The sequence below is a fragment of the Diospyros lotus genome, chromosome 15, assembly GCF_014633365.1.
Source record: "Diospyros lotus cultivar Yz01 chromosome 15, ASM1463336v1, whole genome shotgun sequence".
NCBI lineage: Eukaryota > Viridiplantae > Streptophyta > Magnoliopsida > Ericales > Ebenaceae > Diospyros > Diospyros lotus.
Genome location: NC_068352.1, coordinates 10,878,227 through 10,939,174, shown reverse-complemented (window position 1 = coordinate 10,939,174; position 60,948 = coordinate 10,878,227). Strand labels below are relative to the sequence as shown.

Below are 60,948 nucleotides of genomic sequence, written 5' to 3'. Positions count from 1 at the left end.
AGGGCGTGTGGAGCATAAGTATTTTTTGAAATTTTTTTAATATTTTTAGAAAATTATTTTATGTTTTTCTGTGAAAAAATATTTGAAAAAATATTTACCATGGAATTTTGAAGAAGAGGGTTTATGAAAAATAGGAGAAATTATGAGGAAATTAGGATAAAATAGGACATTGAACTTCTTGAGTAAATGTAATGGCCAAGGATCACTGAGGAATCAAGGTTTGAACAAGTATGTGATTATTAGGTCATGGCATGTTAATCGAGATCAACACGCACTTCAAGATTTCAGTGCTAATTTCTTTCAAAGTAAGTGGTTCGATCCTAGATCCGATTTTATGTAAATGGTTGTATCATGTTGACATGCCTTGTTATGCTATACGTCATGTAAATTGCATTCATATGTCATGATCGTGAAATATGCATATGCTCACGATAATATTATTAATCATGCATCGCATATATTTGAGAGTATGGACAAGCATCGCTGCTCTACCAAGGGTGCTCCTAAACACCTCGGTCTGGTAAGGAGGTCATAAAAATGGTGAGTAGTAATAAAGCATGGTTATTGCCTTGTCATCTCAAACAAAAGGAATGAAGACATTTTGCATTTACATACATGCATAAATTACAAAGTTTATACCCTTACTTAGATAATTCATCATCTAACTTGGACTTTGTCCCTAGAATATTCAAACGTTCCAAATGAAGATGTAGCAAAGGTAGGCCTAGAAGACGCATGTAATGGCACTTAGCAAGTACACGTTGTTTGGCTTTACGATTACGCAATTATGTACTTAAGTCTGCTACATTGAATTCGGAACGTTCTGAAAGTTATTGATGTATGATTGAATTTGTGGTTAATGTTAAAAGTTAGGTTCGATTCTTGCTTCCACTATTGATGAAATACCTAGTCTAGTGTATATGAGGTATGATGAATCTCATGTTAGATAGGTAGATGGGAAATTTTGGGAGTTTTTTATTATGTTGAGATTGTTTCAAAAAAAATATAGTCTGAAATTTCCTAAGTTATAACACGCTTGAAAAATGGGGTGTTATACCTGGCAGGTCCCACGTGAAAGTAAAACAAGATCGCTACAGGGCAAGCAGCTTAGGTCAAAAATTTTGAACCTTACCCCGATCCCAACGATTGGATCAACGTTGAAATCAAATCATTCACAAACAAATAAATAAATCTAACCTTTAGATTATCGAGTCGTTCGCGGATTCGAGCTGTCCAAACTATTTTCGCGGCTTGTGTATGGACGAAAAGAACGCCCATATTTCAAATTAATGCCAAAAAGAAACGGGGAAGAGTGAACGGCAATACATTTTTCAACTCTTGAAAAACGACACCAAAACTTACTACAATTTTGGTTAACCCATAAAGGGAAATTTATAGAGAAATATTCTAGGGTTTCTAAAACCCTAATGGATTGGGCTAGTCCATTAATTCTAATTTAATTAGAATCTTAAGTGGGCTTATTCTAGTCCAACTAGAAATATATTTAAATGGCCCAAATCCTTTTATAGGTTTAAATAAAATATTTTGGCCCAAATCTAATTCAAGCCCAAATATAATATTTAATATTTAGCCCAAATCTAATTTAGTCCAAATATAATATTTATTTTAATATTTGGCCCAAATCCAATTTAGTCCAAATATAATATTTAATTTAATATTTGGCCCAAATCTAATTTAATCCAAATATTAACTTAAGCCCAAATATATTTTATTTCCTATTTACCACTCCAACAAATAGAAAATTATTAAATTAGAAACTTCTTCCTAATTTAATCAATTGTCATTTTAGGAAACTCTTTCCATTATGACGACTCCTCGTCATATCAACGTCATTACGTCTATTTGTTCATTTTTCGTAAGAACCTACGACGGCACAACTTCTTATCGAAGTGTTCCACTTAACCATACGTCCACTCTCCTGATTTAAGCCATGGACCGTGCTTATTGCGTATGACTCATTAGGCTTCCGAATATGTTGGCAATATGTCGGTACGAACACATAAGACAAGATTGGCCTCTAGTAAGGCATCATGCCTACCCAATTATTCAGAAGGATTCATAATCTGCAAATAACCTTTTGCTGCTTCACTCACCCTGCATTTATCACTTTTTGTATTTTTCTTTTACTAACTCAGCTAATTTAGCAGCTATTTATGTTCACAGGAAGGATGAGGCGTTTAGACTCACCAGTGCACGAGTGTGATTGTAGCAGAAAATTTATATGTAATTTTTTCGGGCAAGACCGGGTCGACTCATAGGGAGATTACTCATGGAAGGAGATAACCACACCAGTTCTTTTGATTAATGAAATGATAAAATGAGATCAAACTAAATGTGATATGACTGTAATCTGGATATGGAGAGATCTTGGGTCAAGGTAGATCTGGTGCCAAACCCAACTGATTTACCATATAGCTTTCTGTGATGTAACTAGCAGCTCAAATAGCTTGGGTTTTTAACCATTAAATATACTACTGAGATGATGATAACTCTTTGTTGAAGCAACCTCCATACATGGCATAGAGACTCTATGTCGAGCAGCTATCATAAATCAGTCTATAAATAACGTTTTGACAAAGTAATTGCTCGGGGCTTGGGTATGAGAACGTTTCTAGGTTAAGCAATCCCCATACATGGCATGGGAATTCTAAGTTAGGCGTACGAACCAATCCAAGCCTGAGGTTTTTGTTAATAATGTTTCCCAAACTACTTTTGCTTTGGTTACTTTAATATCTAGAGTTCTGCTATATTGATTCATCAGTGGCTTTGGGCACCGTCTTTACCTTAACCCAAGAATCGAATTAGCCACACATCTTCATGGGAAGTGCACGACTAAAACTAAACTCAACGGATGAATACGAGATTCACAAAGAAAATAAATTGGATCAAACGATAAGAATTGGATTAACTACTGCTATATTGATTACTGAAATGAACTACAACTTGAAACAGAAATGAAAATGGACTTGTAATACAAAAGCTCAGAACTAGCAAGAACAAGAAAAATAACTGAAGTGCTATTCGTTAAAAAAAATACAGATAAGAACTAAAGCGAGAGAAACAGACAGAATGAAAAGACTCTCTACTTTCCAATGATCTTTGTCTTTTTGTGTTTTTTTTCTGAGTATCCTCTGCTCTCACCAACCTTTGATTCCAAAGAATGTTGGTTCCTTTTTAAGCTTACGGCGCATGGAAGTGGGGGCCACTTGATGAAAAGTTGTTCAAAAAGTTGGTTGAATTTACCTTAGAGCCACCGTGTTTATTTGCGCATGTTAGATTTTTGTTCGGATGCTCATTCGAATATACTAGCAGAGATATTCGAATGCGTGCTGAGTTTTCTTTGGCTGCTCGGGTCATTCGAATGAGTTTTAACCCCATTCGAATGAATTTCACACTTTACTGTTCCTTACACGGCGATTTTCTCAGTCATTCGAATGCAACAGTACTTTCATTCGGATGAATTTCTAATTTTCCTCTTGAGTTCTTTATAGCATTCGGATGACTTGGGAAGTATTCGAATCTGGAGTTCCTTGTGTTTCTTCTTATTCGAATTACTCAGCTTTCATTCGAATAGATTTTGTTTCTTCTTCAATTACATTCGAATGACTTGGTCTTCATTCGGATATATCTTCATTACTTCCATACGATATGTTTATCCGAATTTCTTCTCATTGGAATGATTTGGCCTTCATTCGGATATGCACAATTTCACCTAGCACTACAAAAAAATAGCATTTTAGCGGCAGTTTCTTTGCGGCGGTTTCAAAAACCATCACAAAACTAGATATTTTGTGGCGGTTTCCGAACCGCCGCAAAATGCAGTTTTTGCGGTGTTTTTTGTAACACTTTGCAGCGATTTCAATGAAACGGCTGTTAAATTTTAAGGATAATGAAATAATTTAAAATAAAATTAAAATAAAATCGCCGCAAAATTTAAAGAAAATTTAAAATTAAATAAAATATAATTTTGATATATTGCGGCGGTCATCAACCGCCGCAATATTTTTTAATTAAATAATTAAAAACTATATTTAATTGCAGTGGTTTCAAGGAAACCGCCGTAAAACTTAAATAACAATTTTAAAAATAATTTAAATTTAAATTTAATTAATATTTTTATAAATTTTTTAAAATTTAAGAAAATAATAAATTTAAATTAGTAAGATTTTTATTTGAATATTTTTAAATTATTAATATTTTATAATTTTTTTTTAAAATTTAAATTATTTACAATAAATTAATTTAAAATAGAATTCTCATGTTGATTTCAGTTCTTTCCAAATCACACATAAATTGATTTGATGATTTGTATTGTATAAGATCAATTTGAACTTTTCAATTTTATCTCCATAATTCTATGAATATTTACTATTTCAAACATTGAAATTCAATTATTTTAAATGAAATGAATTGAATTTTAAATTTTTTTTGTTTCCAAATATACTAATAAGGTTACAAAATTGATCAAAATTACTTTAATATAGTATTGTAATAACTGAAATCGAAAATTCTTTTAAATATAAAGCAATTTAGTGTTTAGATAAAAAAATGTACATAGCCGAGCGTGTGTATATCATTTTATTAGTTTACTTAACATTTATCTGTAGTAAAATAATAGTCTCAAGGTGTGTTTGATTATATTTGGTTTACATGAAAAATAAAAACTACCGTATCTTGGAATCAATTTTTCATAGAAAATAGATTAAAATATGTTTTAAATGATTGTACTATAAAATTTAATTCTATAAAAAATATAGTGTGTCAAATAACGATAATGGAATTCACTTTTTGAATGTGATATTTTTTATGAAATTTTTATACCATCAAACACACCTTTAATGTTATTGATCACTTGAAAAATATCAATAAAACGGTACATCGATCTCTTTTAAAAAATTTTTAATTTTTTTTTTCAGATAATGTCTAATATGAATTAAGTTTTACAAATAATTAAATTTAATATTTTTATATTATTTAAAAATATAAATTAGTCAACAATATTAATTTTTGATATTAAATTATGTATATTAAATATAATTACTTTAAATTTCACAATTAAATAATTAATTAAATAATCAAATAAATTATTTAACTAAAAAAACCAAATTCCCTCCCCCAATTTCCCATTACCCGCCTGCGCCAAGGCACCCCCCAAATTGCCTCCCCCAATTTTACTCTTTCTCTGCGAACCCTCTCTGTGACACCCGTAATCTTAAGAGCATGATTAACAATAATAATATCCATATGAAATTCAAAGTTTAGCGCAGACGAAAACTTGAAAAACAAAACTTTAATAAACTTAAGTAAAGTTTCGAACATAATAAGATTCAGAGTATTTTTCGTGTAAATATAAAGTTTGATACTGAAAACATGGCTTCAATAGAAGAGAGAAGGACTTAGCAAATATCATAGCATCCATACCGAGAAAATTGGACTTAAAATGAGACTTGGCTCTGTTCATAAACTTATATAAGGTTTAAGAACATATGGTGTAGCAATAGTGTACATCTATTATAAGAGTGTAATATTGAAAATCTTTCTAATACAAAAAGAGAGAAACGTCATTTTGACTGTTAAAATTTATCTTCAAATAGCCACTAGATTTACATAAATCCTTTTTAAAGGAGCCACCATGTTCCACGTCCTTTCTCCAGTCTCCTCATTCATAATCACCTGGGGGGAAAAATATGGGATGAGATTCTTGCGAGTCTCAGTAAGTACAAGAGAACTATCATATGTATTTAAACAAGTCATGACATAACATAACATAACATATCATATGGAGACACGAGAGGTTCCACCAACTACGGGGGCACGAACCCTCGTGCGTAGCGCTACCGAGCTCCGATCCCGAAACTTGCGTGAACATAACATAACATGAGGGACCACATAACATAATTCATGGGCATGCTTAAACATCATAAATAGTAATAATGTACTTACCTCAACTTGGTTGTAAAAGATTTGAATGTTTAAGGCTTCACACCTTACTGGGTTTGTATTTTTGTAGAAAAAACGCATATTTTCGTGAACTAAAACTCATGTAATCTTATATTGGATTGTAGGTAATCAAATAATGGGTTCATATTTGAAATTTAATGGGAAAAAGGGGTCTCCACGCGCCCTCACGCGCCTCAAGAAGAGGTGGCGCCTATTTTCGCGTCTTGGGGGCAGATTTGATACCCTTTAGTATTTTTGCCATATCTTTATCATTTTAACTCCGAATCGACTTCCGTTTGAACCTACGGACTCCTATTTCTGTTCTCTACATGATTATAGAAAGAAATCGTACCTCTCCAATTGGAAGACTGTTATGGCAGATCTTCACGGCTGTCCACTTTCCAATCAAGTCTCTTTTTCCTTTCTTCTTTGCTTTTTCTTTGTTCTTTCCTTGCACTTGCTTTCTTTCCTCTTTTCTTAGCTTCTCGTGGCCTTAATTCCTTCCCTTTATATAGACTTTAAATGCCCAAATCCTCAAGATTTTAGTTGGCCTCCAAGTTGCTCATTTTCCACCCTAGTAATTATTACAACTTTGAATTTTTTTCAATCTTCCAATGCAAGCTTCTTCTTCTTCCAATCCTAGGTCACCAAATACACCTTCAAGATAAGCCTTATCATCTTCTTCCCTTGAAAGCTAAATCATAGCCAATCCTAACCTTCCAACTTTAGACTTTTAGGATAAAGACTAATTATTACAAACTTTGAATATTTCTTTCTTTGATTTTAGCTTCCCATACAAGCTTCTATTCTCTTCCAATCCAAACCCTCACATGGCCTCCAAGATGAGTCTCTACTTCTTTTGTAATCCAATACAATTCTTACAATTTAAGTCTTCCAAGTCAAGTCTTCCAAGTTAAGCCATTCCAAGACTTTTGTGTAAAATTCATCATTACAAAGACTTTAGGGTAAAGTTCATCATTACAACTTCCAAGCTAAGTCATTCTAAGGCTTCTAGTGTAAGCCAATCTCTTTCTTCCCAGGTAAGCCATTCTAAGACTTTTGGGGCAAAGTTAATTATTACAACTTCCAAGATAAGCCACCTTAAGACTTTAATTGAAATCCGGCCAATAGATTTGTGCCACGTCATCATTGATCTTATCCTTAAACACCCAATAGGATGCTTCCACCTCACAAGGACACTTGGAGAGTGTTCATTGGCTAATCCTTGATATTTTTGGTTGATATTTTGGCTAGTTTACCAACATTACACTTGTGCCCGAGTTTTTCCAAGAATTTTGCTTTTACCCGGACTTAGTATTTACAGTTTTGCCACTACTTTGAAAACTAAGTTTTTGTCTTAGGATTTTCGTAACCACTTGAAAGTGTCTCATTTCATCATATATCTGAACTTAAATATCCTTGGTATATATCACAATTGAAAGTTCTTGGATATTACATATTTAAACCGAGAAAGGAAATAAACAAAATCTCGGGTGTTACACTCTCGATCTCTATCTCTCATTCTCCCTCGCGTCGCTAGCCCTCGCCCCCTCGCTCGCTTTCGCCCTCCTCTCACTCGATCGATGTTGCCCTCGGCCGCTCGCCCACCGTCGCTAGCCCTCGGACCCTCGCTCGCTCTCGCCCTCCCCTCGCTCGCCGTCGTTCGCGCTCGCCCTCGGCCCCTCTATAAACAATACCAAGAAAAACAAAGTACTCTTAACTCAGTGTGATTTGGCTTTCTTCTTTTCTCTCTAATTTAAATGATTGTTTCATATGCTGACAAATGTTAGCATAATGGTGGGTGAAAGATCGTAATATGTTTTGTTTTTTTGTCTTTCATCATCTCTAAAAAAAAAAAAAAAAAAACTCCTGAGTTTTACATTTAGTAACAAGAGATTATAATTATCTCTTTAACGATTAAAATTTTTGAAGATGAATTTATATACAAATATATTTATATTATATATAAATTATGTAATTATAATACATGCTCATCAAGCTAGCGGTGCATGTAAAATATAATAATTAGTAATTGACTTTAATATATATAAATAAATATAGTTGGAGTATGATGCTCCAGCTTTTGAGGACTTGAACTAAATGGTGACAAAAGCACTAATTATAATCCTTTCATGGCTTTAATATTCGTCTCTTTTCAGTGTGATGTATTGAAAGTGATTCAAGAGTTGAGCGGCCCCTATTACACTTCCAATTCACTTCTCTACACATACCAATCACTTGTTATTTTTTGATCATTTATTCTAAATTTTTAAACTGAATTGCTTCATTTTTATTAAATTCTATTCGGATATATCCATCTTGATGATACATACATATGCACGTAAAAACAAAAAACAAAAATAATCAAATTAAGTAAAACATATGATTATTTGACAGAAACATCACTAAATTTTGGTTATTTAGGAAATTGGGTTGTCTACAGGAATAATTTTATTTATTTATTTATTAAAATATGTTATACCTTTTTCCTAAACATTTTTACATTAGTTATTTTGATTAACTCCAACTAAGTTACTTTCCAACCATGAAAAAGTAACCTTACATTGAGAGCAAAACTCACCATCAAGGAAGGATTAGAAGGTCTTTTCAAATTGATTCTCACTGCTTTTTTTTATAAATATATTATTTCAAATTGTTTTAGTTTCATGTTTAGCTTTCTGTTGCTTTTTTCTGTTGATTCCCACTAAGTGTCATTTTTTGTTTTTCTTTTAAAAGAGGTAGAAATAAAAAATGACTACAAAATCTAATTCACCTTAAAATTTTGTTTTGTGTTTATATACTATCATGTAAGGCATGAAACCATCACATGCAATAACCAACAAACCTTGCACATTAGGTCAATACACAAAAATTGATGTATAAAGAGACAAAAGTTGAGCGTCTTATAGAGTGACAATAATTAGGGTCTCTATTGGAAAATTGTTGTAGTTTTTAAATGCCTTTTATGTATGAAGTATGCATCTTAAAACTAATATGGATGTAATGTTTTCATATTGAGGTGTAGATTAGAGAAGCAGAATACAAGCTACAAGCTCTGTTTTAGTTGCATGGATAAGTCTTGGATTACAAAGCCACGAAATACACATGAATTTCAAGAAAGGGTGCAAGGATTTTTGGAATTTGCCTTTGCCCATCGGTCTGTTGAAGGCAAAATCAAATGTCCTTGTCCTGATTGTGTTTTTAGAAATTGGGAGACCAGAGCAGTGGTGTATGATCATTTGATTTGTAGAGAGTTTCCAACCACATACACTATTTGGTTTTGGCACGGGGAGTTAACTACAGGGGAAACTTCTAATAGCACACCTTTGATACAAAATCCCTTATACAGTCATGATCCAATACACAATATAATGAATGATGCTTTTGGGATATCTAGGGACCATGTGAATGTAGAAGCTTGCACATCACATCAGCCAGTACATGAAGGTGAAGAAAGGATGCCAGAATTGAATCAAGGACCTAATGAGGAAACTAAGGCATTTTACGATCTAGTTAGGGATGGAAATCAAGCATTGTATGAAGGATGTACGAAGTACTCGAAATTATCATTCTTAGTAAAACTATATCACATCAAGTGCTTGTGCGGATTGAGTAACAAAGCAATGTCTATGATTTTAGAATTGTTAAAAGATGCCTTCAAACATGCAGAGATTCCTGATTCTTTTTATGAGGCAAAGAAATTAATTACCAAGCTTGGTCTTAATTATAGTCAAATACATGCATGTCCAAATGACTGTATGTTGTATTGGGGAGAAGATGAAAGTAGGGAGACATGCAAAGTATGTAACACGTCAAGATGAAAACAAAGTAGGAAAGGTAACCCAACGAACATGTCTGGTGGGGGCAAGAAAAGAAAAAAGAAACCTGTCAAAGTTTTACGGTACTTTCCACTTAAATCACGTTTGCAAAGGTTATTTATGTCTTCTAAAACTGCTGAACATATGAGGTGGCATTCTGTGGATAGTAACAAAGATGGCTTGATGAGGCACCCGAGAGACTCTGAGGCGTGGAAGAGATTCGATGAAACACACCTTGAATTCGCATCAGATCCACGGAATGTTAGGCTTGGGTTAGCTAGTGATGGCTTCAATCCTTTCTGAACTTTGAGTACCAACTATAGCATTTGGCCTGTGATTCTTATACCTTACAACTTACCCCCTTGGATGTGTATGAAGCAGACTTCCTTCATCATTTCAATGATCATTCCGAGAAAGCAAATGCCAGGGAATGATATCGATGTTTACTTACAACCCTTGATTAAAGACTTGAAGGATTTGTGGGATGGTGGTGTGGAAACATTTGACGCTTCACTCAATGAAATGTTTAATATGCGCGCTGCATTGATGTGGACAATTAGCGATTTTCCTGGGCTTGGTAATTTATCTGGGTGGAACACACACACTGGTTCAGCTTGTCCAACTTGCAATTTTGACTATGTTACCCATCGTCTACCTCATAGTAGAAAGTGGAGTTTTATGGGTCATCGCTGATTTTTAGAGCCAAATCACAGATTCAGGTTTAACCGTGTTCACTTTGATGGTAATATAGAGTTTAGGAATCCAGCAGTGGCACTATCAGGTTCAGAGATATTCAAGCAGTTGGAAAATGTTCATGTTACATTTGGGAAAGGGATGGAGGTTGAAGATAATAGAAAAAGAACTCGCCAAAAAAATATTATAGAAAGTGGTTGTCAACAATGGAGAAAGAAAAGTATATTTTTCCAACTTCCTTATTGGGAGTACAACTTGTTGCGCCATAACCTTGATGTTATGCACATTGAGAAGAATGTGTGTGATAATGTCTTGTACACCATTCTCAATGAAAGTGGAAAAACAAAAGATAATCTTAATGCTCGAAAAGACTTGAAAGAGATGGGCATAAGAAGTGATCGTTGGCCAAATGAAAATGGACAGTATCGACCTGCTTTATTTACAATGTCAAATGCCCAAAAAGATGTATTCCTTACAACTTTGAAGAATGTTTTAGTGCCTGATGGTTACTCAAGTAACATTGCTAGGTGTATTGATCTAAAGCATCGGAAGATATTTGGTTTGAAAAGTCATGATTCACATATTCTTATGGAGCAACTGCTACCAATATCAATTAGAAATGTGTTGCCTAACCAAGTGTCTGTCGTTTTAGTTGATTTGTGCTCAATATTTAGGCAAATATGTGGCAAGGTGTTGAATCCTTTAGACTTTGACAAGCTCCAACGTCGAGTCATTCTCACACAATGCCATATGGAAATGCTTTTTCCGCCTGGGTTCGTTACAGTCATGGTTCATTTGGTTGTGCATTTAGTGAATGAACTGAAGCTTGGAGGCCCAGTACATTATCGATGGATGTATCCTATAGAAAGGTAAATATTCTATATATCGTAATTGCTATTTGTCATTGGATTTTTGGTATATATGTATAACACTATTTTCTAATTGTGTTTTTTACTTTAGATACTTGGGACATTTGAAGTCCTATGTATGTAACAGGGCACAACCAAAAGGTTCCATTAGTGAAGGTTACTTGGCTGAAGAATGTTTGACCTTTTGTTCAAGATACTTGGAGGGCATTGAGACAAGATTCAACCAGCGTGGATGTGTTGATGATCAAACGACAAACAATGAATCGTCTCAAGTTTCAATGTTTTTTACTGAAATAGGGAGATCGGTTGGGAGTACTTCATATTTCAACCTTACTCATATTGAGAAATGACAAGCACACAGATATGTGTTGATGAATTCAGAACTAGTCGATCGGTTTGTGAAGTGAGTTCGTACATAAAAGATATATAATTTATCAAAATCCCTTATTTTCCTATCTTGTTGCTTTAATGACTTAATTTTATATAGGGAATTTAGAGAGATAACCAAGAGAAGGCTTAGGAATCGAACACGATCAATTATAGAGATTGAAAGAACAGTACATCGAGAATTCGTTGATTGGTTCTCTAAGCGTGTAGGTTTACCATTGATATATTTTATTAAGAACAATATTTAAATCATGAAAAATTGTACTTATCGATTTCCTTTTGTTTCATTTTAGATTATGAATGATGAAAATGAATCCCATTCAGATGATCTTAAGTGCCTTGCACAAGGGCCACTGCAACGTGCCAGACGATTTAGTGCATATAATGTCAATGGATTCAAATTTCGAACTATGGAATGAGAACATAGCTTGAAAACTCAAAACAATGGAGTTTTTGTGATTTCTGGAACAAGAAGTCATTCTAGAATCAGTGACAACAACCCAGTTAATGGAGATGTTAATTATTATGGAAAATTGGTAGATATAATCGAGCTTAATTACTATGGTCGATTCAGGATTATTCTATTCAAGTGTAAATGGGCCAATACCATAACTGATAGAGGGATCAGACAAGATGCTTTGCAGTTTACTTTAGTGAATTTCTCTCGATTGATACATACTGGTGAGCGTGAAGAACATGAACTTTATATTGAAGCCTCATAAGCGCAACAAGTGTACTATGTTGAAGATGTTGTAGAAAAGGATTGGAGTGCTGTTGTACATTTAAAACCAAGAGATTTGTATGATATGGATGAAGACACTAAAGAGACATTCTATGAGAACGAGCCATATCAAGCACAAGACTTAGGGTTATTTTTTCCTAATGATACTGAATTCTGTCACTTGCAAGAGCACAAATAGATGATGATCCAATGCCTAATGTTGAAAATGTTGATGATGAGGATGATGAGGATATGTAATTCTATGGATTTAATTAATGCAAATGTAGAATATTATATTACATTTTACTTTGCTTATTATATTGTTGTTAGCCTTTTTTTATTTTGTCTTTCATTTTGTTTTGATTTATCTATACGTGCATGTTTTTCTCATTTATAAAAAGTTGCAGCCATGATTAGGAAGAAACGTCTAAGGGGTACCAAATAATTTTATCAAACAATTTTATCAAATAATTTTTTTTTTCATGAAATTCGAATTCTATCTTAGTTTAAAAAATAAAGATTTTTCTTGAAATCAATGAATTGAAATTCCTAAAGGGTGGGGTTTTCTCGATAATTCCTTTTTTGTGAGTTGGGGCATGGACAAAAAGTAAATGTTGTTCCGAAAAGTAAATTAGTAGCTCTTGTATGTATCTTAAGATTGTCACTGTTCTAGCTCTTCACTTCAAGTTTTGTCAATAAATGTGTTTTTTGGAAGCTGCAGTGAGGTCCACTGATATGGGAAATGGCATTTTTGGTTGTGACATGACTTCTGGAGTTGACTTATGGCATATTAGCGAAAATATAACTAAGGAATATGGGAAATTGGGTAAGTGCAGTATTGGGGATTATTACACAAAAGGTCGTTTGACAGTTCTGAAGCACTACCAAGTGCTTGGCGAATAACATATGGTTATGTCCTCAATTAAGAGGTCATTGCCGTAGGTGAATCTGAAGATAAATACTTGTGCATTTTCCAGTTGAAGGAAATGAAGTCAAGTACATTGTACTTGCTTCTCTCCCTTTTCAAGTCCCTTATAACTCACAAGAGCCTCTTTGATGTTGGCTGTCCTGGAAACCATAATTGCCGGTGGCCTTAAACTAGAGACTTATAATCAACTTGTTTTTGTGGGTCTTCCATTTTTTATTTTTTCATTTTCAAGTAAGCTCTTTTTCAACTTGTGTGAATATGGTGACACAAACACATATATGCATGACAACATGATAGGGATGTTACAAACATATACCATACAAAACTATATTTTTTTTTTTGTAAGTCATGTGTCAATTTCTTATGGTGATCCTTGGTAGTAACAGTTAAGTTCTGGTCACCAGTTTTGAGTTGTTGAAAGAAATTAAACTTGACATGTAATGGTGGAATACTGGACAAACAATTATGGTATAAATGGATACTGTAACTAAACTAATACAATTCATTACATAAACATCTGATAAAAGTCCTTAAGCTGGAGCATTCTTAGGTTAGAGAATAAATCAAAGAACATACTTATGCTGAAAAAGAAATGGAGCAACACCAAGTTAGTATAATAATCCAAGGGTCGTAGATTTCTAGTGTGAAATTGACAACATAGAAACAATTTTAGCTTAGTTAAACCCCTGGTATAATTGCATGTAATCACAATATCATGAATATTTGTTGCTAGTCATAATTGTACCACCTTTTGAATGACAATAGAAGATAAAATAATAAAAAATGCACCTTGAAAGACCAAGCTGTATCACAATGTCGTTAAATCTGCTAAACTAAGCATGAGGAGACTGTTAGAGACCATTTAAGAATCTTTTTTAATAAACATACTTGTAAATTCGAATGACAGAGATGATCGAATGGACAAGAAAATGAGGGTTTGGGGATATGACCAACAGCGAAAAGTATCTTGAAGATCACTAGATGAATAAGATTGAATGAAAAATGGCATAGATGCTACTTGTGAAATGTGGCCAGACTATCAATTTGTGTAGCTACTGTGGTTGCTCCAGAAATTAGCTTATCTACAACAATTGCTACTATCTGTTGTTAGGACATCTGTTTGTCATAAAGGATGCAAATGCTAAAGTGAAAAATGTATGAAGTTTTTCTTATGCATCAATAACAAAATGATTGAAGAAGCATATATAACAAATTCTAGGAAGAAATCATAGTTGCTGGATTTTTGTACCCAAAAAAATTACTATTACCTAATACTTCATGCTCAGTGACAGTCAATTAAAATATCAGAATTGTTAAATATATATTTCCCTTTTGTTTTTTCATAAGTTGAATGTAGCTTTCATATTCTTGTTTGTTTAATTTCTCTCATCTTTAGTCCTTGAATAATCAACAGGATGGCATTTGTGATGCATATGAAGAAGATACAATTCATTGAGAAAAAGATATTTGTTAAGGTTGAATTAGTTATACTATAGTCTCTATGACTTGCTTTTTATTTAGTTAGATAAATACTTTTAGTAATTGCTATTTAGAAGTACAATAAAAAAACTTACTGTTGTTGGGAATGCTTCCTCCATTTACTGGCAATGGAAAGTATGGAATTCAACAAGCTGAAATTGGTTAGAGAAGGATCTATTTACATTAAAGTTTGGCGACAGGCCGTGACTGTTTATTTTACCTGATAGGCTGGTACTAGTTTTCCAGGCATTCTAGTGCATCATAAATATTTTGATAAACAACCTGGTTACAAATTGCTGCATTTATTGTGGTCATTATGGATGTGCAAGAAGGAAAATAGCCTTCATCTGTGGACCCTTTCTTTAGTCTTTCTTGTTTTATACTCTCTTCTGTGGATAACATAACTTTTATTTACTTGTTGAAAATAAATATTTTATACTAATTTGCTCTTGTTCTTGGATTTTGCTAGTCTGGATAGCATAGTTTGTTGTAATGTTTATTGCTGGTGATCATACAAAAGGAAGTAAGTGTGCATGCAATGCATATGTATCTCAGTCCACAAGAAGTCTAAGGTCTTTGCTATGGGAGCAAATACTCAAACATCATAAGTATGCATGCCCATCTCTCTCTCTCTCTGAAATCATGTGCATTACAAATTAAGAAGTGGGCATTGCACAAAGATATATAGCAGCCTTGCTTATTAGTTCACTTCCTTGGTTGTAAAATTTTCCTGTCTGGGCATTGAGGGTTTGGCAGATTAGATCAATTTAGCTCACCTCACACTCATGAGTAATGTCCTTTTCCATATATATATATATATTTTCTTCTTTATGCATTCACTTGATCACTTCTCCCACATGAAATGCAATTGTTGGTTGCTTAGAAGCCAGGGAATACATACTTCATAGGCCACCTCCAGTAACATAATTATGACATATGATTTTTGTAATTTGGAATGCCATTTGTTTTGTAATTTTTGGTATTTTACGAGATTGTTTTAATTTTGTTAAGTTTAAATTAATTATTTGACGTTTTGACCATGTTTCTTACATTCCTCAAACCATTTAAACCACTAAGTAATGGCTTAGATAGTTCAAAACACGTGATGATTTTTTTATACTTTAAGAAATAGTCTAATTATGATTAGTGATTTAGTTTAAAAAAACACTTTTAAAATCATCTAATCATCTAACGGTCATTACACACTCTTAAATTGAACTCTTAAATGTAGAAAATTATATTGCATTTTACGTCGCTTATTATTATGTTTCTCCTTCTACTTTATATTTTTTTTTTTTGTAGCCATGATTAGGAAGAAACGTCTAAGAAAGACACGCATTACTGATTTAGGTGGAGATGCCTCACTTCCCACACATGCTTCAGCATCATTGTCAGCTCCACCACAACCCCCAGCATCATCCCCAGCTCCACCACAACCTATAGCATCCTCCCCAACTCCACCGCAATCTCCATTATCTGCCCATGCCCCATCACAATCTCCAGGATCTAGGCAGACTCCATCAGAATTGTAATACCCTTGAAGAGTCATGATAAATTTTGTCATTTAAGAGAATTTTAGTCTATGAAAAATTCCAAAATTGCCCTTGAATTAAAGAAAATGCCATGAAATATTGGATGTCTTAGGAGGGGCAAAATGGTAATTTGGAATTTCATCCCAAAGGAAGATAAATTATTTTTGGAGAAATTATTTATATTGGAGAATTAATTTTGGAGAATTTAATTCTTGATTAAGTGCATGGATAATTAGGAATTAAATTTGAAAACCAAGTATGGCTAGATTGGTGACACTTGGCAAATTCTTATGGAAAGAGATTTAATTTAATTTGGAGAATAAGGATTTATTTAATTAAGAGAATTTGGTGACACATGGCATGATCTTATGAATCAAGAGGGATATTTAATAAATGCAAAAAGGAAAAAGAAATTAGTCTCTCAAGCATTAATGAGAGCCATTATGGAGAGAATTAAAAAGAAAATCAATAATAAAAAGAAATGTGTCAAGCATTAATGTTGGAAAATAGAGGATTTAAATAAATGCTAAAGTAAATGGATTATGTCTTTCAAGAGCCTTTAAAATTAAATCAAAAAGAAATTATTTAAGTCTCCATTAAATGCTTGAAAAGTTATGGATTTAATTTAAATGCAAATTTGGGAAATTAGTCAATCTTGGAAATTAGTCATGATTTAATTATTTGGAAAATGGAGAATTATGGAAAATTGGGATTGATCCAAGGGAGGAGATTTAGTCTCCGAAGAAAGATCAATGGATGAAAATTAAGAAGACAAGTCTCTTGGATTTGTGTTTCCTTTGAATCTAGACAAGAGTTCTCCTAAAATCAAGGGCTAGGATTTAAGTTGGGAGAAGCACAAGGATTGTGCTAATGTTCAAAGGTAGAGATTAAGTCTCTTGAAATAAGAAGAAATCTATGGCTAGGATGTGATCTTGAGAATTGGCATGGATTAAGAAGAAAACTCTATAAATAGGAAGTGAGAAATTGGTTCAAAGCTTTTTCCCCATTTGTGAATTGAAGAAGCAAGAAGGCAAGCAAGTCTAGAGAAAGAAGAGAAAAACTAGCAAAGGTAAGCCTAGTTTTCTCCCTTGATATAGTTGAATGCATGTGTTTAAGAACTAAAGTCCCTTTATTATTTTTCTTTAAGGGTGAGTCTTAGCTTGTGGAGGTGTTGAAGCTTCAAAGTCTAAGAGGGATTCTTGGCTTGTGAGAGTGTTAAAGCTTCAAGGAAACAAGGTAAGGGATAGCCCCAAGTGGAGGGGTTTTTGCTTGCATTTGTACATGTGTGAATGAGTTGCATGTGATGGTTCTTCGCATGTTTTGTGCCCAAGTGGACCTATGGCCATAAGGAGGACTTGTGAGGGGTTGGTTGGTGCCTTAACCTAAGTGGTTATGAGGGCATGGAGAACTACCCTTAATATGCATTGCATTGCATTACATGTTATGTTTCTCATACTTCATTTACATTTGCATAGCACCCTTACTGAGCATTGGCTCATAAGGTCCTTTGACCTCGATGTAGGTGGAGAATCATCCAAGGGAAAGGGAGTTTTGCAAGGGTGAAGGTATTGAAGCAAAGAGGAAACTATGTGTAATGGTTATGCAGTTTTGTCTTTTTGTGTTGTATTATTTTGTTAAACTTGGAATGTATGTAAATGTGGTTAAAAGGGGGTAAACTTGAGTGTTTTGGAAGCCCCTTGGTATGGAAATGTATTCTGAAAAATATGGTTTTTATTTAAAAAAAAATTTTTTTTTTTGAAAAAAATGGCCGAGGCAGTGGGCTGGCGCGGCCAAGGGCGCGCCTGGGCGGGGCTGGCGTGGCCCGCGCAGCCCACGCGCGCGCAGCCTGCGCGGCCTGCGCGCGGGGCCTGCGAGGCCGCGCGAGCTGGGGGGGCGCGGCTGCTGCTGCGCGCCCCCCCTTGTGGCTGCTGTGAAGTTTCCTTTTTTTTCTATATTTTATATTTTTGGGGTTATTTAGTTATTTCTGATAAATTATGAAATTCTGAAATAATTTAAATAAATAAATAAATAAATGAGTATTTAGCCTCTAAATTAATTTTTAAATTAATGTAAATTTGAGGCAATTGTGGGAAAAATTTCTATATTTTGGGAAATTAAATAATGGACTATTTTCCTAAAATTTTGAAATTGGATGAGGATGCTTGAGATTTGTATTTCAAAAATTAATTTCCTAATGGTTGGAAAATTATGGAAATTTTGAAATAAATAAAAGGGAAAATCAATTGAGCTTTAATGAGGAAAAATTTATTTTAAGGAAAGATTAATCCAAATATTTTCCAAAGGAATTGGAAGTGAGATAAATGGGTTAATGGTTGGGGCAAAGATAGGAAAAATCTATTTTCTTATAATTAAGGCGTTATGCCATAAATTATTTTAAGTTAGAGAGTTAGCTTATTTCCTTTTGATCCTGGTAGGTCACCCTTAGCCTTCATTAAAGAGCTTGAGAAGGGGTGACGATTGCGAGGTCTCGGGTTTAATAGGTCGATTGATAATTCCCGGACCCTCGAGCGGAGCGAAGAGAGGGCAAAGCCTAGTTCCCACCTAGGTCGTTTCCCGTTGAAACGTAGCCGTCTCTTCATCTTTGCCCTAGCGTGTGAATAGTAAGTTGGCTATTCGTGAGTAACACCCGTAGGTGGGAGCGGGGCGTTACAGTTTGGTATTAGAGTGTGATTCTAGTTTGAGATAGGATTTTCATGATTGTTGGGCATCATAGTTATGATGATATGATTGTTGTGGTGGTGATGTCTTTGGGTTGATATCTATGGTGTGGTGTTTTGTGCGTAGGTATGGAGAGGCGAACCCCATTTCGTTTAGTGTGGCTAGTGCGAGACTACATCCGGAGGCTGAAGGCCCAGTGGACTTTAGCCATATCGATGATGAGACCCGGAGAGTCCATCCAACGCTACCTTAGTAGGGTGGAGGACGTTATTGCGGAGACCCCGGGCACAACCTTACCTCCTGGATTGTTGGGTGAAGTGAAGGTGCACTATGTGAAAGAATTACTCCATGGCAAGTGGAGGCGATACGCAAGGAGGATTGCGAGGCGTCCAAGAGTATCCCAAAACTTCACCTTGTTCATTGAGATGATACGGGAGACAGACGCGTGGCAGTCTAGAGAAGTCACCCGTGGGCATACGTGTTAGAGTTATGCCCCACAAGCCAATTATATTTACATGTAATTGATCATATTTTTCCATTGTGACTCTTTATCTTCAATCAATTATTATTGTAAGGCATTATGTTTTATTTGTCATTGATGGTTGACTTTATTATTTCCACTCTTGACAAAGTCCATAGATCAAACAGGCTCATGGAATATGGTCGTGCATAGAGATGACGATCATGAAACATATTCCTTATAAGCCTTGATCTTAAATGTTCCTAGTCATAGAGTTATTAGGATTGGACACTAATAACTCGGATAGACTAGCATATATGATGCATGCTCAATTAGGAGAATGTCTTGTTTCATAGACATTGGTGTGTGGACACTAGTGCATATATGTGGGTGCTTATTATAAGAATAAGTACACTGAACTGACCCGCTACAGAATTCCTAATGGTAATTGTTGATTGTCGAATTGGAATTTCTGTGTTGCAGTAGTGCAGATTGGTCCTTAGACTTGAGACATCATGGTAGTCTTATATTTGACTGGTTACGCTTTGGTTCTTTTTGGATTCCAATGGAGTCATTAACAAATTATCACTGGGCGTAACCTTATCACATATGAAGGCTTGTGAATGTCGAAATAGGATTCATCACTTATCGACAAGATGAGAAGATGTCCTATGTATTCCGATGATTTCATGACTAAGGAAATCCTTGGCCAAGGTGAGATGGAAATCAAAAGGTGTTTTGATTTCATCGAACAAGTCATAAATCTGGAATGGATACATAGTTATTGAATGACTAGGGTTTCGTCATAAAACCATACCCTAAATTCAATCGGGACATAGTTAATGAAAGGATTTTACTGTACGGTAGTTGCAATCGAAAAGGTCCGTGTTTTTTCATCGTTGGCTAGGCGTTCATGGCATGTTGCTAGACGTTAACCATGATATGTAGGGTTTTAGAATTAATATGATTAATTCTAAAACTATTAATTAAAGAGTTTAATTAAGAAGCCCATGAGATGAGTTAATTATGAAGCCCATAAGTTTAATTAAAAGAGTTTAATTATTCTAAGGAGTTGGGCCTTCATATAGCCCAATAGAATTGGCCCTACATCTAGCCCAATGGTGGACCTAAGGGGTCACACACTTGGGTCGAGTCCGTTCCACAAATTAAAAGAGAGATACGGCCCAATATGATTATGGGCCAGACCTAAATCGTTTAGGGTTTTTCCAAAGGCATAATTAGGGTTTTAACTCTATAAATAGGCCACTTAAGAAGCTGGAAAAAGAAGGAAAAATTTGGATCTCTCATTGGAGGCGCCTAGGGTTACTAGCATTACTCAAGGCGTTCGTGGAAACGGCCGATCGTGTGGACCGACTTGGAGGAGTTCGTGTTTGCGGCTCTACGGATCAATTAAGGCAGAATCATATCTTCACGGTTGCCCGGTTCCTAACAATACGGGACCAGACGAAGAAAGTGTGGGAAGTAATGAGACCATAGATGATTCAGAGGAAGACCTTAATAGGGAGGTAGACTCTCCCGAAGCCCCTTATGAGGACCCCTCGGAGGAGTCCAAGTGCCTGATTGGCATCTACTATAGCGACCCGGTTAGCCTAAAGCTTCGAGGCGGGGTGATCCCAGGTAGGCCTCAAGGTAGCTATGTGGTTGATGGGCCTAGTGGCGAGGGTCGTGATGTGGAGGCCATGGGTAGGGCTAAGTCATGCTAGGTGACTAGTGAGCTCTGGGGGTTGAATTTGTGGGGCTAATGGGGGAAAACTTGATGTATTTTGTTTTGTGTGGCTTTGGTTCATGATGACTATAAGCTTTTCCTCCTTTTGAATCATTTTGTAATGGGGAAAGCTCTTTGTAAGCCTATGTCTTGTATATGCAAATAAATAAGTTATGTTGGAAACATCATCTTGTATGGCATTGCTCGGAACTTGTGTTATGTATGTATGTGTGGCTATGGTGTAGTAGAAAAATGAATGTCACTTGTGCCATTGGGCAGATGAGCCTTGAAGAACGACTTCGTAGGAGAAGGGGCCAGGCCCAGTCGTCATCTCAAGACTTCCCAGAAGGAAGTGGCTTGGAAAGGCCAAGTGGTGATAGGTCATTCGAAAGGTTCGTCGAAATGATGATGAGTTCGGTGAACAGACCAGAGACCCCTACTACAAATTGGCTGAAGATGTTTCGAGATTTACATCCGCCAAGCTTTAAGGGAGACCCAGAAATGGACCCAAGTGTAGGAGAATATTGGATGGAGCAAACTGAAAAATTACTGGAACACTTGGAGTGCCCTGAAGACCACTGGGTAAGGTGCGCTACATTTATGTTAGAGGAAGAAGCGGCTATCTGGTGGAAGTCGATGTCAGGAGTCTTAAGGACTCGAAATACCATCCAAGAAAACGAGGAGGTGCGGGTGACACCTATTACCTGGGAACAGTTCAAGATTGCATTCAATGATAAGTACTTTCCTGAGTACTGGAGAGAGGTGAAGAAACAAGAGTTTTTGAAGCTGACCCAATCAGAGGATATGTCCATGGTGCAGTATGAGGCCAAGTTTTCCAAGCTGATAAAGTATGTACCTATGTACACTACGGATGAATTTGAGAAGGCCCAGAAGTTCTTTCAAGGACTTAGAAAGGAAGTGAAGCAAGTACTGTACGCGTGGAACATCCGTACTTTGGATGATGCAGTTGAGAAGGCTATTACTGTTGAGCGAAACATGATGGCTCAGGGAGAGCTGAAACTCCGAAGTGATGTGAAAAAGGAGGTGGAAAACAAAGACAAATCAACAAACCCTCTAGTAGCACAATTCAAGAAGCCTGAAGGAGCCAAATTTAAGAGGGAAAGATATTGCAAGAAGTTAGAATTCAATCTCCAATTGGGGAGACTATGGAGACTAATCTAATGGTCCGAGATTGTAATGTGGATATTGAGGACAAGAAATTTAAGATAGATCTTATACTTATGGAGATGCATGACTTCGATGTCATCCTAGGTATGGATTTCCTTTCTCGGTATTGCGCCAGTATGGATTGTTTGGAGAAGACAGTAGAATTGGGATGTCCGGGGGGAAAAGTAGTGAAGTTTAAAGGACCACGGTTTGGTAGGCCATTAAAATTTGTATCGGCCTTGAAGGCCTTGATTGATGTTAAAAAAATGCAATATTTGTTATGTTTTTATTACCTCCTAATCCATTTGATCGACTTAAAATCTCCAGAATTGCTTGTTGCAGCCCAAAAGAAGGAAAAGAGATGAAAGAATGACTCATACTCTCCAAAAGCATGATTGAAAGAGGAATAAAAAGTCAAGAAATAAAGGTGTTCTAATGAAAGTCAAAGCCATTCGAATGAGTCTTCAAAGGTATTCAAATATGGAGCAAAACAGAAGAGAGCTGCTCAAACATTCGAATAAATCATTCAGACATTCGAATATGCAAGATATCGGGTATGTATTCAGATAAGCTTGGCCTAATTCGAATAAGAAGTAACAAAAATCAAGATCTCCAGATAAGATTGTGCATATTCGAATGAAATTCAAGTCATTCGAATGAGCCGAGCATGAGAAGAAATTCGGATGAGCACATCGTTTGGAAGCAGTGAAGACATATTCGAATAAAAGCCAAGTCATTCGAATGAGCCGAGCATGAGAAGAAATTCGGATGAGCACATCGTTTGGAAGTAGTGAAGACATATTCGAATAAATGCCAAGTCATTCGAATGAGCCGAGCATGAGAAAAAATTCGGATGAGCACATCATTTGGAAGCAGTGAAGACATATTCGAATAAAAGCCAAGTCATTCGAATGAGCCAAGCATGAGAAGAAATTCGGATGAGCACATTGTTTGGAAGCAGTGAAGACATATTCGAATGAAATCCAAGTCATTCGAATGAAGTTGAAGAAGAAAGGAAATCTATTCGAATGAAGGCTGAGTAATTCTAATGAGAAGCAACCCAAGGAATTCCATATTCGAATGCTTCCCAAGTCATCCGAATGCAATGAAGAAGTCAAGAGAAAAATTAGAAATTCATTCGAATAAAAGTACTGTTGCATTCGAATGACCGAGAAAATCGCCGTGTAAGGAACAGTAAAGCATGAAATTCATTCGAATAGGACTAAAATTCATTCGAATGAGCCGATCAGCCAAAAGAAGCTCAGCAAGCATTTGTATATCTCTGCTAGTCATTCGAATGAGCAGCCGAACAAAAATTCTGACATGCGCAAATACACGAGGTGGCTCTAAGGTAAATTCATCTAACTTTTTGAACAACTTTTCAACAAATGGTCCCCATTTCCATGCGCCATAAGCTTAAAAAGGGACCAACATTCTTTGGAATCAGAGGTTGGCGAGGGCAGAAGATACTAAGAAAAACAACACAAAAAAAGAAGAAGATCATTGGAAAGTGGAGAGTTTTTCTTTTTCTTTTCCTTTTGTCTGTTCTCTTACTTTTGTTCTTGTCTGTATTTCTTTCTTTGCATATAGCACTTTAGTTACTCTAATTGTTCTTGCTAATTCTGAGCTCTGTATTACAAGTCCAACTTAATTTCTGCTTCAAGTTGTAGTTCGTTTCAGTAATCAATACAGCAGTAGTTTACCAAGTTCTTATCTGTTGTCTCAGTTTATTTTCTTTACGAATCGTGTATTCATCTGTAGAGATTAGTTTTAGTCATGCACTTCCTATGAAGATGTGTGGCTAATTCGATTCTTGGGTTAAGGCAAAGATGGTGCCCAGAGCCACTGATGAATCAATATAACAGAACTCCATATGTCAAAGTAACAAAAGCAAAAGCAGTTTGGGAAATGTTATTAACGAAAACCTCAGGCTTGGATTGGTTCGTACGCCTAACTTAGAGTCTCCATGCCATGTATGGGGGCTGCTTGACCTGGAAACGTTCTCATACCCAAGCCCCGAGTAATTATTTTGTCAAAACATTATTTATACACTGATTTATGATAGCTTCTTACCTTAGAGTCTGCATGTCATGTATGGAGGTTGCTTGAGCAAAGAGTTATCATCATCTCAGTAGTACATTTAATGATTGAAAACCCAAGCTATTTGAGCTGCTAGTTACATCACAGATAGCTATATGGTGAATCAGTTTAGTTTTATCTCATTTTATTATTCCGTTAATCAAAAGAACTGGTGTGGTTATCTCCTTCCATGAGTAATCTCCCTGTGAGTCGACCCGGTCTTGCGCGAAAAAATTACATATAAATTTTCTGCTACAATCACACTCGTGCACTAGCGAGTCTAAACGCCTCATCCTATCTGTGAACATAATTAGTTGCTAAATCAGCTGAATTAGTGAAAGAAAAATACAAAAAATGATAAATGCAGGGTGAGCGATGCAGCAAATTTTGGCGCCGTTGCCGGGGAGATTAAGGTAAGCCAAATAATCATCCCTAGTCCTTTTTCTTTTACTTCTATTCTTTAATTTCTCTTCTTTGTCAGTTTGGTCTGGTGTATGAGACTTAGATCCGGTAGAGTGGTTGAACGAGTGTTACATTCAGAAAATACTCCATCTGATTTTGAGTTTTCATTGCCACACTCATTTATGGCTCAACCAAACAACATGTCTGAACATGGGAGTGACCATGGTGATCCTGAACCTGTTGATCAGGAATTGATTAGACCTCTTAGAGAGTACCTTCACCCTCCAAGACAGACAACACCCTCGTGTATCATCCTTCCCATAAATCACGATAGGTTCAATTTCAAACCTGGCACAGTCCAATTGTTGCCCACATTCCATGGTATGGATTCTGAAAATCCATATACTCATATGAAGGAATTCGAGGAAGTATGTAGCACTTGCATGGACCATACAGTAAATGAGGATGTTGTAAGGTTAAAACTTTTTCCATTCTCACTGAAAGATAAGGCAAAAATGTGGTTAGGCACTCTCCTACCTAGATCTATAGGAACTTGGAGAGAAATGCAAGCAACTTTCTTAAAAAAATATTTTCCTGCCAACAGAACCGCTACTCTTCAAAGACAAATCATGAACTTCGCCTATAAATCAAGTGAAAATTTTGCCCAAGCGTGGGAAAGATTCAAAGATCTTCTCCACACTTGTCCGCACCATGCCTTTGAGCAATGGCGAGTGGTCAGTTTCTTTTATGACTCACTCACGCCCCAATTAAAAATGTTGGTTTCTACAATGTGTAATGGAGAATTCTATGAGAAAACTCCAAAAGAAGCGTTTCACTTCTTTGACACATTGGCTGAAAATACAAGAAATTGGGAAGCTGGCCCAACATCTTCATTTGATCTAAGGGAAAATCCACAACCGAGAGGTAGATACCAGTTGAGTGAGAATGATGATCTAAATGCAAGACTAACTGCCTTAACAAAAAAGGTTGAAAATATGGAGCCCAAAAAGGTACAATCTGTTAAACAAGTGGAAGTGAAATGTGCTGTGTGTGAAACAATGGATCATGCAACTGAAGAATGCCCTACTCTACCTGCTTTCAAGGAGGTATTGTATGGGCAGACTAATAACAATAATTCACACAATTTTGAGGGAAGACAGAATCAAAATCAAAGTGGAACCTATTACGGGAACAATCAAAACTACAACTCCTACCATCCCAATAATAGGAATCACCCCAATTTTTCATGGAGACATGATGCTGGAAGTCATTCTCAAAACTACTTCCCTGCACATCAACAATCCTTCCAACAGAATCAAGGTTCTTCATCCAATACCTACCAACCTCCTCACAGGAGATCTTTGGAAGACACCTTGCATCAGTTCATTCAAAATCAAACAGACATCAACAATCAGGTTGCCCAGCTTACAAAGAATCAAGAGCAAACAAATAGAGCCGTGGAGGATATGAGAAGCCAAATAACAAAGTTGACCCAAACACTAAGTGTGAGAGAACTTGGAAGATTCCCTTCACAAACCAACCCTAACCCAATTAGGCAAACAAATCAGGTGGAATCTTCTAGTGGTGAAAGTAATGCACATGAACAAGTCCAATCTGTGATTATCCTAAGAAGTGGAAAGGTGATTGAAAAACCAAATGATCTTAGGATAAGCCAAACTGTTGTTGAGGAAGAGAAAGCAGAAGGACAGGAGCCAATCTTAGAAAAAAATGAAAACAATGAAGAAAAAAACAAGCAAAAACAAAAAGAAGATGGAAAAGGTAAGAACATTGAAAGAGAAAGTCAATATCATCCTAAACCTCCTTTTCCTCAAAGACTGAGTGTTACAAAAAAAGAACAACAAAATGCTGACATATATGAGGTGTTTAAACAAGTAAGGATCAATATTCCACTCTTGGATGCGATCAAACAAACACCCTCATATGCAAAATTCCTAAAAGATCTTTGCACTGTAAAGAGAAAAGTGAACGTGCATGGAAAAGCATTTCTGACTGAGCAAGTGAGCTCCATTTTACAATTTAAGACTCCTCCCAAATACAAGGACCCAGGCTGTCCATCCATCTCATGCATAATAGGAAGCCAGAAGGTTGATCAGGCACTCTTAGATTTAGGAGCAAGTGTCAACCTATTGCCTTATAGTGTCTATCAACAGTTGGGTTTGGGAGAACTTAAGCCTACCAGAGTCACTCTACAGCTGGCAGACAGATCAGTCAAAGTTCCTAGGGGTATTGTGGAAGATGTCTTAGTTCAGGTGGATAAATTCTACTTCCCAGTAGACTTCATAGTTCTAGACACTCAACCCCATCATGATCCACAACCACCAGTTCCAGTCATCTTGGGGAGACCATTCCTAGCAACTTCCAATGCAATCATTAACTGTAGGAATGGAGTTTTGAAACTGTCGTTTGGAAACATGACTGTGGAGATGAATATTTTCAGAATTTCCAAACAACAGAACACTGAAAGTGAGATAGAAGAGGTAGATTTGATTCAAACTCTGTTTGAAGAGTATTTTGAGAAAGAATTTGTCACTCAAACTGTGAAAGGAGATAATCGTTTGGAAGATATCAAAAAGGAAAGTGAGATGCCTTTGACTCAATGGATTCCTAAGCTAGAACCTGTGGAACCGTTGAACAAACCATCAACCTCTGTGAGTTGTCCACCCATTCCTGAAAAGAAGCCACTGCCATTTGAGTTGAAGTATGCCTTTCTAGGAGAAGGAAAGACATACCCAGTAGTCATTTCTTCCAGCCTAAGTACCCAACAAGAAGTGCAGTTGATGAAAGTACTGAGAGCACACAAGAAGGCTTTAGGATGGACCATATCAGACTTGCATGGAATTAGCCCTCTAATTTGCACCCATAGGATCTTCTTAGAAGAAAATTCAAAACCAGTGAGGCAAATGCAGAGAAGGCTAAATCCCAACATGAAAGAAGTGGTTCGAAAAGAGGTGCTCAAATTACTGGATGCAGGTATTATTTATCCAATATCTGATTCAAAATGGGTTAGTCCAACTCAGGTCGTTCCTAAACGGTCCGGAGTTACTGTGGTGAAAAATGAGAAGAATGAGTTAGTCCCAATCCGCCTCCAAACAGGTTGGCGTGTGTGCATAGACTATAGAAAACTCAACTCCATGACTAGAAAGGACCATTTTCCCCTCCCGTTTCTAGATCAAACACTTGAAAGGATAGCAGGTCAAGCATTCTACTGCTTTTTGGATGGATATTCAGGATATAATCAGATTGATGTAGCACTAGAAGATCAAGAGAAAACAACCTTCACCTGCCCTTTTGGAACATTTGCATATAAACGTATGCCATTTGGGTTGTGTAATGCTCCTGCCACCTTTCAAAGGTGTATGATGAGTATCTTTAGTGAAATGGCTGAACATATCGTGGAGGTGTTTATGGATGACTTCTCTGTTTATGGAAGTAGTTTTGACTTGTGTTTAAAGAATCTGGAGAAGGTTTTGATTCGTTGTGAGGAGACTCATCTTGTGCTCAATTGGGAGAAATGCCACTTCATGGTTAACCAAGGCATTGTCTTAGGACACATAGTCTCGTCTAGGGGTCTAGAAGTAGACAAGGCCAAAGTTGAAGCCATTCAGAAGCTTCCAGCCCCTAGAAATGTCAAGGACATTAGATCTTTTCTTGGTCACGCTGGCTTTTACAGGAGATTTATTGCCTCATTTAGCACAATAGCAAGACCTTTGTGTTGTCTGTTGTCTCAGGACGTTCCATTCGAGTGGACCCCAAATTGTCAAAGTGCCTTTGAGAAGCTGAAACATGCACTTATCACTGCACCCATCATACAACCTCCTGACTGGACTTTACCTTTTGAACTAATGTGTCATGCGAGTGATTATGCCATAGGGGCTATGTTAGGACAAAGCAAAGAGAAGAAGCCCCATGTCATTTACTATGCTAGCAGAACCTTAAATGAAGCCCAGAGAAATTACACTACCACAGAAAAAGAATTGTTGGCTGCGGTGTTTGCATTGGATAAATTTAGGTCATACCTGATAGGTTCAAAGGTGATTGTGTACACAGATCACGCTGCTTTGAAATACCTGCTCACTAAGCAAAACACCAAGCCACGCCTCATTAGGTGGATTCTGCTCCTCTAAGAGTTCCACATAGAAATTAAGGATAAAAAGGGAGTAGAAAATGTTGTAGCTGACCATCTGTCTAGAATCCCAGGTCAGGATCTTACTGAGGGTTCCATTCTTGATAACTTTCCCGATGAACATCTTCTTCATGTGAGTACATTGACTTCTGCCCCTTGGTACGCTGACATAGCTAATTATTTAGCTGTAGGTATAGTTCCCAGTCATTGGACTAAGCCAGATAGACAAAAGTTTTTCAGGAAGGTCAGAACATTTTTCTGGGATGAACCATATCTGTTTAAATATTGTGCTGATCAAATTATGCGAAGATGCATTCCAGAACATGAGCAACATAGTGTTATGAACTTCTGTCACACCCTTGCTTGTGGAGGTCATTTCTCTACCCGGAAAACCATAGCAAAAATCCTACAAAGTGGATTTTACTGGCCTACCATGTTTAGGGATGTACACTAATTTTGCTTGTCATGTGATAGATGCCAGAGGTTAGGAAGTCTGACAAAAAAGAGTATGATGCCTTTGCAGCCCATTCTGGTTCTTGAAATTTTCGATTGTTGGGGAATAGATTTTATGGGCCCTTTTGTTAACTCGCTTGGTCATGAATACATCCTTCTTGCTGTAGACTATGTTTCCAAGTGGGTTGAGGCAATTCCAACAAGGACAAATGATCACAGGATAGTGGTAAAATTCTTCAAAGAAAACATTTTCAGTAGGTTTGGAATGCCTCGTGCCATCATCAGTGATGGGGGTTCTCATTTCTGTAACAAGCCAGTGGCAGAACTAATGAAAAAATATGGGGTAGTTCATAAAGTCTCAACCCCATACCACCCTCAGACAAATGGCCAGGCAGAATTGGCAAATAGGGAGATCAAGCGTATTTTAGAAAAAAACTGTCAATTCCAACCGAAAGGATTGGTCTTTGAGGTTGATTGATGCCCTTTGGGCCTATAGGACTGCACATAAAACCATATTGGGCATGTCTCCCTATCGACTGGTTTATGGAAAACCATGTCATCTGCCAGTAGAGGTTGAGCACAAAGCTTACTGGGCCATCAGGAAGATGAATGAAAGTTTAGAAGAGGTGGAACTCAATAGAAAGTTGCAACTGAATGAGCTTGAGGAACTTAGAAATGAGGCATTTGAGAATGCCAAGTTTTCTAAGATGCACATGAAGAAATTGCATGACCAGCATATTAATAGGAAAATTCTTTGTATAGGTCAACATGTGCTACTTTACAATTCAAGGCTCCATCTGTTTCCTGGAAAACTCAAGTCAAGGTGGATCGGGCCCTTCAAAATTTGTTCCATCTCAGCTCATGGTGTATGTGATATTGAAAATCTTCAATCTGGTCAGATTCTCAAAGTGAATGGACAACGCCTGAAACCATACTATGAATCTTTGAATAAACAGGAGGAAAGCATGGATCTTATAGATCCACCCATTGGGTAGTGGTCAGTAAAAAAAAAAAAAAAAAAAAAAAAAAAACTTTATTTGTGTTCTGCTTTCATAAACTGTTATCACTCTTTATTTTGATTTAAGTACTGAAGCAAGCTCACGGATCCACCCATGCAATGAAGGCTACCAGCAACATCCAAGTAAGCAATTGGACCTTTGTGTCCAAAATCGTTTCTGAAGATCTCCAGGTATTCCTTATATCCTCGTTTTTAAGAATTGTTCAAAGCAAGTTGGGTGGGATAAAGGTATGCCTGAACTGTTGTGTTGATCCTTGCTCATTTAATGACATTCTGTGTGGGTTTGAATTTTGTGTTTAGGTGTTTGGAAATTTTTATATATGAAAAAAAAAAAAAAACAATTCTTTGCTGTTATTCGAATTCTGTATCCGGATGAGCTTAGTCATTCGAATGAGTTGTAAACCATTCGAATGACCGGTGAGCTGTTAAAGAAAGTAAGAAAGCATTCGAATAACCTCTATTGTATTCGAATATGTTCAAAATTCATTCAAATGAAAGTACTGTTGCATTCGAATGACCGGCCAAATCCCTTCACAAATGAAATTACTGTTTAAAATTCATTCGAATGAATTTTTCCATACTCAAAATTCATTCGGATGAATCTGCTATTTCTTTAAAAAATTGAAGCCAGCATTCGAATATCCTCAAGTTCATTCGAATAACCTACCCTTCATCCGAATCCATTTCTAACATCCGAATATAGTTTCAATTAGTTAATTTGCGCTAAAAAAAAAAAAAATAATAATAATAATAAAAAAAATGTGTGTTCAAAGTTATTCGAATGAAGATTTTTGCATTCGAATGACCGTTCTATTTAATGCCCTCTTTTAGAGTGTGCTGCCAGATTCATTCGAATGAAACTCATGGTCATTCGAATGATTAAGAAATCCATTCGAATGAAAGTACTGTTGCATTCGAATGAGTGGCTCAAATCCTTCGATAAGCCAAGTTACTGTTTAAAATTCATTCGAATGAATTTTTCTCCACATTCGAATGAGGCGTCTGGCCCTTTAAAAACTTTCAGCAAACATTCGCATTCTCTCTCTCTCATTCGAATCCCCTTCTACCCATTTTTTTCATTCGAATCTTCCTCTATCATTCGTATAACCCCAGTATCATTCGAATGACGATCCTGTTAACCGCATAACTGTCCCTGAAATCCGAATCGACGCCCCCCCTTTAAAGATCGAAACCCCTCCTTAAGCGGTGCGATTATTCATTCATCCACCCGAACCCTTCCTATATATCTTGTTACCTTGTTCTAATCACCCTCATTCATCATCCATTGCATCCACCCGAAGATGAATCCGGTTTCGTACAAGGAAGAACAGTCTGCTAGCATTCGAATAGGGGGTCGCTTCATTCGAATATTCTGGGAAGAGAACAGCCGAGAGGTAAGAGTTGTTCCCATTGTTTAAACTCGAATTTAATTGATTGGATGAAGGAGTTGTTGTGAAGAGGGAGTGAAGGAGATCAGTGTGTCAAAGAAAGGATTGGTTGGGAAGTTGAAAGAAGAAGAAAAGAGAGGAACCAATTTGTGCCTACCAACTGTTCGGTAAAATCCCCGAACCAACTCCCTAAACCAAACACTCCTCAAATTATCATGTCTCCAAAGCAAAAACGCCCCAAGGCCATAGGAGAAAGCTCTAGGGCCTCGAAGAGGCAGAAAGGAAAAGAACCCGCTACCACCCCAACCATTGATTTGAACCCTCCCTATTCCAATGTCAGGTTCGTTAGCCCCGCGGCTGAAAAGAATTATGTTGAGGGGTATGTTAAGAGGCCAGTACTTTGTGAGAGGGGAATTATGCTTGAACGATTTGAAGAGCCCCCGTGTGATTTGTTGTCATTGATTACTGCCAAAGGATGGCAAACTTGGGTTAGGTTTCAACACAAGGCCATAGTTCCCTTAGTCAAAGAATTTTACTCAAATATAACCAATAACAGAGATGACTCGGGGAATAAGTGCTTGATCACTGAAGTGAGAAAGGTGAAAATAGAGTTGAAGCCCTCTGATATTGCTGAAACATTCCAAATCCCAAGAGAGGCATCACCAAGAGACATTGAGGAGGCAAGTGTAGACTTAGGAAAAGAAAACTTGGCTAGGTTGTTGACAGAGGCAGATGATGTTTTGTGGTTAACTCCTACCCTCCCAAAGAAGAATTTATCTCCTAAATGCATCATCTTACATAGGCTTCTTTGTTCTCATTTCATGCCCCACGCATTCACTAGCAGTGTCTCGGTTAAGCAAGCCACATTCATGGGAAAGATGATCCTGGGAGTACACATAGACTTGGCCAAGCACATTTTTGATACCATCGACCTAGTGGCCAAGCATGCACAAGGGGGCGGAGGACTACCCTTTGGAGGGTTGATTACCTATTTTGTACTAAGGCACGGGGTAAAAGAAAAGGCAACTTTTGAAATCATCAAGCCAATGGATAGGATCAGCCCAGCATCTACACGAAGGAGCAGTGGGCAGTTAAAGAGGCTTGAAGCAACAACACCCGAGAAGAGAGAGGCATCAGGCAGGCAGGTTGAAGCACAAGAAGGACCAACTCAAGAACCGCCACTACATGAAGATCAGGAAGAGAGATAAGAGGAGGATCATGCTATCAGAGGCTTATATGAGATAGTCAAGGAAATGCACGAAAGGCAAGTGAAACATGAAGCCCTAGTAGAGCAATCACTGAAGAAGATCCAAGAGAGTCAGGAAGCCATTTATGAGGATCTACATTGGAGGCAAAGAGTCATCTATTCAGGAATAATGACCATGAATGAACGTTACACTGCGATGGACAACAGAGTAGGTCAGCTTCTGAGCACACCCATAGAAGAGCTTCCACAAAAGTCTTCAAAGGACAAGTTGGCCGATGCTGAGACGTGCATACAGAAGACCATTGACATGTGGCGAGAGGAAGAGGGTGCACCTTCTACATCAGGGGCGCATCCGCAGCCTGAGCATGCAGCACCTTCTCACCCTACCATTCCATCTTCTACCTCTATTCCTCCTGCTGATCCTTCATCAAAGACCCTCTCTGGAAACTCCACTGAGGAGAACTTTACTTCTGACGATGCCACGGATGGCACTGAGTAGTCATAGGATTTGATGCTTCATATTTAATTTCTGTACCTATGAACTACAAAGTTTAATCACATTTTCATTTGTCAATAAAAATGACTTTGCTTACTCTATGCTTCAGATTATTGTGCTCGATGCTTTAGATTCACAACTGGTTACTTGAATGATAATCTTTTATTTGAGAATAGAACTGTATGAGCTTTAGAACCAGGACCAGGACTACTTAGGGTGCTTTATTTCTGTTCATTTGTTTGGATGGCATACAAAACATGTGAAATGATCAGCAAATTGCCCAAATTCTCAAATTAAGTGGAGATTTGTTACCAAAGTAAGTGTTAGAGCTTCATAACATTTTATTCTGAGTGAAATAACACCTATTCATGCAATAAAATATTTTGTTGATTCTCTTGTCTTTCAATAGCTTCAAAATAACATTTTGCCTTGAGTGTCTTTTAATGATCGCGGCTAATTTTAACTGACTCTAAGCTTGAAACCAGTTGAATGAATAACGCTGATTTATGGAACATCATAGAGGGATCATTTTCCTACTACTTGAGCCAATCAACCTATTGTTTTGATCAGTTTCCACTTATAGCCCATTAAAACTCTTCATGACCAGTTGCATCATTCCCTCTGTCCAGGTCATAGCCTTGACATTTTTTTTTTATCCATTGATTAGGTCTCGGGAATTACTCAGTAGTATACCAAAAAAAAAAAAAAAATCGTCTGGGAATCTGACGTTAAAAGACCACTTTACCATTTAAGATAAATGGTTGTCTCTAGGTCTGGGACATTAAAAACACCCCCTGTAGCCATTGAGGGTGAAGCAATGAAAGCTTGCTCATTATCAGTTGGAATAGCAGTTATATTCAGGTTCGGATACGACCAACTGAATTTAGGTGCCCTGATATGATTTCAGCTATTGATGCATGAATGCATCACATGTGCATTTTATTTTTTTTACTGTATCAAGTACCCAAAAAAAAAAAAAATCTTCAGTTTTTAGTGGAAAATTCCCGAGACCTAATAACTCTTTTGATTTCCATCATCCCCTTTGCTATACCACATCACCATGTGGCCTCATTTCTTCCCAGAAAGATCCCTCTTAGTTCTATCAATCATGCAATTTCAGGATATAATTTCAAGAGTAAGGAGACTTGGTTAATTTTAAATGTTATTCATTGAGATGCTATTCTAATCATGAAGCTATGTCAGGTCCTTTCCTTCCTTAATAGCATTTTTGACGATTGATGATACCTCTTCGAACTTGATTTGCATCCACTCCAAATTGAGGTACATCCTTGAGAGCAACTTTGAGTGAACATTTTATTAAAGAGAAACATAGCCAGTGAAGTTTGCAATCAAAGCTTAGAGAATTGAATGTAATATGCTGATTGATTTAACTAATATGCCCGAGACAAAAGTTCAAATAATAAACATTCCTTTGATTGTCTGAAGTCCCTATGCTACTGACCATACATTTTTGCTTCACATACGAGATTTGCACTGTCAATGAATTTGTGAATGTTGAAGCATTCGTGCATTTAATTTGATTGCTAAGGGACTAGCAATGTTTAAGTTGGGGGTGTGATTGATGTTAAAAAAATGCAATATTTGTTATGTTTTTATTACCTCCTAATCCATTTGATCGACTTAAAATCTCCAGAATTGCTTGTTGCAGCCCAAAAGAAGGAAAAGAGATGAAAGAATGACTCATACTCTCCAAAAGCATGATTGAAAGAGGAATAAAAAGTCAAGAAATAAAGGTGTCCTAATGAAAGTCAAAGCCATTCGAATGAGTCTTCAAAGGTATTCAAATATGGAGCAAAACAGAAGAGAGCTGCTCAAACATTCGAATAAATCATTCAGACATTCGAAGATGCAAGATATCGGGTATGTATTCAGATAAGCTTGGCCTAATTCGAATAAGAAGTAACAAAAATCAAGATCTCCAGATAAGATTGTGCATATTCGAATGAAATCCAAGTCATTCGAATGAGCCGAGCATGAGAAGAAATTCGGATGAGCACATCGTTTGGAAGCAGTGAAGACATATTCGAATAAAAGCCAAGTCATTCGAATGAGCCGAGCATGAGAAGAAATTCGGATGAGCACATCGTTTGGAAGCAGTGAAGACATATTCGAATAAAAGCCAAGTCATTCGAATGAGCCGAGCATGAGAAGAAATTCGGATGAGCACATCATTTGGAAGCAGTGAAGACATATTCGAATAAAAGCCAAGTCATTCGAATGAGCCGAGCATGAGAAGAAATTCGGATGAGCACATAGTTTGGAAGCAGTGAAGACATATTCGAATGAAATCCAAGTCATTCGAATGAAGTTGAAGAAGAAAGGAAATCTATTCGAATGAAGGCTGAGTAATTCGAATGAGAAGCAACCCAAGGAATTCCATATTCGAATGCTTCCCAAGTCATCCGAATGCAATGAAGAAGTCAAGAGAAAAATTAGAAATTCATTCGAATAAAAGTACTGTTGCATTCGAATGACCGAGAAAATCGCCATGTAAGGAACAGTAAAGCATGAAATTCATTCGAATAGGACTAAAATTCATTCGAATGAGCCGATCAGCCAAAAGAAGCTCAGCAAGCATTCGAATATGTCTGCTAGTCATTCGAATGAGCAGCCGAACAAAAATTCTGACATGCGCAAATACACGCGGTGGCTCTAAGGTAAATTCAACCAACTTTTTGAACAACTTTTCAACAAATGGTCCCCACTTCCATGCGCCATAAGCTTAAAAAGGGACCAACATTCTTTGGAATCAGAGGTTAGCGAGGGCAGAAGATACTAAGAAAAACAACACAAAAAAAGAAGAAGATCATTGGAAAGTAGAGAGTTTTTCTTTTTCTTTTCCTTTTGTCTGTTCTCTTACTTTTGTTCTTGTCTGTATTTCTTTCTTTGCATATAGCACTTTAGTTACTCTAATTGTTCTTGCTAATTCTGAGCTCTGTATTACAAGTCCAACTTAATTTCTGCTTCAAGTTGTAGTTCGTTTCAGTAATCAATACAGCAGTAGTTTACCAAGTTCTTATCTGTTGTCTCAGTTTATTTTCTTTACGAATCGTGTATTCATCTGTAGAGATTAGTTTTAGTCGTGCACTTCCTATGAAGATGTGTGGCTAATTCGATTCTTGGGATAAGGCAAAGATGGTGCCCAGAGCCACTGATGAATCAATATAACAGAACTCCATATGTCAAAGTAACAAAAGCAAAAGCAGTTTGGGAAATGTTATTAACGAAAACCTCAGGCTTGGATTGGTTCGTACGCCTAACTTAGAGTCTCCATGCCATGTATGGGGGCTGCTTGACCTGGAAACGTTCTCATACCCAAGCCCCGAGTAATTATTTTGTCAAAACATTATTTATACACTGATTTATGATAACTTCTTACCTTAGAGTCTCCATGTCATGTATGGAGGTTGCTTGAGCAAAGAGTTATCATCATCTTAGTAGTACATTTAATGATTGAAAACCCAAGCTATTTGAGCTGCTAGTTACATCACAGAAAGCTACATGGTGAATCAGTTGGGTTTGGCACCAGATTTGTCTTGACCCAAGATCTCTCCATTTCCAGATTACAGTTATATCACATTTAGTTTTATCTCATTTTATTATTCTGTTAATCAAAAGAACTGGTGTGGTTATCTCCTTCCATGAGTATTCTCCCTGTGAGTCGACCCGGTCTTGCCTAGAAAAAGTACATATAAATTTTCTGCTACAATCACACTCGTGCACTGGCGAGTCTAAACGCCTCATCCTATCTGTGAACATAATTAGTTGCTAAATCAGCTGAATTAGTGAAAGAAAAATACAAAAAGTGATAAATGCAGGGTGAGCGATGCAGCAGGCCTGCAAATGGTTGGAAAACGGAGCATATGGATTTATAGCTCATGTTATGGTAGTGGACAATAAATCAGAAATGAAGCCGGAAGAGGTAGAAGTAGTGAGGGAGTTCTTGGATGTTTTTCCAAAGGACTTGATAGAGCTACCTCTTGATCGAGAGGTGGAGTTTGCCATTGAACTGTTGCCGGGAACAACACCAATTTCTATGCCCACTTATCGAATGGCCCCGGCTGAGTTGAAGGAGCTTAAGGTACAACTTCAAGATTTGGTGGATAAGGGATTTATTCGACCAAGTATTTCCCCATGGGGAGCTCCAGTGTTATTTGTAAAGAAGAAAGATGGCAGCTTACGATTGTGCATTGATTTTCGAGCACTCAATAAGGTGACAGTGAAAAATAAGTACCCATTGCCTAGAATTGGAGAGTTATTTGATCAATTGAAAGGTGCTAGAATATTTTCAAAAATTGATCTGCGCTCGGGGTACTACCAACTGAAAGTTAGAAGTGAGGATATACCCAAGACGGCATTTCGGTGTCGATACGGACACTTCGAATTTTTGGTGATGCCATTCGGGTTAACCAAAGCCCCTGCAGCTTTTATGGATCTCATGAATAGAGTGTTTAAACCATTTCTAGACCAGTTTGTGATCGTCTTTATTGATGATATCTTGGTGTACTCAGCTAGTGAGGCGGAGCACTGTGAGCATTTGAGGTTGGTGCTAGAAAGGTTGCATAGCGAAAGGCTATATGCCAAATTTTCCAAATGTAGCTTCTGGCTAAGGGAGGTGGCGTTTCTTGGCCATGTAATTTCAGGTGACGGTGTATCAGTGGATCCATCCAAGATAGAGGCCGTTAAAAACTGGCACCGACCGAGTTCAGTGTTCGAGGTAAGAAGTTTTCTGGGGTTAGCTGGATACTATCGGCAATTTGTTGAAGGATTTTTAAAAATTGCTTTGCCTCTGACATGTTTGACTTAGAAGAATTTGAGGTTCATATGGGATGACAAGTGTGAACAAGGTTTTGAGGAACTTAAGAAACGGCTGACCACAGCGCCGATTTTGACCCTACCTGAAGGTTCTGGAGGATTCCTGGTCTACAGTGATGCTTCAGGATCGGGATTAGGCTGCGTGTTGATGCAGCATGGTAAGGTGATTGCTTATGGGTCGCGTCAATTACGACCTCATGAGAAGAACTACCCGGTCCACGATTTGGAATTGGTTGCCGTTATCCACGCCCTGAAGATTTGGCGACATTATCTCTACGGTGAGAAGTTTGAGATCTACACCGATCATAAAAGCCTAAAGTATATCTTTTCCCAAAAAGAGCTGAATATGAGACAACGTCGATGGATGGAGTTCTTGAAGGACTACGACTGCACCATCCATTATCATCCAAGGCAGGCGAATGTTGTGGCGGATGCCCTTAGTCGTAGGGATCTTGCTGTCGCGGCCGGGATGATGATGCGGGAATGGCAGCTGATGTAACGACCCGCTCCCACTTATGGGCGCCACCTGTAAATAATCGACCGGATTAATCACCCGGCAAACCACAACTGAAGGGTTGGACTATGTTTCAACAGGAAACGCCCTAGGTGGGATCTAGGCTTTGTCCTTCCCTTCGCTCCACTCAGGAATCGGTCCCAACTCAAATAAGAAAAATCCAGCAGACCAAGACCCAAAACCCGAGTGAGCTTCACCTCTCTTCAGCTCACCCCATAGCAAGCCAGAGGTGACCCAGGCACAAAGCTAGCGTACAGACACTTCGCTGAGTATTGGGGATTTATGAGAACATACCTTGCTGATCTTTACTCGATCCGAAACTCGGCTTCTCCAACTAAGCCATATACCACGAACAATCCCACAATCATTTATCACACTACGATGATTTCAACAATTAAATACATCTAGTGCTCAATATCGTTTAGATTCAATTACATGAACACATATAAAAATTACAGGAGATTACACAACATCACATCTCAGGCAACTAGCTAATTGCCACAACAGCCTCCTAGCACCATCCCTGCTTGCATCTGGACTTGAATCATCTACACATGAGGTAAAACCTCATGAGTCATAAAGACTCAGTAAGGGTGCAATGCATGTAAATATGAGTATAATCATGTTTATGTATGCCAAATGCATGCAAATGAGGCTAGGCTCACACATCCTCACAACCCACTAAGGTTTGAGGCATCAACCTATCAGCCCCCCACCACTAGTCCTCCTTATGGCCACAGGTCCACTAGTTCTTGCATCACACAAGATATAACCACTACATGCCAATGCAACATAAAATCATTATCAAACACATTTACCAACTTGCAAGGCCACCTCCACATGGAACCGTCCCTTACCTGGCTCGAAGCCTATTCTCTGCCTCGGTACGAACTCCAGCCTGAACCGCAAGTTCCTCTAGGACCATTGCCTTCCCGGTCGAACCTAGAGGCAAAACACACAAAACCCCAACTCCATTAACATCTGGCATTCAACCAATGCCCTCAACTACGCCGCACATCGCCAAAATCATCCATCAACAAATTTCAAATAACCCCAACATAGGGTTTAATCCAACTAATACTACCTAATTCATTATCTCACATAATGAGAATAATTAAATTAATTTACTTCAATTAATTCAAAAGAATTAATTAATTACCTCATTCAATTGGAAGGAAGAATCGGCCAATCGCCCACGCCGACGTTGCTTCCCGAGCTACCATCTCTTGCCCGAAATCCCATTCTCGAGCTTCCGGTATGCTCTATGAGTCTTAATATAATTTCCAGGACCTTACCCCAATTTTCTGGAATTTTTTTCGAGATTTTTCCCAATTTTCCAGATTTTCTTATATTTCCTTTTCTTTTCTTTTTTTTTTTTTTCCTTTTTCTTCTTTCTTTTTCACTTTTCTTCTCCGGCGCGGCCATTGTTCACCTTCTTCTTCACTGGCCTGCGCGCACAGCGCGCTTGCACGGATGCCACCACTGCCCGGCCTATCCAGCCGCCACCCGTGGCCGACATCGCCTCTTCCCATCTCTCTCGGTCGCCACCAGCTGCCTAGGTCGCTGCTTGCAGCTGCTGTGCATAGCCATGGACGCCATTGGTGCTGCAACGGAAGCTTAACAGCTACTATCGCTGCGCCCTCTGCCATCACCATCGCTTCCAAGCACCTCCTTACGCTCCTGCTGGCCACCTCGCGCTTGCTGCCATCCACCATTGCAGGCGTGAGCCATCGCGAGCCACTGTCAGCACGCACAGCCGCACCAGCGAGCTGCCATGGCCGATCGTCTGCCTCCTTCGTCGTAGCTGTAGCCTTCGGCAACCCCGTCGTCATCACCGTGAGCTACTGTAACTCACACCTGAGCCGTCGACGGCCACCTCAGGGTATCCCCATGCCAACGCCTCTGCCTCAGCCATGACCGACTGCCATTGCTGCTACCTTCCTCATCCTCCATGACCGCTCCAGCCCCCTCTCTTTCTCGATCACTCTCGGTCCAAGCTCTCCATCTTTCGGCTTCTATGCTCTCACTCTCTCACCATGCTCTCCCACTCAATCTCATCCCTCTCTCGACTTTGATCTTTTCGACCATTTCAAATGGCAGAGACAATACAGAGGAAGCTTCCTTGAAGCTTCATCTCACGCGAGAAACACACGCGTGTATAAATATATATATATATATACCATTAACCCTCTAATTTCTCCTAAATTACACTTGAGGGATTTATTAATTGCACTTAGAAATGTAAATAATTGCACTTTGACCCTCCATGCCTTAATTAATTACTCTTAAGCCACTCAAAATCTCGATTTATTCGAAATTAATAACCGATCGCTACTCGGAAATACCGACCTCGTCCCTACGCCTGCACGAGACTTTTATTCAATCCGAAAACACTTAAGGGTTGCCTTATTCATAAAACCGAACCACCCCTAGGGTCCCCTCAGCTTCCAGGAGGTTCCCTTCGACTATTCAGTATTGGCACCCACTCGGGCTTATACAGAATTTATTTCAAAAATCATTCCCGGTCGGACTGCTTCCAGCGTCACTATCCTCATCTCGAGACGCTCACCAATCCCTTGCCCTCTCCCTTGGACATCCAAGTCCCGAGGCACTCCCAGCCGCCAATTTGGGGAGTTTTATTAATTAATTTATCGGGATTCACCCTTGGGCTTTCCGGACCACCCGAGGCCTGACAAAATAAATCCAAAATTTTTTTATTTTCAATACCATGTAATACCGGGTATTACATTCCACCATCCTTAAAGAATTTCGTCCTCGAAATTCACTTTACCTTAATCTCTTGCCTAAGATAATCACATTCTCAAGCTACTCTCCAAATCCCCTGCTCGAGAATCTCGTAGCCGAACCATTTCTCAGCCTTTACCTTGACTTATTCACTTCAAGGCTTCACTTAAGCATTTGGTCCTCCGTCTCTCAAGAACATTCACCACTGAACACCGTCTTGGCCTCCAGTCAAATCGCACCACTGGTCGCTGGTCATGCTTACTGCAACAATATCCATCTCCAAATGGATTTTCTCTGCCTCGAAGCATCGCTTTTGCATTTTACTTCCCATTTTTCCTTTTTCGCATCAACCGAAACAACTCTCACTAACATTGCATTACTGATCAGTCTACCACAATTTTACGCCGATCACACACGGCAATGTTTCTCACTGCCAATCACACATGGCCACGATTTTAAGCTGGTCCAACCAGCAACGTCTTAGCACTGACCACACGCGGTAATGTCATTTCTAGTGCCCACTAGACACTCGGACACCCATTCCACCATGGCATATTACCATTAATCACACGCATGCATAGCTTGAGTCGATCCTCATGGCAACTTCTCGTTACCGATCAACTTACTATGCTAGCACTACTTGGGAAGTAACCATTTGGCCCACCCTGCCGACTTCGACCATTTCATATATGGTCTTTTACTTTGACCAGCCGACCCTCATCTATCGATACGATTACGCATAATCGACATACCCAATACCATGCTAGGAAATTTCACATTTCGATCACACGTGCACTACTCGAGTCCACCTCGAGCTTAGCGATGCACGCACCATTATAATCTCACCTAGAGCTTAATCATGCTCGGGCCCCAACCTTCCTCCAACCAGGAGTTTCTCACATAAGCACACAGAATGCTCCGGCCTTCCTTTCTGGCCGATATTACATGCTAGTTGGGGTTTCATACCCGTACTAGGGAACTCTTCATTGAGCAACTCTTCTTCAATCTTTCACCCCATTTTAGCTTTCACAATCTTGCCCCGTGCTAGGCCTTACCTTGGCTATTAAACGCTACCGCGAGTCAAGGATCCTACCATTTCGCTTAAGGTCGCAGAACCATTAATCGGCCATTGTCATCACCCACGGTGCGTGACACAAGTGATTGGCTTATTACCATCTGCACAATCACTTATTGCATCGCACTTGTAGGATGACTCGTGCCTTTGGTCCGCACCACAACAAGCTAACACGGTAACATCCCCACTCTTGTAGCGGTCTTCTAGCCAAATTTACTCGCCCAGCTTCAATTTCATTGGGACTTTTCAATTCTCACTAGAGCCTCTTACTCTTGAGGTACGAAACTTTTCGGCAATCCCAAATTCAGGTTTATTCTCAATTTTGCGATAATCACCTAATTTAAACCATGCATAATGGTTTCCTTTGTCCTATTCAGCAAGGACAACACCATGACAACAATGAATTCTCTGACAGCGACAATGACACCACCACGTCATCTCAAAAGACTCGCTGCACCTTGAATCTTACTGGTCATCACAACAAACACGACCCCACCCTTAGGCCATTTTCCACAAATCACTTTGCTATACTTATAGCAGCTAACTAACTCCCTGAGAGACTCTGGCTTCTCCCGAACTTCTTATACACTTTGCTATAATCAGCTCACATGAGCGACCACATTAGCCTTAACGCCATCATCATCAGCTAAGACGATCTCTTGCCATCGCTTAGCGCCACACCGGCCGCAACCACGATTCAGGAGCTACCTATGCCACTGACCGACTACTCTCTCAACGCCCCACGACCCTGACCAGCCGCTGCACTGCTGCTGCCGCTATCATCGGTCGGCGTCTTCGGTCGCCATTGGCTGCCCCCAGCCAATCACCAATCGACTCCACTAGCTGTTTTCCTTCACACCCCATTAACCTCTAACCACAAGGCTAAATCTCATCAATTGCCCACACCAACGCATCACCCTAAGTATAGTACTCACAGCTATCAAGTGATTTCATCATCTAAACACCATTCCTAGGAACTAATCTAGTCCCACAAGCTCTTCCTTTGAGCTCTAGCCACCCGCTGGCAACATCTTAATTTCACTCTCATCATCCATGTAACCAACCTGATGAGCTTTAACCGGATCGCCCGGCCCATAACTAACACAACCTCCCTCCAGGCACTACACTTACAATCATCGACTATGACTTCGATTTAAACTCTACCCACTGGAAATCACCCCAGCCAATCCTGTGGAACACACACTTCCACTCGATGCCGTAGGACTCCTCTTCCTACTCAGGCACTCACTATTACTCTGGCTTTTTCCGGGTGATCCCTCCTGATAGAGTTGTAGTACCTTAGGAGGTCCATCTAGTGCTGTGGCCCCATGCCCAACTTTTCTTAGGAGAACATCTCAAGTTCTACCTAGGCCACATTTCAACACTACCATCTATAACTCTCGCTATGGAGTAACATTCCTTCAAGCACAATTCTACCCTGACCAACCATCTTTTATCACGTTGGATCTCTTTCTCAAAATTCGCCTGGTCTAACCACCAGGACCCGCTGAATCTTTTTGTACACGGTCAATCAATAAGGCTTTTTATCACAGTCCTTGAGCCTCACGCTCCTATCATTGCCATCAGGTGCTACCACCTGGCAACTGATCCTGTGTCATCAACCAGAAATCCATCTAGTGTTACATGAGGATACTTCCTCATTTTCGCATCGACACATCAGGACTAACTTTAGACTGTGCAATCACAAGCCTTCATGGATTTCAAACCGTGCCTTATCCACTTGTTCAGCCTGCCACAACTCGTATCACATGATTAGAGATCCCCATACTTGAAACCTTTGCACGCTTCATTGATCCCATCTCATGGTTGGCTTTCATCTTGTAAATCTTGCCCTCCACGGCACTTACGTAACATTCTAGAGCCATTCACCGACTCCACCAATCAACCCATCTTCATGCATTACTGCAAGATCACACTGAGTCCATCATCTCAATCTACCCGATCAATTGCGATCAATTTAACCACAACTGCGTTAGCATCCTTTAACAGGGAGCATTGCCACGCATCTTGTTTTCATACCATAGGATATCACCCAATCAATTCACAAATCTTCCTGCTGCCAAGACAACAAAAGGCACTACGATGATTTTTTTTTCTTTTTTTTTTTTCAACCCTCACGGAAATTTAGGTCTGGCCCAAACATAACCTACAGCATACCCCAGGTCTTCACGTCTAATCGTCTCCACCGCAGACAAGTTACTCCACATAGAGGGCTGCAGTCCCTCCCGTGAACTAACCGTCTATATCTAGTGGTCCTTAGCATTAAACCCGTCAACCGTAGGCATAAACTGTAGCGTTATTCCCACGCTAGACCCATTTCTTTTCCCCGGGTTTCTTTCTCGAACATCTCGAAGCGCTACAACATCCAAACATTAGCCAAACCACTTCGCTAAATCGCCTTGACACTACTTTAACGAGATAAAGGGCTTAAACCCCACTTGGGTGCCACACCCTGACAACTCTTATTACTAGTAGTTGAATTGTGGAACTGGCCACAACTTTCGTCACCCTACCGCATTTCACAAATCTTTATCCCCTGACCATCTGCATAATCACTGTGTTGCCCTGTGCTTTAGGCGAGCCAACACCTGGTCATCATTACCGTGTCACTCCCATACACTGGCCCAACACTGGTTCCCCATCGTGTTGCCCTGTGCTTCGGAGAGCCAACACCTAATCATCATTACCGTGTTGCTCCCATACACTGGCCCAACAACAGTTTCCAACAGCATGGCTCAGGTCCCACTCTAATCTGTTTCGCACCCCGTAATGTGACTTTTAGCCTTTCAGTCACACCTCTGACATCGAACGTGACATGACTACCTCGTTACGCTCGCAGCTACTATTCTTACCAGGCGTCCTACTCAACAACAAATCTATCGGATCATTACCGCATTCCACGTTTTCTCCTTAGGACTACTCTAGATGTCCTATCCTTAGCAGGAGATTCTTAGACTCATCTGACCAATTTTCCTAGGGTGCTGCTCCAAATCTTCGGCATTTGACCGTCACCTGCAGTTCACTAAATTGCTCAGGCCCATGGGCCACTTGCCCTCAACGCGAGCCAACTCATTAGTCCTCTGCCACACGGTCCATAGCATCAGATCCGTCACATCGAGCCTTGCACCCATAGCATCAAAGATACTTAAAGCCTTCCTCGAGCTACGTTGGTTCCACCACCATCTTACCAAGCCATCTTACTTGATTATCCTTGCCTTGATAACCTCAAGCTCATACCCTGAGTCTCGTTCCTCAAGACTCTACATCTCTTATCGCTTAAGAGACTCTCAAACCACAACCAACATGCTGAGCCCATCTCAAGCTCAGGTACCCATAACCATCAAGCACCTACCATTACCCTCCAGGTAAATCGAGACCTCTCGTCTCTTCTTGCACACCCATAGTGCGTTTAGCTACGATGCCCGGCCTGGCCTTCCAGCACGCCTCGCACAGGCTTCCATAACTTGGAATTTAAAATTCGGGGCCTCGACATTACTCACCCTGCCCCTGCCGACTTGGCATCCAAAATTGGCATTTCCATTGCGCGCATTGCCTATGGATGTCCTGTTGCCACACACTCATCGCCCTCGGCCCACATACCCGTTCATACCCTCCATTGGGTGACCTCTGCGTCTCCCATCGAGGGTCTCGTGACCTTAGGCATCATTGCAACCCCAAGTATCACAATGAGGGTCTATTCACCTCTCATCTCCCGACCTTAGGCATCCTACCAGACCCCAAGCGTCTTAATGAGAGTTTTGATTTGGCCCCTCATCCATCAATCACATGAACGGTCACTTGGCCCCCACACAACTAGGACTTCTAACCCAAAGGCTCTCACACGCATATCAACGCATGACCAACTCTTTAATACCCAATCTGGATTCTCCTAGATTCTAGCTCGACTCACTTGGGACTTCCATCTCATGCAAACACCCGCTAGGGTCCACTTGCCACACGCCTATCATCCCCAAGGATAGACCTCGTCTCATCAAGAAGCCAACTAGGGTCCACTCATACCCTAGGCACATCCCCTCTGAGATCATCATAACAATACAATCACATCGCTTCACATACATCAAGCATCCCGACTCCTCTCAGAGTCATTCCGAAATCTACTTACGTCATGCCTTCACTGGCCATGACATACAAATGCATTACATGCACACTCCCCATAGAGTCTCACTACGATTAACTTTACCTCCAGGAGCTCGTCACATAGCCAGTCGATGACTCATTTCCTTGAGTCTTGAGCTAACTCCCACTATAGCTCACTCTATCTCAAGCGCACCAGCCTTTCTTTACCACTTCCAAGGGACAACTCTATTCCCTCGAACATGCTCGGCAAATCCCTGACATAGGGACGCTCCACTAATCCCCTCCTGAACTAGTCATGCTTCGGCTTCGTGTCCCCACACGAGCCTCAACACTTCAATCTCAAGGAGTTCCCATAGTTTAAACACTTTATATCTTCGAAATGCCACATTCGAGTTTTCTTGACACCAACACCCATATTCGGGTTTCCGGTTCCTCATTGCTCAACTTGTATACCTCTCACAGGTTTATCTTCTCAATCCAGGGTATTTTCTCATCCCAAGAACAGGAATATCCAAACATGCCATTGCAGGCCTCAATGACTTGACCCAATCCCTTAGGGTCCTCAGTCCACCTGTCTAACATTCAAGGTTACCAGACCAACCTTACATTGAAATCTCAAAATTTCAAATCAATTGTTCTCGACCCCAACTCAGCAGTTAAGACACTCCAACTTACATCCAATCATGCCAAACATCCTCTATTCCAAAACTCTGGCAATTACTCACTTTAATCACCTAACCGACCACACTTAACACTTAAGCACGCTAGCCTTCCTCACTTATATAGCTAGCCATGCTCTGATACCAACTGTAACGACCCGCTCCCACTTACGGGCGCCACCGGTAAATAATCGACCGGATTACTCACCCGACAAACCACAACTGAAGGGTTGGACTATGTTTCAACAGGAAACGCCCTAGGTGGGATCTAGGCTTCGTCCTTCCCTTCTCTCCACTTAGGAATCGGTCCCAACTCAAATAAGAAAAATCTAGTGAACCAAGACCCAAAACTCGAGTGAGCTTCACCTCTCTTCAGCTCACCCCATAGCAAGCCAGAGGTGACCCAGGCACAAAGCTAGCGTACAGACACTTCGCTGAGTATTGGGGATTTATGAGAACATACCTTGCTGATCTTTACTCGATCCGAAACTCGGCTTCTCCAACTAAGTCATATACCACGAACAATCCCACAATCATTTATCACACTACGATGATTTCAACAATTAAATACATCTAGTGCTCAATATCGTTTACATTCAATTACATGAACACATATAAAAATTACATGAGATTACACAACATCACATCTCAGGCAACTAGCTAATTGCCACAACAGCCTCCTAGCACCATCCCTGCTTGCATCTGGACTTGAATCATCTACACATGAGGTAAAACCTCATGAGTCATAAAGACTCAGTAAGGGTGCAATGCATGTAAATATGAGTATAATCATGTTTATGTATGCCAAATGCATGCAAATGAGGCTAGGCTCACACATCCTCACAACCCACTAAGGTTTGAGGCATCAACCTATCAGCCCCCCACCACTAGTCCTCCTTATGGCCACAGGTCCACTAGTTCTTGCATCACACAAGATATAACCACTACATGCCAATGCAACATAAAAACATTATCAAACACATTTACCAACTTGCAAGGCCACCTCCACATGGGGCCGTCCCTTACTTGGCTCGAAGCCTATTCTCTGCCTCGGTACGAACTCCAGCCTGAACCGCAAGTTCCTCTAGGACCACTGCCTTCCCGGTCGAACCTAGAGGCAAAACACACAAAACCCCAACTCCATTAACATCTGGCATTCAACCAATGCCCTCAACTACGCCGCACATCGCCAAAATCATCCATCAACAAATTTCAAATAACCCTAACATAGGGTTTAATCCAACTAATACTACCTAATTCATTATCTCACATAATGAGAATAATTAAATTAATTTACTTCAATTAATTCAAAAGAATTAATTAATTACCTCATTCAATTGGAAGGAAGAATCGGTCAATCGCCCACGTCGACGTTACTTCCCGAGCTGCCATCTCTTGCCCGAAATCCCATTCTCGAGCTTCCGGTATGCTCTATGAGTCTCAATATAATTTCCAGGACCTTTCCCCAATTTTCTAGAATTTTTTTCGGGATTTTTCCCAATTTTCCAGATTTTCTTATATTTCCTTTTCTTTTCTTTTCTTTTTTTCCTTTTTCTTCTTTCTTCTTCACTTTTCTTCTCCCGCGCGGCCACTGTTCACCTTCTTCTTCGCTGGCTTGCGCGCACAGCGCGCTTGCGCGGCTGCCACCGCCGCCCGGCCTCTCCAGCCGCCACCCGTGGCCGACGTCGCCTCTTCCCATCTTCCTCGGTCGCCACCAGCTGCCTAGGTCGCTGCTTGCAGCTGCTGTGCACAGCCATGGACGCCATTGGTGCTGCAACGGAAGCTTAACAACTGCTATCGCTGCGCCCTCGGCCATCCCCATCGCTTCCAAGCACCTCCTTACGCTCCTGCTGGCCATCTCGCGCTTGCTGCCATCCACCATTGCAGGCATGAGCCATCGCGAGGCACTGTTAGCACGCACAGCCGCACCAGCGAGCTACCATGGCCGATTGTCTGCCTCCTTCGTCGTAGCTGCAGCCTTCGGCAACCCCGTCATCATCACCGTGAGCTACTGCAACTCACACCTGAGCCATCGACGGCCGCCTCAGGGTATCCCCGCGCCAACGCCTCTGCCTCAGCCATGACCGACTGCCATTGCTACTACCTTCCGCATCCTCCATGGCTGCTCCAGCCCCCTCTCTTTCTCTATCACTCTCAGTCCAAGCTCTCCATCTTTCGGCTTCTATGCTCTCACTCTCTCACCATGCTCTCACACTCAATCTCATCCCTCTCTCGGCTTTGATCTTTTCGGCCATTTCAAATGGCAGAGACAATACAGAGGAAGCTTGAAGCTTCCTCTCACGCGAGAAACACACGCGTGTATAAATATATATATATATACCATTAACCCTCTAATTTCTCCTAAATTACACTCGAGGGATTTATTAATTGCACTTAGAAATGTAAATAATTGCACTTTGACCCTCCATGCCTTAATTAATTACTCTTAAGCCACTCAAAATCTTGATTTATTCGAAATTAATAACCGATCGCTACTCGAAAATACCGATCTCGTCCCTACGCCTACACGAGACTTTTATTCGACCCGAAAACACTTAAGGGTTGCCTTATTCATAAAATCGAACCACCCCTAAGGTCCCCTCAGCTTCCAGGAGGTCCCCTCCGACTATTCAGTATTGGCACCCACTCGGGCTTATACAGAATTTATTTCAAAAATCATTCTCGGTCGGACTGCTTCCAGCGTCACTATCCTCATCTCGAGACGCTCACCAATCCCTTGCCCTCTCCCTTGGACATCCAAGTCCCGAGGCACTCCCAGCCGCCAATTTGGGGAGTTTTATTAATTAATTTATCGGGATTGATCCTTGGGCTTTCCGGACCACCCGAGGCCTAACAAAATAAATCCAAAATTTTTTTATTTTCAATACCATGTAATACCGGGTATTACAGCTGATAGAGGTGTTCAGTAGCCTAACGGTTGGTGTAGCGCCTGGGAACGGTATATCCATGGTGGCTAGTCTGCGAATTCAGCCAGGTTGGTGGGAGGAGATACGTCAGGCTACCGGGGAAGATCGGAGGCTTCGCCAATGGGTGGATGAGAAGGGTGAGCTGGTGAAAATAGGTTTTGAGTTCAGAGATGGAATCATGAGGATGAACGAGCGAATTTATATTCCTAATAATGAAGAATTAAGGCAAAAGATTTTAGGTGAAGCTCATCGATCAAAGTACACTGTACATCCAGGGGCGACCAAGATGTATAAAGACTTGAGAGAAGTTTATTGGTGGCCTCGAATGAAGCAGAGTGTGGCTCAGTATGTAGCCAAGTGTGACGCATGCCAGCGTATTAAGATCGAGCATCAGCGGCCAACAGGATTGTTGCGACCGTTAGAGATACCAGAATGGAAGTGGGAGCACATTTCCATGGATTTCATTGTGGGATTGCCCAAGACAGCAAGGAAGAAAGACTCAATATGGATTGTGGTCGACAGGCTAACAAAGTCGGCTCATTTCATACCTGTTCGGACTACTCAAGGTACGGAAGAGCTGTCATGGATTTATGTTTAGGAAATTGTGTCTGATAGAGATTCAAAATTTTTATCAAGATTTTGGACGTGTTTGCACGAAGAATTGGGAACGAGGTTGAATTTTAGTACTGCATATCCCCCCCAGACAGATGGCCAGACTGAGAGGGTGAACCAGGTTTTGGAAGACATGTTACGAGCATGTGTACTAGAATTTGGAGGAAATTCGGACGAGTACTTACCGTTGGTGGAATTCTCGTATAATAACAGCTATCAGAGTAGCATCGGCATGGCGCTGTATGAAGCTTTGTATGGCAGGCGTTGCCGATCGCCTTCGTGTTGGCTTGAGGTGGGTGAAAAGCAGTTGGCCAAGACTGAATTAGTACAGCAAGCCTCTGAGAAGATTGAGGTGGTAAGAAAGTGTATGAAGATTGCTCAAGATCGCCAAAAGTACTATGCGGATCACCGTGCGCGAAATTTGGAATTTCAAGAAGGGGATAGGGTATTTCTTTGGATCTCACCACGAAGACCGTCAATGAGAAATCGGAAGCAAGGAAAGCTTAGTCCGAGGTTTATGGGACCGTATAGGATCATTGAGCGAGTAGGTCCTTTGGCCTATCGATTGGCCTTGTCCAACGAATTAGCGGGATTTCATGACGTGTTCCATGTGTCTCAATTGCGAAAGTTCATACCGGATCCAAAAATGGAAGTTCTAGAGGAAGAGGTTGAGGTTCGTCAAAACCTAACCTATATTGAAAGACCAGTAAAAAATCTTGGACCGCAAGGAAAAGAAATTGAGAAGCAAATCAATTCCATTAGTTAAAGTTCAGTGGAACCATCACTCTGATCGGGAAGCAACATGGGAGCTAGAAGAGGATCTAAAGCGTCAATTTCTCGAATTATTTGTTGATGTAATGGAAGAGTAACTTTGATGTATTGATACATTGCATTAATGGAAATGAAATTTCGAGGACGAAATTCTTTTAAGAGAGGTGGATTGTAATACCCTTGAAGAGTCATGATAAATTTTGTCATTTAAGAGAATTTTAGTCTATGAAAAATTCCAAAATTTCCCTTGAATTAAAGAAAATTCCATGAAATATTGGATGTCTTAGGAGGGGCAAAATGGTAATTTGGAATTTCATCCCAAAGGAAGATAAATTATTTTTGGAGAAATTATTTATATTGGAGAATTAATTTTGGAGAATTTAATTCTTGATTAAGTGCATGGATAATTAGGAATTAAATTGGAAAATCAAGTATGGCTAGATTGGTGACACTTGGCAAATTCTTATGGAAAGAGATTTAATTTAATTTGGAGAATAAGGATTTATTTAATTAAGAGAATTTGGTGACACATGGCATGATCTTATGAATCAAGAGGGATATTTAATAAATGCAAAAAGGAAAAAGAAATTAGTCTCTCAAGCATTAATGAGAGCCATTATGGAGAGAATTAAAAAGAAAATCAATAATAAAAAGAAATGTGTCAAGCATTAATGTTGGAAAATAGAGGATTTAAATAAATGCTAAAGTAAATGGATTATGTCTTTCAAGAGCCTTTAAAATTAAATCAAAAAGAAATTATTTAAGTCTCCATTAAATCCTTGAAAAGTTATGGATTTAATTTAAATGCAAATTTGGGAAATTAGTCAATCTTGGAAATTAGTCATGATTTAATTATTTGGAAAATGGAGAATTATGGAAAATTGGGATTTAAGTGGCATGGAGAATTATGGAAAATTAGTTTCCTTTGAATCTAGACAAGAGTTCTCCTAAAATCAAGGGCTAGGATTTAAGTTGGGAGAAGCACAAGGATTGTGCTAATGTTCAAAGGTAGAGATTAAGTCTCTTGAAATAAGAAGAAATCTATGGCTAGGATGTGATCTTGAGAATTGGCATGGATTAAGAAGAAAACTCTATAAATAGGAAGTGAGAAATTGGTTCAAAGCTTTTTCCCCATTTGTGAATTGAAGAAGCAAGAAGGCAAGCAAGTCTAGAGAAAGAAGAGAAAAACTAGCAAAGGTAAGCCTAGTTTTCTCCCTTGATATAGTTGAATGCATGTGTTTAAGAACTAAAGTCCCTTTATTATTTTTCTTTAAGGGTGAGTCTTAGCTTGTGGAGGTGTTGAAGCTTCAAAGTCTAAGAGGGATTCTTGGCTTGTGAGAGTGTTAAAGCTTCAAGGAAACAAGGTAAGGGATAGCCCCAAGTGGAGGGGTTTTTGCTTGCATTTGTACATGTGTGAATGAGTTGCATGTGATGGTTCTTCGCATGTTTTGTGCCCAAGTGGACCTATGGCCATAAGGAGGACTTGTGAGGGGTTGGTTGGTGCCTTAACCTAAGTGGTTATGAGGGCATGGAGAACTACCCTTAATATGCATTGCATTGCATTACATGTTATGTTTCTCATACTTCATTTACATTTGCATAGCACCCTTACTGAGCATTGGCTCATAAGGTCCTTTGACCTCGATGTAGGTGGAGAATCATCCAAGGGAAAGGGAGTTTTGCAAGGGTGAAGGTATTGAAGCAAAGAGGAAACTATGTGTAATGGTTATGTAGTTTTGTCCTTTTGTGTTGTATTATTTTGTTAAACTTGGAATGTATGTAAATGTGGTTAAAAGGGGGGGTAAACTTGAGTGTTTTGGAAGCCCCTTGGTATGGAAATGTATTCTGGAAAATATGGTTTTTATTTAAAAAAAAAATGCCCTAGGCAGTGGGCTGGCGCGGCCCACGCGCGCGTAGCCTGCGCGGCCCGCGCGCGGGGCCTGCGCGGCCCGCGCATGCGGCCTGTGCGCGCGGGGCTTGCGAGGCCGCGCGCACTGGGGGGGGCGCGGCTGCTGCTGCGCCCCCCCCCCCCCTTGTGGCTGCTGTGAAGTTTCCTTTTTTTCTATATTTTATATTTTTGGGGTTATTTAGTTATTTCTGATAAATTATGAAATTCTGAAATAATTTAAATAAATAAATGAGTATTTAGCCTCTAAATTAATTTTTAAATTAATGTAAATTTGAGGCAATTGTGGGAAAAATTTCTATATTTTGGGAAATTAAATAATGGACTATTTTCCTAAAATTTTGAAATTGGATGAGGATGCTTGAGATTTGTATTTCAAAAATTAATTTCCTAATGGTTGGAAAATTATGGAAATTTCGAAATAAATAAAAGGGAAAATCAATTGAGCTTTAATGAGGAAAAATTTATTTAAATTTTTCTAAGGAAAGATTAATCCAAATATTTTCCAAAGGAATTGGAAGTGAGATAAATGGGTTAATGGTTGGGGCAAAGATAGGAAAAATCTATTTTCTTATAATTAAGGCGTTATGCCATAAATTATTTTAAGCTAGAGAGTTAGCTTATTTTCTTTTGATCCTGGTAGGTCACCCTTAGCCTTCATTAAAGAGCTCGAGAAGGGGTGACGATTGCGAGGTCTCAGGTTTAATAGGTCGATTGATAATTCCCGGACCCTCGAGCGGAGCGAAGAGAGGGCAAAGTCTAGTTCCCACCTAGGTCGTTTCCCGTTGAAACGTAGCCGTCTCTTCATCTTTGCCCTAGCGTGTGAATAGTAAGTTGGCTATTCATGAGTAACACCCGTAGGTGGGAGCGGGGCGTTACAAGAATCATCCACCCCACATCTATCTTAGGATTTTCCATCGACAGCCTCGTCTACATCACGCCATTATTGGACAGTTAATGTGATAGGTATGCACAAAATATTTAAATTGTGTGTATTTACTAAATACTTGCATTAATTATTAAATTAGCTATATGTATTTTGATTGACAGATGAATAGGGAGTTATAAAACAAGAAAAACTACGGGTTAAGGATGTTTGGCTACTTGCACATGGAAGGCGTGTCATGTTAAAGTTTAATGACACGCTCCAACCCATAGGAGATGCAGCGGGACTATTCGGAGGGATTTTAGGGGAGCTAGCTTCTGATTTTGTCGCTTTTCCTGTCAATTACGAAAGCTGTCATAAAGTTCCCAACGCATATAAAGATGAAATTTACAAAAATAGAGTCATGGTAATTATCTAATATTTGTTGTTTTGATATATTTTTCTGAATATTTTGTTATAATTAACATTGTTATTTTTTCAAGGAAAAATTAAATGTTAACGAAGGACATGTGAAGAATTTCATTTTGAGAAACATTGAAAAAAAATGGAAGGATAGTAGATGCAAGTTATACCACGAGTACTATGATCCCACTATTGGTCGAGAGGCAAATCTTGCAAAACATCCACCAGGAATTTCACAAGACCAGTGGGCAAGTTTCATTGATTATCGTGCACGTGAAAAAACTAAGGTGATGTTACTAATCTTGCTTATAAGAGTACTACTCTTTATACAACTAAATAAGTATAATTCAAGTAATGATGTTCTTGTTGAATATCTAGGAGATGTGTCTACAAAATAGTGAAAATCGATCCAAATTGACAATCCCACACACTGGAGGATCAAAGAGTCTGGCAAGAAAAAAACATGAGATGGTAATATTACAAAAATTTATCCTAAGTATGAATTTTTCATTCTAACATCAACTAACATTTATGTGAAATTGTTCTAAATTATAGGAAATTGAGAGTGGTCAGCCAGTGAGTAGGGGTTTATTATATATCGCGACACATAAGAAGAAAGACGGATCTTTTGTGAATGAAGGGGCACGAACTATAAGCGTAAGTTTTGACACAAACTTAAACTTTACTTTCAAATTTATTTGTTTTTATAGTGTTTGTTTCTAGACACCTTTTGCTTTTGTTTCCCAGTTATATCGTAATTCTTAGACCTTTTGTTTGTTAGTCTTTGTTTATTAGAGTCTGAAATTGGTCTCTCTTTACATTATTAATTTGCAAACATAAAATAACAAACTATAAAAGCAGAAACTTACCACAACCCTATTTTGTAGAAGAAACAATCCTGTCTTGGTTCTTAACAGAAAAATTGTTCTAAAGTCTTGAGTACAGTTTATTCTTTAAGACTTGGAAAGCCTGCTAAACTTGAAATACTTCATGCACTTCCAGCCTATTTGCTACTAGAAATGGATAATTCTATGGATTTCTCTTCTTAAAGGAAGCACGTCAAGAACATGCCAAATTTATTATGTCAAAATGAAGTTAAAAAATCCTGTAGCTGAAGTTTTACATCTCCAGGAGCACCCCTAGCAGTTCACTAAAGAACAAGTGTCAAATGGATAGATTGAGAAATGTAGTTCTGTATCTCTATAAGGAGTCCTAACAGGCTTGAAATCAACAATCTTTACTGTTAACAGTGACAAACTAGATCGAAATTGGGGTCCCAAACAATTGTGCTTGTTAAATTAACTACAAAATTAAAAAAAAAAAAAAGACTCCTTGTTTGATGTTATATTTTCAGATTATAGAAACAATCTCTGGGTTCTAAGTTTAAGTTTTAAACCAAAAGTAAAAGAGAAAAAGGGTAGCTTACAGCCAGCCCATAGAGAGAAAAAAAAAAATAATCTGGGGGGCTTTCTCCTCCAACTAGATGAATTACATGGCACATTAGGGCTACGAGAATTCCATATGAAACTGGCTGGATGGAATGGCGACATCCCAGAGCAATCAATGACAAGTGGCTTCCCTCATTGAGATCAGTCGTCAAAAACAACTTCCACGGGGAAGTGGGCTACTACTACTACTACCATCATTAGGTTTGCAGATTCTTGAGAGGAAGCCCTTAATCGCACTTGATGTTTCGGCAGATCCTCCTTACGAACAAATTGGAGCCCAAGTAGCCAACAACTCCTGAAATTAAACACATATTTTAGGAAATGAAATGCAATAGAGATCCAAGTAATTAATAAGAAGAACAAATAAATAGAACTACTCAATCACAACACTGGAAAGAAAGATGCCCTGGATCCCCCCCCCCCCAATTTCTAAAATTAAAAAGATGAGGAAATTACGTAATGGCAATTTAGTGTACAGACTTAAGACTTTCTCCTCCGACCCAAGGTCTTGACTCTGCCACTGAACCTCAGCCAAGAGACGATGTATCGTATCATAGCCCATTTGACATAAAGGGGCAATGAAAACATGGAGCATGCAAGATCAAAAGTTTTAAGATTTCAACATACGCATAAAGGCAAAGCTGTCTAGAGTCCAAAAAACTAAACCAAAGTAGAATTCTTGAATTCTCCTTTCACTCACACACACAAACAAAATATTCCCATTTGGTTCATTGAACTGAAATAAGTAATTTTATGACACTTATATAGGGTACATAATTAGGTGGACCTTGCTGTTAGAATAGACCTCATAGGTGTTTGAATTTTTTGCTTGAGGGTTGAAAAATATTAGAACCCATACACACACAAAATAAGTATTGAAAAATTGGATACTGACATCATGGGTGTTTGAGATATCCTAGATGTTTAGTTTCATTATAATAACTACAGAAGTAAGGGGTATTTATATTCGCATATATTTTTTAGTGTTATGTTAGTAGGGTTTGTTAAGGTAAAGTATACTTATAAAGTTTGTCTCATGTGTTGCGAAATTTCCTCACTAATGCTGCTATAGATGTCTCATTCCTGATAGTTCTCTTTACTTTCCATTTCCTTAATATTTTTGGCAATCATGTTTCATGATTTTATTTTGTCTTATTGTTTGCGACTCATTGTGACCATCCTAGTAGCTATTCTTTGGACCTTTGATTGAAGCAAGGTCTGTTTCTGATATACAACTGCAGCCTAGAAAACGTTTCTCAACTTACTGCTATGCTAGACCGAGGCCAAGAAATTGGTGGCTTTCTGTGGTCACAACAACCTCCTATTTTTGTTTTAACTACTTTCAAAAGGAATGATTGTTGAAGTGACAGTTGTATTCATTAAGGACCTTCTAGGTCTAATGTGACAGCCCTTATTTTACTTTCTGCCAAAGCAGTCCGAGCAAATGCTTAAAATGAAAAATTATTGTGTACAAACAGACAAAGGCATAGGTTGAAGTCTAAGGTGTTTGAAAAAAAATAAACATAATGTTAGTAAAACCGATGGCATGGTAAATAGGATCTGACCTTGTTGAGAACCATATGCAAATGGTTAACTATTAGAACAAGTTGTGTCAAGCAGCTTGAGACCTTCCTACGTATTTGAGTAAATTCACTATGTATTCTTTGAATTTTGATTATTAAGCTTCAACATTTTTAAATTTTAAATTTTACTTATATATTTAAAATTTATGACTGTTGTGTAATGTGAGTGCCACTGTTGTGTTAGCTTGATGATGGTCATATCTTATCTGTCAATTCATTTCTTTCACTTCACTTTGTTGTAATGTTCAAAATTTATGACATCAGTTGATTTCCAATTTGATAGGGGAATTTTATGTCAAGTAGAAAAACATCCATATTTATATAGAAAATTTTTTGTGAGTTGATTTGCTGGTGTTTGTTGTAATTGATATTGATATTGTTTTTTAATCCATACATATACAGGACAAAATTTTTGACATTGAGAGTCAAGGCACATCTCCATAGTCAGTCTCCTTACACGATTCACTTGCTCAAGTGCTAGGAAAAGAACACTCAGGCCGAGTCCGAGGTTTGGGATTTGGTCTGAGTCCAAATCAAATTTTTGGGACCGTTAGTCAATTGAATGGGAGATCTTCGTCTTCTAATAATACCAGTTATCAAGAACAAGTGAACTTTTTGACAGAAGAATTACAAACTAATAAACAAAAGGTTCAAAGTTTAGAGTCACAGCTGCAAAATGTTCAAGGTGTAATGAGTTTTCTTTTGAAAAACGTTGTGGCGAATATACCACCTGAGATTGTTACGATGCTAAATTCAATGGTATGTTAATTCTAAAATTATTAATTTTCATTTTTCATTTTAAGTGATTGTTACATGTTTGGATATTTAAGTTGGAATCTTTATAGTTTGTTGATTAAATAGATGTACATATTGTGTTTGTGAATTTGGTGTATTGTGTTTGTGAATTTGGATATTTATGGGTCATTTAGGTATGTACACAGGTACTTCAAGCAGGTGTTATTGAATATAGTGGCAGTTTTAAAATCGCCGCTATATTTTTAATGAATTCATCTTAAACCGCCGCCAACCAACTACTACATAAAAATATAGCGGCGGTTGTGAAAACCGCCGCTATAGCTTTGCACGCTGTTCATTTGGCGACGGTTTGTAAATCGCCACTAAATAAACTTGTTTTTTAAATTATAGCAGCAGTTTAAGAACCGCTGCTATTGTTTAATTTTTTAGCGGCGGTTCTGAAACCGCCGCTAGTTACGACAGTTTAGAAACCGCCGCTAAAGATGTCACCTAGCTGCGGTTATACCAGCGGTTGCTAAAAATTGCCGCTAAATGCCGCACGACGGCTTTATTAGCGACGGTTTTAAAAACTGCCGCTAAATCACTTAGCAGCGGTTAAAAACCGCCGCTAAATGCCAAAAAAACTGCCGTTAAAAACCAAATTTTTTGTAGTGTGGAGTCCTTAATTTTTGTTACTTCTTATTCGAATTGGGCCAAGATTATCTGAATATATTCCCGATATTTTCGCATATTCGAATGTTTGAATGATCTATTCGAATGATTGACTAGCTTCCATCTGAATTGCTCCATCTTTGAATATCTTCTGAAGACTCATTCGAATGGTTTTGACTCTTATCAAAACACCTTCATTTCTTGGCTTTTTCTTCCTCTTTTAATCATGCCTTTGGAGAGTTAAATCATTCATTTCATCTCTTTTCCTTCTTTTTGGCCTGCAACAAGCAATTCTTAAGATTTTAAGTCGATCGAATGGATTAGGAGGTAATAAAAATATAACAAATTTTTGCATTTTTGAGCATCAATCACCTTTCACGAGCATGGTTACCGTGTAATTCGATCCTCTCGTTAATGTATCTTATGTGATCTCAAGTATGGCGATATGTTGCTTGATAACGATCACACGAGTTTTCTTCGGTCTTCCGGATATCTTCACTTATTTAGAAAGTAAATCAATAACTCCTTATTGATCTCTTTCACCATGGCCATGGATTTAAAATGAATATCCACCGAAGGCGCCTTAGATACATCATCCTCTATCAAGGGATAGACGAGTCCCATCTTGGTTATACACCCATCTCCATAAGCCTCACGATATGCCCAACGATCGCCCACGTGCAGCCTTTATCTAGGCCCATCGAAACGATGTCAAAGCATACCGGTCTTCTTATGAGATGACAGTGACAACCTTAGGTCCAAGGATTAGTTACACCCATCTCGTATGAGAATTCCATCAACATATAACCAAAATAGATTCTCATGGCGAGTCATGTCCAGTGACACGTTCTCCAACATTGGTCACCTATGTACTTGTCTAGACATCCCCATGCCTATGAGTGTGAGACCCCCATTGCTATCACATAGCAAAAACATAGCACATACAAGTCTTACCGCAATTGTCAATGTCCATTCTTGACATTGCTACGACTTGGGACGTTTAATGATGTCTAGAAACTGTGATGCATCATCTCACATCTTTATAGATTAATCACAGTATACATCATATGGACTTCTATCTAGTTTCATTCGGTTATTACAATAATAACAAGAAACTAATAGAATGACTTCTTGTGAATTTGAACAACTCCTTATTCAAATAATAAACATGATTGCAATTGTCAGTGTACAACATGCCCAATCTGATTGGGTCTAGAGCACCTACACTAACAATCTCCCACTTGCACTAGAGCCAATCACTCATGTATCTTATACCTGATGATGACGATGATGACTTTCATGTTTCTCCTGGGACAAAGCTTGAGTTAAGGGATCTACGACGTTGTCATCCATCATCACTTTCTCTATATATGTCACCTCAGCTGATAATCTCCATTATCATATGGTGATGTCGCAATACAAATTTGGTCTGTTGATGAGACCGTGGTTCC

The 60,948-nt window shown here is 38.9% G+C and overlaps 1 protein-coding gene and 1 long non-coding RNA gene across 2 annotated transcripts; both read left to right on the top strand.

The window, feature by feature from the left end:
- Positions 1–9,812: 9,812 nt before the first annotated feature.
- On the top strand, positions 9,813–30,493 carry LOC127791569 (uncharacterized). Its single transcript, XM_052321551.1, is given in 15 exon segments — positions 9,813–10,040; positions 10,161–10,356; positions 10,531–11,341; positions 11,433–11,653; positions 13,171–13,275; positions 19,194–19,390; positions 20,943–21,131; positions 21,533–22,297; positions 26,575–27,076; positions 27,251–27,689; positions 28,137–28,399; positions 28,970–29,018; positions 29,403–29,928; positions 29,930–29,977; positions 30,398–30,493. Coding segments are annotated over 15 exon segments (4,635 nt in total).
- A 24,681-nt stretch (positions 30,494–55,174) lies between these two features.
- LOC127791491 (uncharacterized) lies at positions 55,175–55,728 on the top strand. The gene is made up of 3 exons (XR_008020954.1): positions 55,175–55,346; positions 55,438–55,530; positions 55,615–55,728. It is a non-coding gene; the product is annotated as an uncharacterized LOC127791491 (long non-coding RNA).
- Positions 55,729–60,948: the final 5,220 nt, after the last annotated feature.